At 48.9% G+C, this 71,070-nt stretch overlaps 3 protein-coding genes across 6 annotated transcripts in view; 1 reads left to right on the top strand and 2 right to left on the bottom strand.

Moving 5' to 3' along the window:
- Positions 1-14,046: 14,046 nt before the first annotated feature.
- On the bottom strand, positions 14,047-31,411 carry HADHB (hydroxyacyl-CoA dehydrogenase trifunctional multienzyme complex subunit beta). Of its 4 annotated transcripts, none has more exons than XM_040427069.1 (16): positions 31,286-31,400; positions 27,544-27,606; positions 26,995-27,036; positions 26,739-26,838; positions 26,581-26,625; positions 26,316-26,415; positions 26,148-26,235; positions 25,866-26,053; positions 25,087-25,267; positions 21,467-21,588; positions 21,294-21,373; positions 21,165-21,212; positions 20,281-20,368; positions 17,456-17,530; positions 17,078-17,242; positions 14,047-14,486 (listed from the first exon to the last, which is right to left on the bottom strand). In XM_040427069.1, exons 1-16 carry the CDS (start codon positions 31,383-31,385, stop codon positions 14,451-14,453), a joined length of 1,521 nt encoding a protein of 506 aa, XP_040283003.1. In that variant the 5' UTR covers positions 31,386-31,400; the 3' UTR covers positions 14,047-14,450. The 4 variants fall into 4 exon arrangements, with proteins under 4 accessions (XP_040283003.1, XP_040283004.1, XP_040283005.1 ...); XM_040427070.1 differs by having other exon boundaries at positions 14,451-14,486; positions 31,320-31,411; XM_040427071.1 differs by having other exon boundaries at positions 14,451-14,486; positions 31,314-31,353.
- A 187-nt stretch (positions 31,412-31,598) lies between these two features.
- HADHA (hydroxyacyl-CoA dehydrogenase trifunctional multienzyme complex subunit alpha) lies at positions 31,599-46,890 on the top strand. Its single transcript, XM_040427068.1, has 20 exons — positions 31,599-31,712; positions 36,764-36,805; positions 37,160-37,230; positions 37,350-37,483; positions 37,568-37,706; positions 38,306-38,425; positions 38,495-38,597; positions 38,674-38,796; positions 39,430-39,548; positions 39,631-39,687; positions 40,820-40,929; positions 41,585-41,716; positions 41,940-42,111; positions 42,204-42,290; positions 42,662-42,802; positions 43,758-43,826; positions 43,906-44,101; positions 44,201-44,315; positions 44,854-44,999; positions 46,451-46,890. The coding sequence occupies exons 1-20, from the start codon at positions 31,661-31,663 to the stop codon at positions 46,594-46,596; spliced, it is 2,274 nt and encodes a 757-aa protein (XP_040283002.1). The 5' UTR covers positions 31,599-31,660; the 3' UTR covers positions 46,597-46,890.
- A 15,935-nt stretch (positions 46,891-62,825) lies between these two features.
- GAREM2 (GRB2 associated regulator of MAPK1 subtype 2) overlaps positions 62,826-71,070 on the bottom strand; it is a 46,096-nt gene continuing 37,851 nt past the window's right edge. The window contains exons 4-6 of the mRNA XM_040427073.1: positions 71,007-71,070; positions 63,905-64,077; positions 62,826-63,816 (exon numbers count right to left, since the gene is read on the bottom strand). The exon at positions 71,007-71,070 is cut by the window's right edge and continues 1,100 nt beyond it. Coding sequence (XP_040283007.1) covers positions 62,826-63,816; positions 63,905-64,077; positions 71,007-71,070 — 1,228 coding nt within the window. The remainder of the gene's footprint in view (positions 63,817-63,904; positions 64,078-71,006) is intronic.

Here is a 71,070-nt window from a genome sequence, read left to right on the forward strand (position 1 = left end):
ACTATAATACTGCTCCTATGTACAAGAATATAACTACTATAATACTGCCTCCTATGTACAAGGATATAACTACTATAATACTGTTCCTGTGTACAAGAATATAACTACTATAATACTGCTCCTATGTACAAGAATATAACTACTATAATACTGCTCCTATGTACAAGAATATAACTACTATAATACTGCTCCTATGTACAAGAATATAACTACTATAATACTGCCTCCTATGTACAAGACTATAACTTCTATAATACTGCCTCCTATGTACAATAATATAACTACTATAATACTGCTCCTGTGTACAAGAATATAACTACTATAATACTGCTCCTATGTACAAGAATATAACTACTATAATACTGCTCCTATGTACAAGACTATAACTGCTATAATACCTCCCCTCATGTATAGATCTTGTGTACAGAGGTGTTTGGCTTTGTTATCCGTTGTCTATAAGTCAGATTCCGGAGAAGGACACAGATTACAGATGCGTGTTCCGGGATGATATGGGCACTGATGTAGAATCTCGAGTCCACGTTGCCATCATTAAGGGTAAGATCTTTTTTGATCATTAAGGGTAATTATGATCTTTGTTTCTCTTGGAGGTTCCGGGATTGTTGGGTGCACGTGCCGACGATCCGTAGCCATGTACTGTGCGTGCATTAGTCTTCAGGGCTGGGTGTGAGATCAGACTGCCTGGGCCTGTCAGTCAGAGAGATGCAACCAGCAGAGAGAACTAAGCGTGTCCTCTGGGTTCAAAGAAGTGCAACTGCAATACCTTTGTTGCACCAAAAGGCTAATTTACTACAGTCTGATGACTTGTTCTCTTTAAAGTCTGAAGCAGTCTCAAATATACCTTCTGGACCTTCTTTTTTAGATGTTTCGCAGGTTGCTGAATCCATGCTTTATACTTTTTTTTGTTGAATCACTGCTTTACACTAGTTTTGCTCCATTACGGCATGGACTTCATCTTATTTAATTGCAATGTCTATTTGATTCTGACGTAATAAGATCACACCTTCTTGCTTAACAGAGGCTTAGATTTCTGCTTGCTTTTTCCTCCATGCTTTATGCTGCAGCTCATCTCGTTTAGAGTGGCTGCAGCGTATAAGCACAAACAGGAAGTCAAGGAATAGAGTTGATTCTGTTCAGTTCCATCTTCTATATCTTCTGTGTTTTTTTTCTGTCCAGACACAGATAGGACTTGTTCTGATGACAGAGATAATAGATGGAAGGTGACCAAAGCAGGATACGATGCTGAAATCCTCTGTGCCAGCGGTAAGACAGGAAAAATTACCAGAAGCTGCTTGAGGAACGGTCAATGGGCAACTCCAAACTACTCTTGTGTGGACATCCGGCTGCAGAACCTTTTTCAGCAGGCTCAGGTGATTATATCACTCATGGAGAATAAAGTGGAGTGACACAGTTGTTCATATTCTTTACTTTTCTTGTACTGATCTTGACCTTTTTATACTCCAGTCACATCCACAGCTGCAGTTACAATTTCAGCTTGCTGGGCTGACAGATACAGTTTAGTAGAGAGCTGAGGAGAAACAATGGTATAAAAACTACTCTGAGCAGACACTGAACCAGCAGGAGGCATCTTAAGATGCAAGTTCCTGCAGCCTCAGACATAGCAGTAAACCAAAGAATTGAAAATACAGCTCTGGATGGATGTGACCAGAATATAAGTTATGATGGGACTCCGAGATGTCAGAAGTGGGACTTCACGTTACAATACAATTATTAAGTTTGGTAAATTCTCCCATCAGAGGTTCAGCGGTGGACTGGGAATACCAGAGTGGGATGTTCCACTGATGATGGGAAGATTAAGGAACTATACCATGTCAAGCCTAAACTACATCAGCCATCCCTCAGATATGATCACTGTGGTGGAAACCATAAAATTGCTCGCCATGACTGCTGTAGATAACAACATGAATTTCCGCACCGCTACCATGACGGTAAGTTAATTAATTAATTAAAAAAAGGTGTCTATATCAGGAGTACTTCGTGTGGTGCTCAAGTTAGATGATTTACCAGGCAGAAGTCCAGGTGGCACACACATAGGATAATGTCAGCAGGATATAGCCTTATAAATCACCAGGAGCACTAGCCTGTTGTGCTCCTCATGTGCCTAGTGGTGTCCTTAAGTACCTGAGTATGGAATACAGAGGTTTGGAATCAAGGAGGTGGAGATGTTGAGAACTTAAGTCAAACTTGCTGCACACTAATCCCACCTCTTGAGTTCTTACTGACTTCCCTGATGGCTAGAAGTATAATCACCATCAGCCCTCCCAGTATCTCAAGCATGAGCCATTGTGTACTATTCTCGAGTTTAGGACACAACAGCGCACATGCAAGATTGTGGGAGAGCTGCTGGTGAAATTCCTTATTAGGGAGGTCAATCAAGACTGGATTTGGGTGCAGAAAGCTTGACTAGTTCTCAAAGTCTCAACCTACTTGACTTTTACACCACTCATATGCACATGGTGCAAGCAGTGAGACAATTGAGGATATCAGCGGGTACATGAGCAGAACAGTAAGGCACTCCTATGGTTTTGGGGGAGAGGCAATATCCAGCTTACAGGTTCAGGAAGTTATGAGGAGGTAGTTTTCCCACTTCTGTGCAGATGCCAGCAGGTCAGCTTTGGTGGCACAATACGAACAGCTACAGGTCTCTATCTTAGGTCTTCTAAAGTCACAGGATGCAGCAGCAGCTTGTGAGACTGCATGCTGTGAGAGGGGAAAGGGAGCAGCAGAGTGTGATCGATGATGGCTTGAGTGGTGTGCACATGATACCGGGAATCTCCATCACATTAAGGGCAGCCATCATACCCTGTCCACTAGATCTAGATCCACCAGTTACTACCTTGTTATTAGCTCACTACCGATACGCTCATTTGGGCAAGGATCTCTCCTCTTATGTATCACATTTGTATGAATTTTGTAGCCGTTCTTGTCTGTCTTTGAGTTTTGTTCTCTTTCCTGCAGGATCTAGCTGCTGTGTGTAGTCAGCTGCTCAGTTTTGACTTTGAGACCTTCTGGACACCAGCACTTACAAAAGAACCTTCCCTTGGTTCCATGTTCCTGCAATCAGTCGAAAGCATATCTGGACTTTTTGAACCAAATTTAAACACCTTCACGCTGCTCCAACCTAATGTCCAAATCAGCACTGTGGTCTTGAACCCTTTGGCATGGACTGACTACAACATATCCTTCAACATGACTTCCAACATCTCACTAGTCATAAAAAATATTGCACTGAGGAACCGTAGTAACTTCACTGTGATAAATATTATGGTCCTTAGGAACCTTGGAAATATTCTCCCTTTTAATTTTGGAGATAGCGTTAAAGGATACAGCCACAGAGTGGGACGTGATGTTGTAGTCACAACTATTAAGACTGGGAACCAGACTATGACACAAGCCAGTTTAGATATGACCTTTATTCGTAGGTGGGAGCCCAACAGGACGGACATTGCCACTGCCCAATGCGTATTTTGGAACAACAATCTCTTTGAAGGAGTTGGTGGATGGTCAACAGAAGGATGTCTGACAATCATAGTAAACAACAGTGTTGTGTGTCGATATAGACAGTTGGCACCTGTCTCAGTCTTGATGTCACGTGGCATTTTCGAGGAGGACTTCGAGGATGATGCTTTGGAGACTCTCAGCCAGGTTGGAGCTAGTTTGTCTATGATAAGTCTACTCATCTGCTTCACAGTATACATTATAGAGTGGAAGCAGACGGTGAAGGACGATATTACCTACTATCGGCAGGTGACCTTAATCAACATTTCCGTGTCTATGTTCTTAGGTGATGTTTGGTTCTTAGTATCAACCTCCATAACCAGAAGCCACACCAACGAGTTATGTGTGTCAGGAGCCTTCTTCCAGCACTTCTTCTATCTCGCCACTTTATTCTGGATGTTGATTCAGGGGTTCATTCTCCTTTATGAACTTGTTTTCTCCGACCACCAGCTCAACAAAATTGCTGTCCATCTGGCCATGGCGGGCATTGGATACATCTGCCCCCTCATCATCTCCAGTGTTACCATAGGTATTGATTATCCCAAAGAAGAATACATTACAGATGGAGGCTGCTTTTTGAGCCAAGAAGATGGAACTGTATTTGCATTTTCAGTGCCTGTTCTTCTAACTGTTGCATTGAACTTCTTTCCGATCGGTGCAATGATTTGGAAACTATTACGACCTCCTGCCACCGAAGAGCCAGAGGAAGACACAAAATCATTAGTGGCCAAGGCACTTGCCATTTTAACATCTGTGTTTGGCACAACATGGTTCCTGGAGACATTGTTAGAGGAAGTCCACGAGTCCTTTGAGTACATCCTCACATTCCTTAATACTTTCCAGGTAAGGTCTATAAAATCTCTAAGGGTCTAACATAGTCAACTAAACTCTAGCTTCACAACCAACATCTATATGAGGAACTTGAACTGTCCTCATGTGGGGCATTATATATGATTATAACTGCCAGGTTACTTTGCTGTAATTTATTTGAGTAGAAGGTACTGTTCCTGGCTTGGAAACATTGAGTAAGACAATAGCTGAAGTTTTGTTAAATTTGCTCGAATATCCATTTATTAGCATTTTAGCATGATTATTGGAGCAGATCAAGTTATAAACAGCATAGTAAAGCTTTGGAAGGCATAACCAGAATAAGCTGACACACAAGTGACTGTATTAAGGGTCTGTTCAACCATAATATCACACCCATAAATGTCTATAGGGCGCTACTATACCTTTAATCTAACAGAATTTTTTTTGGACATGGATATCGTATTACAGAAGTATTCTTCACTCAAAGAGATCCAAAGATCTCCGGTAATATGGTGTGGGACCAAGGCACACATAGGTCGTACATGGCTGTAGTATAGAGCCTCAGGGATTCTGTGTGTGTGAGGTTCGAGACGTACTCACAAGGCCACGATTATTGGAACAGTGTAACTTATCTATACCACCTTTCTGACATGATAAGCTGATCGCCTCCGTGACCTGCCGACTGCAATCTAGACTCCACCTCATAAAATCTGGAAATTCTCTCACTTTTTATCTAATCCCTAACAAAGAGGTATCATCAGGGAAGAGAACCATCACCCTAGCGCCACCTCTTGGAAGTGACTCTCTTGTCAAAATATGACTTTCCAACAAGCCTTGTGATTTGACAAATTGGATTTTGACTCATAGGAAGCCACTTTCAAGAGGTGGAGCAGGTGAGATGGTTCTCTTCCTTGGGAGATATCTCCTTGTATATTCGCTTCTCATGGAGGACTTCCAGCAAGTCTCCATACAGGAAAGATCTCTTTAAGGAGATTTAGCACTTTGCCTAGATCGTAAACTCACTAACACTGGTTCTCTTGCTTGTACCATATTGTCCTAGTTGTTACACTATGTTAGCCCAACATTGTTCTAGGTTAAGGTTGACAGCTTTAAGTACGGTTCTGCTCAGTTTCCAACTTCTTTTGATATATTATATTGAGTTTTACTTAACTACCTCCCCGATAGGTATATCTTACCCTGGGCATATTACCCTGGTGTCAGGTATTGGTTGGCAGATCTACATCTAATATCACGTCAGTGGTCCAGTTTCTTGAACATATTCTCCATTTAACATCATGTCTTCCTCCTTCAGGGTGTGATCATCTTGATCTTTGGATGCCTTATGGACAAAAGAGTAAGTGACCAATTATTGTATAGACAAGCACTGGTTGATTGCGGTCCTGGATCTTCTCTGTGTCAGTAAATCTGTGCCTAGGCTACATCTCATTTTTCTTTTCAGATTCGGGAAGCTTTGTCCAAAAGATTCCAAAAACTCCAAGCTCTGTTCCCATCTCTGTCCTGCTGTGAACATGGCTCCTACGACGTGGTAAGGCGATTTCCATTCTCAATAACATTAGTGGGATTACAAGCTCTGTATCGGAGATATCCAGGGATGAAAAGACCAAAGGTAGATGCTATGGAGTTTACAACGCGAACACTTAGATTTGGGCATCACAGAGATTTGCTTCTCCCCCTTTAAGGGCTGTTTCCGTCCTGTGCGGAAATCTCGCTCCGTGTGCGAGTGATTCTCCATTATGGACACTGCTCTTTGCCCAGGAGCACACGACCGTATTTATTTTGCGGTCTGCAAAAAAACAAAACAAACAGAAAAAAAAACGGATGACATCCGTGAGATTGTTTTTTATGTGCGGATCCATTGTAACAATGCCTGTGCTTGCCTGCACAACAGACAATAATAGGACATGTTCTATTTTTCTTGCGGAACAGACGGAAACAGAATGCACACGGAGTCATTTTAGGTTTTTTTTCAAGCCCCATTGAAATGAATGGTTCCGTATATGAACACAACGGAAACGGAAGAAGAAAAAATTCATGTGTAAGAGTCCTTATACTGATTTATAATGCTGCGTGTCTCTGCATGACCTTACTTCTACAGAATCATACTGACATAATGCTATCAGTACAATTCAGTAGATACAGGTAATGCAGAGACACACAGCATTATAAATCAGTATAATGCAGTGTGCTCCTGCGCACCGAACAGTGTCCATAACGGAGAATCACGCTCACACACGGAGCCCGATTTCTCACATGGTATGCATTGATCTATTGTTTCTCAGTGTAATTACTAGTTTACACCACCATGGTCTACTAACTGTTCACGAGGCCATTTGTATATGTTTTGATCAAAATACATAAGCCCACTCACCACGTCGAGGTAACCTCCTTCGAGTGGGTACCTACTCTATTTTGGTGCAGCACCATGTGGCGAGCACTGCTCCAGCAGGTGGCGTGACCGAGCAGTCCAACAGCACCCCCACTGTCAGGCTAAACCCTCTTGGCACAGGGCCTCACCAGCCCACAGGCACAGCACCACACCATGTGAACAGGGGTTGGGGGGTAGAGAGTCATTTGAGGCCTTATAGCACCTCTTCAAAGAGGTGAAGAGTGTGGGAGTTGGTTCCAGGTGGTGAATTTGCATTTGATACTCACAATATATGGTCCAAAGAGGTGCCCATAGAAGTGAAGGCCAGCATTAGGCTTTTAAAATACCCTAGCAGAGAGCTGGCAGAAACTTGAGGAGGGGCCACAGATCAAGTGAACAATTTGGTCCACTCTTAAAAACATAAGGTGCTGGTTGTGTGTTCCGCAACACCAAAGGCCACGAAGATCCTTAGAAAGATGAAACTAAGATAAACTTGTGCCAGAACAATGGCAGGAGAGCAGCCTGGAGGAGGGAAGGATGGGCTCGTGATCAGATGTGTGGCACAGCTCTCGTCAAGCAGGGTGGAGGTAGTGTGATGGCATGGGCATGTATGGTGCCAATGGAACTGGAGAGTCCAATGGTGGTAATTGATGTGTCACTGCAGACAGATGTAGGAGGATGAATCCTGAATAGTGGTCCAGTGGCTGATCACAAATAGTGGTCCAAAATGCACGGGCACTAGCTGTGTGAAACCCATATTGCGGCATGGACCCACTGATTTAAATGTGTCCGTGATCTGCAATACATGTCCTATCTTTTGCGGTGCGAAGGCATGGACCAAAAAGCCCACGGAAGCGCTTCCGATCCATGCCTCTGCTCCATATCTTGCAGACCCATTCAAGTCAATGGCTCCGCATCTGTGAAACAGATTTTACACGGCAGGTGCCCATATATTAAGGGTCCGCAATACGGGCACGGCCGGCTTACAGTCAGGTGAATGACCCCCTAGAGTGAGCTTTCTGCTCGGATTCAGTCACCAGGAGTGTAACGACGATAGCGCAGTTGCTGCTTCCGAAGTTGAAATTCAGCTCCGGGGCCGGCACCGCTGCTCCGAGTAGGATAGATGACTAGCCCTATCAGTCACCAGGCAGGCGGGCGCTTCTTCACCGGTGTGGACTGCCCCTCAGAGGTGAAGACCTCCTGCTAAGGAGACAAACTGATTCAATAGAATAGATTCGCCCATCCCTAATTAACTCGCTTTAGTTTTACTTTTTATCTAATGACACAGAAATGGGTGGAAAAAGAACAATTGTGATGGTCGTACTCAGGAAGGATAGTGACCATAGCTTTAAATATCTAAAAACCACTCAGTCATTGGTTTGAAATCAGAAACCTGAGTCTCACGAAAAGAAGAAGTGGACTCCTTAACCCTTTCTACCTCGGGCCAGTTTTCACCTTCCTGCCCAGGACATTTTTTGCAAATCTGTAAATTTGTCAATTTATGTGGTAATAACCATGGAACGCTTTTACTTATGTAAGCCATTCAGAGATTGTTTTCTCGTGACACATTGTACTTCATGACAGTGGTAAATTTGAGTCAAAATATTTCATTTTTTTTTAAAAATACCAAATTTACCAAAAATTAGCAATTTTCAAAATTTCAATTTCTCTGCTTTTAAAAAAGATAGTGTTACCTCCTAAAATAGTTATTACTTTACATTCCCCATATGTCTACTTCATGTAGTGATCATTTTGGGAATGCCATTTTATTTTTTGGGGACGTTAGAAGGCTTAGAAGCAAATCTTGAAATTTTTCAGAAAATTTGCAAAACCTACTTTTTAAGGACCAGTTCAGGTCTGAAGTCACTTTGTGAGGCTTACATAATAGAAACCACCCATGAATGGCGCCATTTTAGAAACTACACCCCTCAAGGTATTCAAAACTGATTTTACAAACTTTCTTAACCCTTTAGGTGTTCTACAAGAATTAAAGGAAAACGTAAATTAAATTTCAGAATTTCACTTTTTTTGGCAGATTTTTCATTTTAATAAAAAAAAAAATCTGCTAACAAAGCAAGGGTTAACAGCCAAACAAAACTCAATATTTATTGCCCTGATTCTGTAGTTTACAGAAACACCCCATATGTGGTCGTAAACTGCTGTACGGGCACACGGCAGGGGACAAGGAAAGGAACGCCGTATGGTTTTTGGAAGGCAGATTTTGCTGGATTGGTTTTTAGATGCCATGTCCCATTTGAAGCCCCCTGATGCACTCCTACAGTAGAAACTCCACAAAAATGACCCCATTTTGGAAACTAGGGGATAAAGTGGCAGTTTTATTGCTATTTTAGGGTACATATGATTTTTGGTTGCTCTATAATACACTTTTTGTGAGGCAAGGTAACAAATAATAGCTGTTGTGGATCAGTTTTAATTTTTTGTTATTTACAATGTTCATCTGACAGTTTAGACCATGTGGTATTTTTTATAAAGCAGGTTGTTACGGACGAGACAATACCAAAAATGAATACATAATAAAGCATTTTTGGCAAAAAATTTTTTTTAGTGTCTCCATATTCTGAAAGCCATATATATATATTTTTTTTTTTGGGCGACTGTCTTATGTAGGGGCTAATTTTTTTTTGTATGGATGACGGTTAGATTGGTACTATTTTAGGGTGCATATGACTTTTTGATCGCTTGGCATTACACTTTTTGTGATGTGAGGTGACAAAAAATGGCTTTGATGTTTCTATTATAATTTTTTTTTTACGGTGTTTACCTGAGGGGTTAGGTCATGTGGTATTTTTATAGAGCAGGTCGTTACGGACGCGGCGGTACCCAATATGTATACTTTTTATTTATTTATGTTTTACACAATATCATTTTTGAAACAAAAAATAAATAAAATGTTTTAGTGTCTCCATATTTTGAGAGCCATAGTTTTTTTTATTTTTTGGGCGATTGTCTTAGGTAGGGTATCATTTTTGCAGGATGAGATGACCGTTTGAGTGGTACTATTTTAGGGTGCATATGACTTTTTGATCGCTTGCTATTACACTTTATGTGATGTAAGGTGACAAAAAAAAAATTTGCTTTTTTGACACCGTTTTTATTTTATCTTTTTTACAGTGTTCACCTGAGGGGTTAGGTCATGTGGTATATTTATACAGTAGGTTGTTATGGACGCGGCGATACCTAATATATATATATATACTTATTTTTTTACATTTAACACAATAAAAGCATTTTTGAAACAAAAAACAAATCATGTTTTAGTGTATCCATAGTCTGAGAGCCATAGCTTTTTTATTTTTTGGGCAATTGTCTTAGGTAGGGGGCTCATTTTTTGCGGGATGAGGTGACGAGCAGTGTTCCCTCTAAGCCTTGGCGGCTGCTGAGCGGGGTCGGCTCAGAGCTGGGCACAGCGCCATTAAAGGTGGGCGATAGGAAAACCTAGGATAATTGTCACATCAAAGAGCATACTGTGTAACCCCTGTGCCATCCCGTACAATACAGTGTAACCCCTGCACCATGCTGTGTAATATACAGTATAATTCCTGCACCATGCTATACAGAATACATTATAATCCCTGCACCATGCCGTACAATATATAGTATAGTTAATACACCATGCTGTACAATATACAGTATAACCCCTACACCATGCTGTGTAATATATATTATAATCCATACACCATGGTGTACAGTATACAGTATAATCCCTGCACCATGCAGTACAGAATGCATTATAAAATCCCTGCCCCATGCCGTACGATATACAGTATAGTTCATACACCAGTGGGCTTATGCCTTTTGATCAAAATGTACCCTAATGCCTTTTGTACAGCATGTAGTATGGGGGGCCGTACACTTTATTATTGCACTGAGAATCGAGTTTAATTAGCTCTAAGCATAGCATTGTGGATGTGCGATCCAGTTCTGTTTCTCCCCTTGGTATGCACCATGCTGTACAATATACAGTATAATCCATACACCATGCTGTACAATATGCATTATAATCCATACACCATGCTGTACAATATACAGTATAATCCATACACCATGCTGTACAATATGCATTATAATCCATACACCATTCTGTACAATATACATTATAAGCCCTGCACCATGCTGTACAATATACACAATAACCCCACAGTGTAGGTGTTATACTGTATATTATACAGAATGGTGTATGGATTATAATGTATATTGTACAGCATGGTACAGGGCTTATAATGTATATTGTACAGAATGGTACAGGGCTTATAATGTATATTGTACAGAATGGTACAGGGCTTATAATGTATATTGTACAGCATGGTGTATGGATTATAATGCATATTGTACAGCATGGTGTATGGATTATACTGTATATTGTACAGCATGGTGTATGGATTATACTGTATATTGTACAGCATGGTGCAGGGATTATAATGTATATTGTACAGCATGGTACAGGGCTTATAATGTATATTGTACAGAATGGTGTATGGATTATAATGCATATTGTACAGCATGGTGTATGGATTATACTGTATATTGTACAGCATGGTGCAGGGATTATAATGTATATTGTACAGCATGGTACAGGGCTTATAATGTATATTGTACAGCATGGTGCAGGGATTATAATGTATATTGTACAGAATGGTGTATGGATTATAATGTATATTGTACAGCATGGTGCAGGGATTATAATGTATATTGTACAGCATGGTGCAGGGATTATAATGTATATTGTACGGCATGGTGTATGGATTATACTGTAAATTGTACAGCATGGTACAGGGCATATAATGTATACTGTAGTCATCTATAGTGCTATTAGTTTTAGCACGGTAATCTATAGCGCCATCACGCTGTTGTTCTTGGCAAGATTAAATTACATGGTAGATGGTAATGCTATAGGTGATGGCCCTGTGGATTAAGGTGATGGCCCTGTGGATTAAGGTGATATAGGTGATGGCACTGTATATGAAGGTGCTATAGGTGATGGCACTGTGGATGAGGGTGCTATAGGTGATGGCACTGTATATAGGGTGCTATAGGTGATGGCACTGTAGATGATGGTGCTATAGGCGATGGCGCTGTAGATGAGGGTGCTATAGGTGATGGCGCTGTAGATGGGGGTGCTATAGGTGATGGCACTGTAGATGAGGGTCCTTTAGGTAAGGGCATCATAGCGGAGGGCAGCACCAGGAACCAAAAGGATGAAACAAGTGTAACCTGCTGTAAATGTAACGCAGCCACAGCTGTGGACATGTTCGAGTGTATCAGCTAAACTAAATAACAAGAGTCTGTGAGAAGAAAAGCTAAGAAGTGTGAGGGGTTAATGTCTGACAACCCTTTGTTATCTGGGGTATCCCAGGGTATTATATTGCTGCAGTATGTGGGGTCCCAGACTCCCAGGGGGCCCCTGGACCCCAAGCCTCAGATGGATACATTCCTGTGCAGTCTATTATGCCCTTTTGAAAACCCATGAGTTCAAATATCTTTGCTGAGCTTTTACCAATGGGTTACCCTGACAGTAAAACCACTCTAACCTCAGGCTCTAAGATGACGCCGCTGACGTTACCTCGCCTGGCTGCTGCATGCTCAGTCCAGTCAGTCCTCCTCTCCTCTTCCGGTCAGAAAAATGAGGAGCCGCAGCAGTAGAGCGGTAATATGTGTAGGCGGCGCCACGCTGAGCCACACAGGTCGCATCATCTTGAGTGTGGGCATTAGTGTAGGCATTTTGCCGGCGGCAGGGTGAGCGGGTGCTGAGCGGACATGAGCGGGGGCACAATAATTGCTGCGCGGTCACGCACCCGCGCAGCTTAGAGGGAACACTGGTGACGAGTACTATTTTGGGGGGCATACACCTTTTTGGTCGCCTGGTGTTGGACTTTTAGTGATGTAATGTAACAAAAAATGTTTTTTTTAGCACAGTTTTTATTTTTTGACGGTGTTCACCTGAGGGGTTGGTACAGATGCGGCGATACCTAAATAGGTCTACTTTTCCCTATTTTAAAAAAAAAATATTTTGTGAAAAGGATGCTTTTTCCCCCCCTTGAAACTTAAAATTATTATTTTTTACTTTTTTCACAATTTTTTTGACCCACTCTGGGACTTCAACTTTTGGGGGTCTGATCCCCTTTACAATGCATGACAATACTTCTGTATGGTCATGCATTGGCTGTAAGTGTATTACCAATGTAATACACTTACAGCCTGCTTCCTGTGAGATCCAGGTATTTTTGCACATACAGCAGGGGTCCGGCTATCAGTGACTGCCTGACGCAGCTCCTGCACCCGCCCGATCAGCGCACCGTAATAGTACGGCGCTGGGCAGCAAGTCACATCCCGCTGCGCCGTACTATTACAGAGCTGGGTGGGAAGGGGTTAACATTTCCAAAAAGTGGAGTGGTGAACTGCCAAACTGGTGGCCGATTCTTCTTAGGAGGACATGTTCATGATCACATAAAGCAGAGCACCTAGTATCCAGTATCAGCACCTTCCCTTGCAGACGAGCGTGTCCTAGTGAAAACTGCGCGATTTCGCAAGCAAGTTAATTCAGTTTTGTTTGCGATCGCATTCAGTTTTTACCGCACAGGTGAAATACGCATGGATGCAACCATCAGCGAAAAACGCATCGCATTCGCACTTGCTTGCGATTTTCACGCAGCCCCATTCACTTCTATGGGGCCAGCGTTGCATAAAAAACGCAGAATATAGAACATGCTGCGATTTTCACACAACGGACAAGTGATGCGTGAAAACGTTGCTCATGTGCACAGCCCCATTGAAATAAATGGGTCCGGATTCCGTGCAGGTACAACGCGTTGCACCAGAGCGGGAAAACTGGCTCGTGTGAAAGGGGCATAAGCCCAAAATGCTCCAATTCTTTATATTCATGTTTTCTAGGAGCAGATCAGTGCACCGGAGCCTACAGCGATCTACAGACACATCATCAGAAGCTGAGGCCACCACTTCTGCAACATGTGGCCTGTGTGTCCTGGAGAGGGGAAGCTGCATATTACCGCTAAAAATGTATTACAACCACTACTGTGAAATTAATAAAATCTGTAAGAACATTGTTGTACTAATCTTCAATTACATGATGCCTTCTACTCTGGTCACATCCGAAGCTGCCTTTACAATTCACCGTTCTCTACCTCCTGGCACTCTGCAGAGCATATAATGCATAGTGAGCGGTGTAGGGCATACATCAACCACTGCAATACCCTCCATTTCTAAATATACATGTGTCCAATACAGTGAAGTCGATGATCCGGGAACATTGATGCAAAAGTAATAAGGCGATTTTATTTTTACATTTTATTTTACTTTTTTTTTATTAATTCTTGTAAAATTTGGCTTCACTAAACTCTCTCAGACTTTACCTCTCAGTCACTGAAGTGTTTTTTTCAGATTTTCTTTTGACAACCCCTGAAAGCCTCAGCTAGTTCATGGTCTGCACACCCATAAGTGCCGTGTCCTCACTAAGAAAGCAGGGAACCGCCATGGGCCCCTGCGGAACCCCAAGTGCAGTAAGTAACAAAAGAGGCAGAGGGGGGAGCCGTGTGCACAGCACAAATCACTCGCTTGTTACCACATCTGCATACAAGGCAACTAAGAAATTATTTACAGTGCTGCAAAATGGGCAGGAGACATTCATTGTTAATAGTGCATAGCTCTGGCGTTTCCGATGAGACCGTTACCGAGGGTCGCGTTACTGGGGATAAGCCTCGACGATCATCCCATGGCCCTGAAATAGGAAAAACAGAATAAAAACTAAGGAATAGTGTGCAAACACAAAAACACAAGTCTCATGATAAGTCCCTACTTGGTGGAAGGATGGCTCAATAGTGCTGACAAAGCGTCCGCCCCGGTGTGAGGAAACTAGTACGCATTCTGCAGATCGATCGCATGGCGGCCTACAAAGCCTCAGCATATTTGACAGGTTGCGGCCGGATCTCCGCCGGCCCCTATTATAGTTTATGGAGCCGGACGGCAATCACGCAGTTTGCGGCAATGCCGGATCCTGCCGGAACGCTAGTGTGAAACTCCTAACGGACAGGACTCGGGAAGCTCTTTAATCGCCGCTCTCCAATCTGGCCAAGAAATAAAAGATCCTGAACACAGGTCACACTATAGGGTGTAAAAAAATAAATAAAATAGGTTTTCTAAACTAGACAACCCCTTTAAGGATGCCGACAACTGACTGTCCAAAATCGATAAGTGGGTTCCCCCTGATCAGCACGGGCGGTATATTGAGGAGGTCTGTATAAGCGATACCTAGAACACAGGGGTTGCATGAAGGCTTGAGGACAGATGATGTCACTATCTGGAGGAAATAAGTATATGGATAGTAGACAGGGTGGAGGGAGCGCCACTATATACTGGAGCAGACCACTGGAGGTCCAGTCATAACCACCACCACCCCCATAATTACAGCAGAGATGGAGGCGGCGCTCAGGGGACAGATCCGCGCCCAGGTCATATCAGGCTGTATACACAAGGCACATCCTCATCACAATGCAAATATGTGTGACACACGAGACTTACCTACCCCCAGGGTCTTCTTCCTTACATATTGTGCAAGACACAACTGAGAGAAAACGTCGACCCACCTTCAAGACGTTTCCCCAGGTTTGCAGCATTAACCCTTTCCCACCCGGCAACATACACTTTGGCTGCTGTCACAGATGCCGCAGGAGCTGAGCGGGTGACGGCTGTATTACGTAGCCCACACCCCACCCTAATGACGAGGTTCACAGATAAATCTGACCCCAGCCGTCTAAACCTGGGGGGGGCTGCAGACCCCGGATCCCAAGTGGTTATACAGAGGAAGGGGCGTCAGGAGCCCCACAACATGACTGCAGAAGGCTTATGGCGGCCAGGGGCCTAACAAGTCTACAGGACGGCAATTACGGACAAGAATAGGCATTGCTATCATGGGGAAGGATGTTCACAATCCGCAAAATGCGGGACGCACAGGGCTGGTATCTGTGCTTTGCGATCCACAATAAAAAATAAAAAAAGGATACAGTTGTGTGAATAAGCGCTTCAGCTGCAATATTGTGCACCAAGGCTGTTAAGTAGACAGCAGGAAAGACCCCACACTGCTTGTATAACCACCACAGCTGGTGATGGGCGGGGGGCAGATACTCCGACCCCTACTAATCGGACAGTGATGGCAGCGACATGCCGATCCTGGAAACCCCTTTAACGTTAATTCTTACGCTGACCTCTTCCCAGGCTAGGCGACGTCAGGTTCATCAGGAGTGGGCAACCTGCGGCGCTCTAGCTGTTGTGAAACTACAATTCCCAGCATGCACCATTTATTATTATGACAGTCCTGAGAAGAGTAGAGCAAGTATGCATGCTGGGAGTTATAGTTTCACAACAGATGGAGGGCCGCAGTGCTAGGCGCAGCTCAAGTAAACGGACCTGGGTTCCAATACCATTCACAGCGCTGAGAGGGGGGCCGCAGCAGGGGGGACACACCCACAGCTCCGATACTGATGACCTTATCCTACATTGTACTCCAGGAATATATATATACATATAAAGAAGAAAAAAAGGGGATGGCAGCACCGTCACAATGAAAATTAGAAAAAAGGGTGCACAGGCCCAGTGTGGATAAAAGCCAATCCAACGAAATATGGAAGATGAAAAAGGGCAGCACTCCACTGGATAAAAAAAAAAAAAAAAAACTTTATTTACCCATAAGGCTGTAGCGACGTTTCGGCTCTTACACGTCGCTACAGCCTTATGGCTCCTGTGTAAGAGCCGAAACGTCGCTACAGCCTTATGGGTAAATAAAGTTTGTTTTATTTTTATCCAGTGGAGTGCTGCCCTTTTTCATCTTCTATATATATATATAGCCAGGACAGGTTATAGTACATGTGTCGGCTTGGGGTATGCACGACTTACCATTTTATGGACATGGCGATGCCCATTAGATTTTTTTTTTAAGGTAATATAAAAAAGGTGTTTGAAAGCAAAAGCAAAAAATACAATTCAAATTTTATTCTTGCTAACAAGCCCCTTGAAGTGGCGCTCCGCTGATTGCCGGTATATGCCATGTATTATGTCAGCTGCAGTACAACTGCCAGAGCGCCTATTACACCCTGACAAAGGCATCCGTACCTGGCAGGCCTGGGGGCCACTGATGGGTCCCTGGCTATCATGGTCACCTTGAAGGGATAAAAACTCCCGGCAGGAAGTGTATGGCACCTTAGAACGTCCGCTCTCAGGAACTACCTTCCTACCACGGCATGATTCTACAGTGCAGGGCAGGAGGGGGTTAAAGTGACCCTCTGGGGTCTCCTGTATGTGCAGCCATGTCCTCACCTGTCCTCCCGCTGCACACGCCGCCACCAGTCCATACTGTCCTCCTTCCTTCTTCAGCCGGTGGGTGGCAGCCATAACCAGGCGGCAGCCTGTGGCTCCAAATGGGTGCCCCAATGACAGCGAGCCGCCCCAAGAGTTAAACTTGTCCAGGGCGGGAGCGCCAACCTGACGAGAGAAGGCATATCAGCATTAGTGCCACACCGGAGAAGTCCGATAATCAGGCGTTCTGCTCCCGGGGATCACATAGAAGGGGGCACCATGGATGTGTCTAGACGCCAGCGAATGCCCAACCTCCGCTCCAAAGGGCCCCGTTCTCGTGATCCCGGAGGTCAGACCCCCCCATAGGGAGCACCCCTTTAATACATTGGGCTCGGTCACCTTTGTCTTTCGTCCCATGTAGTTCTGCGCGAACCAGTCGGACTCCATTGCTTTCAGATTGGCGAGGATCTGGCCCTGTAGAGGAGAGGACACAGACTTATTAATCTGTCAGGGGGCTATAGACATCGCCCCCACAATAGAACACCTCATCACGTCCACATCAGCTCCTGTCACCAACGTCCCGTCCCTTTAAAACCTTCTCTACTGGAAGAGTTTTGCATCACGTTATCCTAAGCAAATGAAGAGCAGCCCCTGACCCGACCGCCCCCTCCCCCGATTTACCTACACAGAACGCTGCTTCCTATGGAAATCACTAGGTGGGGTCTACTCCATGTATTACGTATGGGTGTAGCCTGTGCTTCTCCTGCCAAACTACAACTCCCAGCATGCTCCAACAGAGAACACAGGTGAGGTAAACACACCGTCCGCACTAATCTCTCTACTGTCCGGATCGTTTGCTACAATGTATCAGTGCAGTAACCTGTAACGGTCGGGCTGCCCTCGCTGATGATGGACAGCCATCTCTCCATTGCTTCCTGTTAGCCCTTTAACCCCTTAAAGAGCGGGCCCATTTAAAATTTTTGCATTTTCGATTTTCCCTCCCCATGTTCCAATAACCAGAACTTTTTAATTTTTCCGTTCACATAGCCATAGGAGGGCTTATTTTTTGAGGGACAAGATGCATTTTTTATTGGTACCATGTATTCTATTGGTCAACAAAAAAAATAAAAAATTGTGGGGAAAAATTGGAAAAAAAAAAAAAACCTGCAATTCTGTTAAGGTTTTTGTGGGTTTGACATCACTGTGCGCTAAAAACGACAGAACGTCCTCAATACGATTCCAGCGATAACAAACTTATATAGTTTTTTTTTTGTTTTATTACTTTAAAAAAAAAAAAAACTATAAAAACCTTAGGGGAAAAAAATAAATATTTTCTTTGCATCAAGTTTTTCTGGAGTCATAACTTTTTTATATTTCTGCGCTTGTTTTTTGGAAAACGAACTGTAGTTTCTATTGTTACCATTTTAGTCATATGCACGACTTTCTGATAAAAAAAATTCGGGGGGGGAGGGGTTTGGACAAGGTGACAAAAAAAATTGTATGCTTTTCAAGTTTTTTCCATTATGGCACTCACTTCACCGCACTGGAACATTAATATTTTAATAGCTCAGACATTTTCGGACGTGGTGATACACAACATGTTTATTTTTGTTGTTTACATATTTTTATATGTAAAATAAGGGGGGGGGTGATTTAAACTTATATTATGTTTTTTTTTTTTTATTTAATAACTATTAGCCCTCTTAGGGCCTAGAACCTGGGATCTTATGATTCCTTGTGTTTTTTTTCACCCTAATAGATCTATTAGGGTGAATAGGATTTTGACGTGCTCCTTGCTGAGCTCTGCCTCATGCGCAGCTTAGCAGGAAGCTTACCATGGTAGGCCTGGGAACCTCCAGCAGCACCCAGGTTGTCATGGTAACCGATCAGAGCCCCTCTATTTCAATGTGGGGGCCTCCGATTGGAAGACCGCATCCCCCTGCCTTACCTCACAGATGTCGTGATGCGGCCTCTCGGGGGTTAAACCACAAGGTTCGCCGCGATCGCCATTCCATCCTTGCGGCCAGGTGCCTGCTGTATGATACAGCCGGCACACGCTGTGTATGGAGCAGGCTCACCGCAGCAGCCCACTCCAAACAATTGCAGCCACATAATGCTGCACATGGCGATTCTCCATTTTTTACTCCCTGCCTTCCCAGAGCCATACATCGACGTACGAGTTTTTTTTTTTTACAGAACAAGTTGTACTTTCTAATGGCACCCTCTAATTTTGCATAAGATGTAGTAGGAAGCTGGAAGAAAAAAAAATGGGACTGTGCCATAGTTTAATGGGTTTTGTTTTTACAGCGTTCCCTAAGTGTATATGACTTTTCTATCAATTTTTATAAACATTTTTGGGGAGGTGAAGCAATAAAAAAAAAAAGCTTAATTATTATTATTGCTATATTTTTTTTATTTTAAACTTTTATTTAAGGGGGCTTGAACATGCAATCATTAAATTACTTTCCCCACACACTAATGGAATTTAATACATAAAAGAATAGGAAATGCAGTATATTCCAATGCAGTACTGCCACCTGCAGGCCTACATTGGAATATACCTGTGATAGGTGTAATAGCCTCATAAAGGCTCTGGCCTATCACCACCAAGGACTGTGCAGGAAATCTGTCTGGGTCCCGGGAGCGCAGCGTTCCCAGGCAAAGCCACTTCAAATTCCGTGGTCAAACTGAATGGGAATACATGGCGTACACTAAGGGTACATGCACACGTTCAGGATTCGTGTGCGGAGAATCCGCAAGTGTTCGCAGGCAAATCTGTGCGGTCAATCCGCATCAATTAATGCGGATTTGCATGCGGCTTTTACTAAGTGAATGAAGAAAATCCGGTCAGGAAAAAATAAAATAAATGGACATGCTGCAGATTTTAAAATCCACATCGTGTGCATTGAGAATTTCAAATTCTGATAGAATACAATGTACATGACCTACGGTGTGGATTTTCCGCCCACAATCCTGATCGTGTGCATTCAGCCTGAGGGTAGGCGAATAGTTTGATATTAACCCACGAGTGGTCCAGTAATGAAGTCCCTTAGTGTGCATCAGCAATTATTCCCTCTGAATCTGTGCTGGATCGGTCCCGATCGCCGACTACGTTACACCGCAGCATGTGATTGGTCTGAGGTTACAACATATAGGTGACCACTTAGTCATGCTCCTTCACCTCGCAGCCACCAGTCTATATACACAGCTGAGTGGTATCTTACAGCAAAGGCTTCATGGAACTCAAAGACGTCAATGTCAGCCAGGGTGAGGCCAGCCTTCTCCAGCACCTTGGGTGTAGCGTAGGTCGGGCTGAAATATAAGAGGGGCAATCGTCATTAGACAGCAGGTTCCAGTGATACCCAACACTACATACTACAGCAGGTGCAATATCACAGCTCACCTGTAGAGGTCGCTATAACACAGGAAATACCATCATCTAGTCATGAAATAAAGGGGACGTCCAGGATGTTTATCCTTACAATACGTCATTATCAGCTACGTGGGAGGAAGACGCCTGCTGATCAGTTCTCAAACTGCTCTAGAAGCAGAACTCCACAGCGCCATCCACTGTGTAGTGGACAAAGATGGATACTGCAGCGCTGTTCCCGCTGGAGCTCCATCCACTACACAACTGACAGAGCTGTGTACTGCTGGTGCCCACTTCCACCTCCGGAGCTATAGCAGAACAGTTGGGGGTGCAGAGTGGCGGACCCCCGCTGATTTGATATTGATGGCCTAAGAATATGCTTTATCAATATAAAGATCCTGGAGTACCCCTTTAATAGCATGTTACTAGGAGGAGGGGGAAGGGATCTGTAGTATAATACGGGATGTAACTCAGGATCAGTAATGTAATGTATGTACACAGTGACTGCACCAGCAGAATAGTGAGTGCAGCTCTGGAGTATAATACAGGATGTAACTCAGGATCAGTACAGGATAAGTAATGTATGTACACAGTGACCTTAGCTCATTATGGTTCTATCATGAGGCTGGCAGTTACGTGGGTGTAATACCCCTTCTTCTTACAGTATGAGCAGTGTATAACAGTCTCTTGTACTAGATCTGCCATTAGCTCTGAGCCTGTAAATTCAGAGGTACTCACCCCAGCAGGAGCTGATCCTTTGGGTCCTGTGACACATACACAAAGTCCCTGTGAAGAGGACACATTGTATTAGTCGCTGGTTTTCGGTGGCTTCTCTTCTCCCCGACTGTGTATTCTAGGGGCACTTACCGCAGGTAGGCTTTAGGCTTGTAGCCCAGGGCCAGGGCCTTCTCCTCGGACATGATTAGCACTGCCGAGGCTCCGTCAGTCTGAGCAGAGAGGGTAAAGCACACATCACATCTGCACTGCTGCAGGGAATCCCTCTTCTCACACCTGGAGCGGTGACATTACACGGTGCTTACCAAAAACGAGGAGTTGGCGGCGGTGACTGTGCCAAAAGGTTTGACGAACGCCGGCTTCAGCTTCGCCATCTGATCCATGGAGGACGGGCGGATGCCATTGTCTTTATCTATGGTGTCTTTACCTGGAATGAGAGGAGCTGCTGAGTCGGCTTCTGTGGACTATCCAGATGAGGCAGATATAACAGGCCTGGCACAGGGGCGAATATTACACAGGAGGTTTTACTATATTGCAGGGAGTCTCCCAAAACGATAGAGGACACTAAATCCTCCCGTCACTGCCACAGATATCAGACCCTGCAGCCGTGGCGGGGAATGACATGCCGCCATCAGCAGTCATTAAAGGGGATGTGTGAGGAGGAAGAAACAGCAACAGGTTCAGGCATCACTCCTGTGGGACGCTTCCTCTTTAATTTCCCCATAAAGTTTCCTGGCACACGAGCTGCCGATGACGGGTACAGTGCCTACTGGATTCATGCCCAGTCTCCCCATGTGTGCGGCCTGGCCGGGGGGAGAGCAAGGTGACTTGGAAAAAATGCTGAGAATGTGCCGCATGTTGGGCATGTGGTCATGCAGAACCGCCAAAAAACACCCGGCGTCCTACCATTAATCAGGCTTCGATGCACGGTGCAGGCCTCATGCCATGCTCCGGGAGTCAGGAAAGGTCACGGGTGTGGGAGAAATCTGCGTAAGCCGCGCCACGATCTGAGGCCGGACTGGCCGTAGCGCTGAATCAGGCTGTTTAAGTGGTGCTGAAGAAGGGAGTTCCCCCGCCACCCATCGGCACCCCGCGAATGAGATGGTGGGGTGCCGAATGAAGGCCCCAGGCCTGGCTGCAGTGTATGCCTCTCTGGCGCACCCTGAAGGTGACTGTCAATATAGCACTGACCGTATAACACACTGTACTGCAGAAGCAGTGTTATAGAAGGGACCAGAAGGTCGACTGTTAAAGTCCCAATGTAGGACTAGTAAATGGTTAAAAAAAATATAATAAAGTTTTATCAAATAAAAAAATTGCAAAAATGGTAAAAATAACAGCAAAAATAAAATCCTCTCCTCATACATAGTATTGCTGCGTCCTTAACCACTCGCACTACACAATTATCACGCAATGAAATTAATCCCGCATGGATAATGACAGAACTGCTGTTTTTTGTGTAAAAAAAAATTAAGAAAAATTTTTGGGGGAAAACTTCATAAACTATGGGGGTCATTTATTATACTGAAATACATCTAAATTAGGCGTATTTCAGGCGCAGATAGTGGCGCAACGGTTAGTACAGGGCTTTATTAGGATCAGCGTCTAATGTGCCCCTGATTTATCACAGACCGGCGGCGTAAGCCTAGTCAGAAATTAGGGGCGACCTCCGTCGGTCTGTGTGCCTAGACTGAAATCTACAAAAGCCCCTTGCTGGAGTAGATTTCAGTCCCCTTCTATTCCAGAAAACTGGGGTAAAAGATGCCAAGTCAGTGCTCCAGACCAAAAAAAAAAAACCCCCCATCAAGGAGCCATTGGCTCCTAATCTTAAAAATTTTGTCACCAAATAAAAAAATTTGTCGCCAAATTTTTGTTGTAACATAAGGGTCAGAAATGGGGTTTTCTTTAGCCTCTTGGCTGTTAGTTTTTCCATTCATAAACCTCCCCATTGAGCTCCCAGCAGCAGATAGAAGCCTGCCGGGCACGCTGGCACTTCTGGTGTGACATCACCTGGAGGCTCCGTTCCCGCCATGCTGTCTCTGGCACTTCATGAGCCGTCGGCAGTGACGCGTGCTCCCCTGTTCCATGAATGGCAGTTAAATTATTGTGCGTATTCATACACATTAGACTTTTTTTTAGGGAGAAAAACTGTCTGTACAGGCGTCCACGACGCTTGTACAGTCGTTATTGCGACTAGGGATGAGCGAATCTACTTCGGATGAAACATCCGACGGCGATTCGCATAAAACTTTGTTCCCTAATTGCGACCATGTCTGCGATGCTGCATGCCCTAACCCTGCTGTTCTGTCGAGACTCCACCTGAAGCCTGGCCGGTGGACCTCTCCTGCACATCAGCCGTACTGTGCATACAGAAAGGATGGACCAAGTGCAGCAAAAAAAAGAAGAAGAAGAAGAAGAGGGTGTAAAGTGGTTGTTACATAACCACAGGTTAGATAAGCCTGGGGCTACATGGTGACTTGCAGACTAGCGTTACTCCCACAGCGAGTCCGCAACGCAGCACCCGGCCTGACCTCCCAGCCCTGCCAGGGGTCGCATAGCATTATATTGATTTATGGTGTTATGTAACCCTTAGGCTGGGTTCAGACCTGAGCGTATTTGATATGCGCGTTTAACGTTTTTGTCGCGCGTTTTTAGCAATAGTAAACGCGCGTTTGAGTGATTGACTGCAGTGTCCTATGGCCACAAACGCGCGTCAAAACGCCCCAAAGAAGCTCAAGTACTTGTTTGAGTGTAGGGCGTTTTTCAGCGCGTTCAAACGCGCTGTAAAACGCTCAAGTGAGAACCAGGGCCATAGGGAAGCATTGGTTTTCATGTGTTGAGCGTTTTACAGCGCGTTTGAACGCGCTGTAAAACGCTCAAGTGTGAACCCAGCCTTACAGTTCTGGAATGTATTGGATAACACGGACGGCATTATGTCAGTGTTATCCAATACATTCCAGAACTGTAAGGGTTACATAGCATCATAAATCAATATAATGCTATGTGACCCCCGGGAGCTACGTTGCGGGAGGAACGCTCGTCTGCAAGGGGCCTTTGGCTGTGACAAACATCACATGGCCAGAGATCACAGTGTAGCAATGCAGCATTGCCACTAGTGAGGGGGGTGATTTTGGGACCTGCACATTGTCATGACAGCCCCAATAATTCTCACAACTGTAGGGTTGCAATGCGACCCCATTCACTGTCACGACTTGAAACCCTGCACTACATCACGATGATTGGTCGTGCCGTCACACAGACAGAGTGCCCCGGGCCCTGGGACAGAATTACGTAAACCAGCTATGGAATCCGTTTCATCTGCTAGTGTGAGGAGACAAAGCCCAGCGTTACTGGCTGAGCGCACTGCAGCTGTCCACACCATTGCCCTCTCTTCTCCACCACTTACCCCTTACATGGGGGGGGGGGGGCACAGGGCACCCTCAGCACACGGCGCAGTGTACGCAGAACGCTCACCTCCGTGCGTCGCATGACTGAAAAACTCGTCTACTTTAGCTGCCCCTTGTCTATGGAGCAGTCGGCAGTGAGCGCACTCCCCGTTTTCAGCGCTCGAGAAGGGTGAGAGGAGCAGCCAATGGTACGGCAGCACGCCGATACTGACCAATCAGCAGCCTCCTCACTAATAACAGAGCCCTGTACTGTGCGGAGCTCTGTTATTGGATTGCTGTCTCTCTGTTGGATGCAAGAACTTTCTTCTTAAAGCGGCAGAGCAGTGGAGGGTCTAGGCGCAAATGGCGACAAGACTACAAAGTCTTGTCGCCATTTTGCAATTGGTTGCCATCTGGAGCCCTGTAAGTGGTGGGTAAGTGGTGAAGGTGGCGGAGAACCACCACTTGGGGTGGAAGCCTAGAGGTCCCCATGGTCGGCCGGTCTGACGTGCAGGGCCACAGCTTTACTGCACTGTTACCTGGCACTTTATACGAGAGGACATCTGACAGGTGCCCGGCATCTTGTGCCTTCTTGGCCAGGGTGTGAGAGCGCAGGGCGTATTCATCTTGTTCCACGCGAGACACGGCGAAGGTGGCTGCTAGTCTGTCTGCGGAGTGCCCCATCGTCTCGCTGGTAGAAAATTCAGCCACTGCCGGGAGCTGGGGAGAGAAAAGGTTCCATATCTCAGACATGTACCCGCTATACTTATACAGGTCATCTACTGGGTTTTCAATTGACATTTGAAACCTAAAGCTCTGTTCACCCGACCTCCCAGATGAATAGCATGCAAGGGTTACAGTACATACTGTCACTTAGTGCAAGATGGGCGAATTAATCATGCCTGCTGCTCTGGCACTTTAGATATTGCCTGCAATGAGTAGTGCCGAACATAGATACCCAGCAAGCACCCTTTACGCCAATCTCTGGTGAACAATGCCATGTGTGATCCTAGTCTACAGACTCATACTCACCTGCCCCCGCCACTCTAGCGCTGCATGGTGTGTCCATGGGCGTGGTCACAAGCTCCACTGCAGCCAAAGACTGGCTTCAGCAGTGACATGCTGCTTGAGGCCACAGAACTGCTGAAGCCAGTTATTGGCTGCAGCAGACCATGTGACCATGCACCGCCAGCTATAAACACTCTGGCGACCAGAAGATGGAGACTGTGGCAAACCTTCAGTGATGTAAAAGGAACCAAGAGAGTGAGAAGCAGAGAGCTTTACAAAATTGTCAATCCCTTCGGCTTCGGTCACTTACCTCTGGGGCAAAGTAGTCGGGCCGGATCCTGGATATGACGGACAGCCTCTGCCCGAGGCTCTTGGCCTTGTTGAGGCTCAGCATAGTCTTCCTCATCTTTCTGCTATGACGAATGGGGACATCGGACATGAACTCCACGCCGCCGGCCACCACCACGTCACACTGACCTGAGGCGATCAGACCGAAAGCTGCAGAGACACCAGGAACGTTAGAGAACAGTGCCAATACAGGAACCATCTGATCCTCAAAAAGAGGTTCTGCAGCAGCTGACATGTCCCATACCTGTAGTCATGGCCTGGTTGGAGGAGATGCAGGCCATGGTGACTGTGTGAGCCGGGGTTCTATCTGAGAATCCAGCGCCGAGTGCAGCCTGGAGGACACAAGGAGGGTCAGTGTGAGCACCGGGTGTCGGCACAGCAGGGCCTGCAGCGCCCCGTGCTTGTCACTCACCTCCCGAGCCACATTGCTGGTCTTCACCTCCTGGATGACGGTGCCGTACACGATGTAATCCACCAGCTCGCGGGGGATGTTCGTCCGGTTCAGCAGACCCCTGAGCAATGAGAAATGTGAACAGAACATGGAAGTCACTAGTCACATCCAGAGCTGCAGTCACACTAACACTCAGGCTGCAGAACCTCACACCTCTCTGCTCCGTACACAACGCGCTTCGCAGCTGTGAGAGACACAGCGAGCGCTACCTACTGGGCGCACTTACTGTAACGCTGTCCTGGCCAGGTCATGCGGCATCAAATCCGCGTATCTGCAGGCAGAAGAGGCAATGGTTAATAACACAGGAGCAATCTGAGTTACTCCACAATCTGCACAGCTCAGGAGGGTGACCCGGCGGGTGTCTGTCCCCCATTACTGACTTACGTGGTTCCTGAGAGCAGGAATGGGGTGCGGACGCCATCCACCACCACTACGTTCTTCACGCCTGGCTTGGCGAGGGTCTTCTTAGTCTTAGTCTGGACGGCTGGAACGTGAAAGAGGAAAGAAGGGCAGGTACAGCACTGGGCATACAGATGATATACAGTTCAGTAACCGCAGACACTGCAGGTGGGCCTGTGTAACAACCACCTGCAGAACTACAAGTCCCATACATCTCCGCAAACGGACACAGGTGGATTACCTGGAGACTGGAGCGCAGAGGAGCAGCTGATCGATCTGATGGCTGCAGGACAGAGAGAGTAAAGTCATGAATGTCTGTGTGGTACAGGACACCGAACACACGCCAACCCCAAATACCATCTCAACCTCCTTCCTGAGCCCCACAGCCATAAGCCAAGGCAAGACGGGTCACATGACTCATCCCTGTAGAACAGGCACAGTCCCGTGTACCCGGGGACGGTGGCTCAGGCAGCAGATTTTTGTATTTTTGCCTTTTGTAGAACTCGTTCTTCACGTTTCCTTTACTTCTGATGGCAATATGGGTTATACTCCAAACACAACCAAAGCTGCTGCCAGAGTTTTCTATAATACCATAAAACAGCTTAGCTCCCCTCCTACAACACACTGAACTCTGCTGTGCGGCACAGAGGAGGAGGCATCAACACTACACCTCCCCACGATGTCGCGCAGCAGGGCACACCCCGTACACAATCAGTACACCCGGCTCATCTGCCTGATGACAGGAGGAACAGCAATATGGCGGGCGGTGTAATGTGTGGCACCTCCTCACCTAGTCTGGACGTGGCGGGCATCCACCGGGCACTTTCTCTCAAGATGAAGGCCATTCTGAATCCTGCAAGAACAACAGGGAGAAATAAGTCAGACAAGAGGCTGACACACTGTAACGCAGCAACCTGTGACTACAAGTCCCAGCATGTCCTGTAAGGGCGTGCAGATACTGATGCAGGAGTCATGCTCTGCAGGGCAGTTAAGGGGTTAATAGAAGCAGGAAGAGATCCCTCCCCTCCCCCAGGGCATTAGGATGCGGTCATGCTCCTCCAGACATGACCTTTCCCCTACTTTCTCTCCACAGCATTTCCTCCAGATCTGCAGCACCACGTGGCGGCGTAATATCAATACAAGGTCGGCAGTAAGTGAAGGTCGATGCCGTGTACCCGCTCAGATACCGCCTGATGGTGAGAGGTCACCCCCTGTACCGGGCTCATAGATACCACCTGATGGTGAGACGTCACCCCCTGTACCCGCTCAGATACCGCCTGATGGTGAGACGTCACCCCTGTACCCGCTCAGATACCGCCTGATGGTGAGACGTCACCCCCTGTACCGGGCTCATAGATACCGCCTGATGGTGAGACGTCACCCCCTGTACCGGGCTCATATATACCGCCTGATGGTGAGACGTCACCCCCTGTACCCGGCTCATAGATACCGCCTGATGGTGAGACGTCACCCCCTGTACCCGGCTCATAGATACCGCCTGATGGTGAGACGTCACCCCCTGTACCGGGCTCATATATACCGCCTGATGGTGAGACGTCACCCCCTGTACCCGGCTCATAGATACCGCCTGATGGTGAGACGTCACCCCCTGTACCCGCTCAGATACCGCCTGATGGTGAGAGGTCACCCCCTGTACCGGGCTCATATATACCACCTGATGGTGAGACGTCACCCCCTGTACCCGCTCAGATACCGCCTGATGGTGAGACGTCACCCCCTGTACCCGCTCAGATACCGCCTGATGGTGAGACGTCACCCCCTGTACCGGGCTCATAGATACCACCTGATGGTGAAACGTCACCCCTGTACCCGCTCAGATACCGCCTGATGGTGAGACGTCACCCCCTGTACCCGGCTCATAGATACCGCCTGATGGAGAGACGTCACCCCCTGTACCCGGCTCATATATACCGCCTGATGGTGAGACGTCACCCCCTGTACCCGGCTCATATATACCGCCTGATGGTGAGACGTCACCCCTGTACCCGCTCAGATACCGCCTGATGGTGAGACGTCACCCCCTGTACCAGGCTCATAGATACCGCCTGATGGTGAGACGTCACCCCCTGTACCGGGCTCATAGATACCGCCTGATGGTGAGACGTCACCCCCTGTACCCGGCTCATATATACCGCCTGATGGTGAGACGTCACCCCCTGTACCCGGCTCATATATACCGCCTGATGGTGAGACCTCGCCCCCTGTACCCGGCTCATAGATACCGCCTGATGGTGAGACGTCACCCCCTGTACCCGGCTCATATATACCGCCTGATGGGGAGACGTCGCCCCTTGTACCCGGCTCATATATACCGCCTGATGGTGAGAAGTCGCCCCTTGTACCCGGCTCATATATACCGCCTGATGGTGAGACGTCACCCCCTGTACCGGGCTCATAGATACCGCCTGATGGTGAGACGTCACCCCCTGTACCCGGCTCATAGATACCGCCTGATGGTGAGAAGTCACCCCCTGTACCCGGCTCATATATACCGCCTGATGGTGAGACGTCACCCCCTGTACCCGGCTCATATATACCGCCTGATGGTGAGAAGTCACCCCCTGCCGTCTACTGTGAAGTGACATCTTAAAGGAATAGAGCGTCTCAGTCTATCCTCCTCTCAGGGATGATGGGCTGAACACGGCATCAGGAGTTTTACCAGTGTTCATCCTCAATCTCAATACCTCCGCTTGCAGCCAGTGAATAGGAACACTTCAGTTTACATTCAGTTCCTGAAAAGTTGTACATTTCCCAAAAAATCTCACAGCTGAGGGCTTGTTCCAGTGTATCAGTGTAGACATTACCTAGTGAGCCGAGCACAGCAGCAGTGCAAACCTCCCCCGTATCCTGACCAGATACTTCGCACAGCTGAGCATTTGTTACACTGTATTAGTGTAGCCCCATGATTGGCATAAACCTGTTTCCTGCCCTGAAACTTCTGACAGCTGAGGGGGTGTTACAGTGTACCAGTTTAAACGAGTGACATCTTACAGCTGAGGGCTTGCTACAGTATCACTGTAAACATGAGCGACGTGACCCTTTCCTATGTCCTGACACTTCTCACAGCTGAGGGTTTGTCACACGTGTAAGGACTGTAAACATGTGCGACACCACAAGAATGGCAGGACGCCGCGTCTCCGTTCCTCGGAACCTTTCCCCTACATACAGGGGACCGCCCAGCACTGCGCACACTCCACACTGCTGCACCTGCACAGCAGATATGTGGGAGACAGCCATGCAGAGGTCAGTGTGTCCTCGTCACAGCTGCGGGTCTGTTACAGTCTAGCAGGCCCTCTGTGACCAAGGATCGAGCAGATTAACATCCAACCTGTCCGCTCTCTCCTACCCCCGACGCCTATGGTTGGGCTGCCCCCTTTACAACTTAGACTCTCAAGCTCTTGCTAAGCTACAACTCCCAGCTTGTAGCTGTCAGGGCATGCTGGGAGTTGTAGTTTTCAGGTAGCCTGAGAGCCACAGATTAGGGGACCACCAAATATCACCATTTTACCCAGGGTGGGTGCAGCTCCAGACATAACAGAGGGGGGGACGGGTCGTGAGTACTGGGTCTTTGGGTGGCGTTCACCTTTAAATGGTGTGTGCAGGTAGCCAAGTAGGTGGTCAGTGCCTGGCACCAGGGCGGCCATATTGTCTCTAGGAGATTGATCATCTCCAGAGATGAGGGTAGTCACCGGCTGACTGCTGCACCTGTTGCTAGGCAACGACCCAAGAGCATCACGGAGCAAAGAAGGCGCAAAACCCAGCAGGACCCCCTTACGGTCAATGGGCGACGCCGCACCGAAAAGGCGATGTGAACGAAGCCTAAAGGGGTCCTCCCCGTCCACCTGTACGTGGCTGCGGGGTCCGAGGCCACGCCTGTAACGTTCTGCAGTCTTCTACTCTCAATCCTCGTGGTTTTCAAGATCTCCGCTAGCCGTCAGTGAACGGAAACATTCTCATTTACAACCCGAGGCTCCAAACCGCGGCCTAACACTTCCGCAGAGGGTTTGCTACAATCGCGTCCGGTGTAGACCACCCTCCGTGAGGTAATCACATCGGGGGCGACCGGTTCTGATGGTTTGTTACAATGTATCGGTCTGGAGCCCGACTGGACACAACTGTGACAAAGCTTCAGCTGTGAGAACCGTTAGGGCAGGACGGGGGAATAGACGCAAGAACGATTCCATTCACTGACAGCAAGCAGATGGCAGAAAACGTTAAGACACGCCCACGAGCTGATAGCGCAGGGGTTCACTTACTTCTGCATCGGCTCTCGGGCGTAACCGCGTCTAAACCGCCGGCGCTCGCTGTGAACGCGAAACCGATGAACGTCGACCCCCATTATTACCATGGCAACTGCAACTGGGGTCTGAAAGAGGGCGTGGCTTCCTAATTACTAAATAATGGGGGTAATACTTCAAAGGCAGGGACAACTGTTATTAAAAGTGGCTCTGAAGAGCGACAAGGGCCCCATACTATAGCTAAGGGCCCAGAATCACACAGCACCCACCTACCGCCCCCTAGAACACACGGTACACGTACAATTACCGGTCTCCTCACGTCTCCGCCGCTCTCCTTAGTCACCCGGCCTCTGGCAGCGGTCCGTGACGTCATTCAGTCTCAGGCCCCCGCGTCGCCTCCTCTTGGGGCTGCCCCCTGCGCGCCTGTCTCTTCTCCGCCGCCGCCACACGGCTGATAACCCCCTGTATGGAGCAGCAGTGGCCTGGAGCGGCTTCTACCTGTCCTCTTTACTGCATTAAACGCCTCGTCTCCCCGTGTGTCCGGACACTCCCGGTCATTTGGCGACAGGCGCTGCTCAGGACACCCCGGCCCCTGATAGGAGAACACCCGGCGGCGGCCCGCGGCCTGTCAGTGTCACCCAGGACAACATGGCGGCTGTGAGGAGCATCGGAGCGCTGGCCGGGCTGGGCGGGAAGACAGGTACCGGGGAGAGGAGCGTGCTGAGGGGAGCCCGCCGTCGTGGTGTCCCTCACACAGGGGCTGCCCGGGCACCGGCTCATGGCTGTTCTGTGTGGTTTTATCACTTTGCGAAAGTATTAGCACCCGTGTATGTATGCACCTGCGTGTCACGTGGCCCCTAGGACTATGGCTGGCCCTGTGGGGCCCCTCTGTGACCTCTCCTGCGCAGGGGGGCTGTGCCCCATGTATAGGCCCTTTGTTCGGACCCTGACATTGTAAACGTGGACCCCCTGTCTGTTACCAAAGCTGCAGTTCCCTATGACAACTCTGCCTGTCCGGCCTTGGGTGCAGCCCCATGGGGGGAGGTGACGGGGGATGATATCGGGGGGCACAGGCTGGAATGATGGGGCTTCAGCCACTGTCACCTTATTACATTTCGCGGTCTAAATCCTCCAAAACTACAACTCCCAGCATGCCCCGACAACCTGCTTGACAATTTCATCAATGCTGGTCTGTGGTGGGGGAGGGGTAGCCGGACACTTGTCTGAACCCCCCCTGTGACCTTGGGTGAGCAGTGAGGGGCGGCGCTGCCCCCTGCAGGCGGTGAGTGTGTGCTGTGTCCTCAGATGACCCTGATGCCGCCCCCCAGGGCTCATGTTTGGGGCTCCTTCTACCCTGCCCCATGACTCCCCACATCTTCTGCGTTTCTCCTCTGTGAATTAGGACGTTTTTTTTTTTTTGTTTGTTTTTTATTCTTCCTGCAGATCCGAGGCGAGGAGTCACAGAACGTGCATTGTATTCATGTAACTCTGCTCTTTCTGGGCCACAACTGAGATCAGGAAGAGCAGAGATGTCAACTGTTCATTATACGGGATCTTCTTCCATAGAACTAGAGATCGCTCAGCTGCCCGCAGAGTGCACTGCACTAGACTGAAGCCAGCATCCCCCCCCCCCTCACTGTACTGCCCCCCAGCGTTATCGGCCCCCCTGCACTGCCCCCCAGCGTTATCGGCCCCCCTGCACTGCCCCCCAGCGTTATCGGCCCCCCTGCACTGCCCCCCAGCGTTATCGGCCCCGCTGCACTGCCCCCCAGCGTTATCGGCCCCGCTGCCCTGCCCCCCAGCGTTATCGGCCCCGCTGCCCTGCCCCCCAGCGTTATCGGCCCCGCTGCCCTGCCCCCCAGCGTTATCGGCCCCGCTGCCCTGCCCCCCAGCGTTATCGGCCCCGCTGCCCTGCCCCCCAGCGTTATCGGCCCCGCTGCCCTGCCCCCCAGCGTTATCGGCCCCGCTGCCCTGCCCCCCAGCGTTATCGGCCCCGCTGCCCTGCCCCCCAGCGTTATCGGCCCCGCTGCCCTGCCCCCCAGCGTTATCGGCCCCGCTGCCCTGCCCCCCAGCGTTATCGGCCCCGCTGCCCTGCCCCCCAGCGTTATCGGCCCCGCTGCCCTGCCCCCCAGCGTTATCGGCCCCGCTGCCCTGCCCCCCAGCGTTATCGGCCCCGCTGCCCTGCCCCCCAGCGTTATCGGCCCCGCTGCCCTGCCCCCCAGCGTTATCGGCCCCGCTGCCCTGCCCCCCAGCGTTATCGGCCCCGCTGCCCTGCCCCCCAGCGTTATCGGCCCCGCTGCCCTGCCCCCCAGCGTTATCGGCCCCGCTGCCCTGCCCCCCAGCGTTATCGGCCCCGCTGCCCTGCCCCCCAGCGTTATCGGCCCCGCTGCCCTGCCCCCCAGCGTTATCGGCCCCGCTGCCCTGCCCCCCAGCGTTATCGGCCCCGCTGCCCTGCCCCCCAGCGTTATCGGCCCCGCTGCCCTGCCCCCCAGCGTTATCGGCCCCGCTGCCCTGCCCCCCAGCGTTATCGGCCCCGCTGCCCTGCCCCCCAGCGTTATCGGCCCCGCTGCCCTGCCCCCCAGCGTTATCGGCCCCGCTGCCCTGCCCCCCAGCGTTATCGGCCCCGCTGCCCTGCCCCCCAGCGTTATCGGCCCCGCTGCCCTGCCCCCCAGCGTTATCGGCCCCGCTGCCCTGCCCCCCAGCGTTATCGGCCCCGCTGCCCTGCCCCCCAGCGTTATCGGCCCCGCTGCCCTGCCCCCCAGCGTTATCGGCCCCGCTGCCCTGCCCCCCAGCGTTATCGGCCCCGCTGCCCTGCCCCCCAGCGTTATCGGCCCCGCTGCCCTGCCCCCCAGCGTTATCGGCCCCGCTGCCCTGCCCCCCAGCGTTATCGGCCCCGCTGCCCTGCCCCCCAGCGTTATCGGCCCCGCTGCCCTGCCCCCCAGCGTTATCGGCCCCGCTGCCCTGCCCCCCAGCGTTATCGGCCCCGCTGCCCTGCCCCCCAGCGTTATCGGCCCCGCTGCCCTGCCCCCCAGCGTTATCGGCCCCGCTGCCCTGCCCCCCAGCGTTATCGGCCCCGCTGCCCTGCCCCCCAGCGTTATCGGCCCCGCTGCCCTGCCCCCCAGCGTTATCGGCCCCGCTGCCCTGCCCCCCAGCGTTATCGGCCCCGCTGCCCTGCCCCCCAGCGTTATCGGCCCCGCTGCCCTGCCCCCCAGCGTTATCGGCCCCGCTGCCCTGCCCCCCAGCGTTATCGGCCCCGCTGCCCTGCCCCCCAGCGTTATCGGCCCCGCTGCCCTGCCCCCCAGCGTTATCGGCCCCGCTGCCCTGCCCCCCAGCGTTATCGGCCCCGCTGCCCTGCCCCCCAGCGTTATCGGCCCCGCTGCCCTGCCCCCCAGCGTTATCGGCCCCGCTGCCCTGCCCCCCAGCGTTATCGGCCCCGCTGCCCTGCCCCCCAGCGTTATCGGCCCCGCTGCCCTGCCCCCCAGCGTTATCGGCCCCGCTGCCCTGCCCCCCAGCGTTATCGGCCCCGCTGCCCTGCCCCCCAGCGTTATCGGCCCCGCTGCCCTGCCCCCCAGCGTTATCGGCCCCGCTGCCCTGCCCCCCAGCGTTATCGGCCCCGCTGCCCTGCCCCCCAGCGTTATCGGCCCCGCTGCCCTGCCCCCCAGCGTTATCGGCCCCGCTGCCCTGCCCCCCAGCGTTATCGGCCCCGCTGCCCTGCCCCCCAGCGTTATCGGCCCCGCTGCCCTGCCCCCCAGCGTTATCGGCCCCGCTGCCCTGCCCCCCAGCGTTATCGGCCCCGCTGCCCTGCCCCCCAGCGTTATCGGCCCCGCTGCCCTGCCCCCCAGCGTTATCGGCCCCGCTGCCCTGCCCCCCAGCGTTATCGGCCCCGCTGCCCTGCCCCCCAGCGTTATCGGCCCCGCTGCCCTGCCCCCCAGCGTTATCGGCCCCGCTGCCCTGCCCCCCAGCGTTATCGGCCCCGCTGCCCTGCCCCCCAGCGTTATCGGCCCCGCTGCCCTGCCCCCCAGCGTTATCGGCCCCGCTGCCCTGCCCCCCAGCGTTATCGGCCCCGCTGCCCTGCCCCCCAGCGTTATCGGCCCCGCTGCCCTGCCCCCCAGCGTTATCGGCCCCGCTGCCCTGCCCCCCAGCGTTATCGGCCCCGCTGCCCTGCCCCCCAGCGTTATCGGCCCCGCTGCCCTGCCCCCCAGCGTTATCGGCCCCGCTGCCCTGCCCCCCAGCGTTATCGGCCCCGCTGCCCTGCCCCCCAGCGTTATCGGCCCCGCTGCCCTGCCCCCCAGCGTTATCGGCCCCGCTGCCCTGCCCCCCAGCGTTATCGGCCCCGCTGCCCTGCCCCCCAGCGTTATCGGCCCCGCTGCCCTGCCCCCCAGCGTTATCGGCCCCGCTGCCCTGCCCCCCAGCGTTATCGGCCCCGCTGCCCTGCCCCCCAGCGTTATCGGCCCCGCTGCCCTGCCCCCCAGCGTTATCGGCCCCGCTGCCCTGCCCCCCAGCGTTATCGGCCCCGCTGCCCTGCCCCCCAGCGTTATCGGCCCCGCTGCCCTGCCCCCCAGCGTTATCGGCCCCGCTGCCCTGCCCCCCAGCGTTATCGGCCCCGCTGCCCTGCCCCCCAGCGTTATCGGCCCCGCTGCCCTGCCCCCCAGCGTTATCGGCCCCGCTGCCCTGCCCCCCAGCGTTATCGGCCCCGCTGCCCTGCCCCCCAGCGTTATCGGCCCCGCTGCCCTGCCCCCCAGCGTTATCGGCCCCGCTGCCCTGCCCCCCAGCGTTATCGGCCCCGCTGCCCTGCCCCCCAGCGTTATCGGCCCCGCTGCCCTGCCCCCCAGCGTTATCGGCCCCGCTGCCCTGCCCCCCCAGCGTTATCGGCCCCGCTGCCCTGCCCCCCCAGCGTTATCGGCCCCGCTGCCCTGCCCCCCAGCGTTATCGGCCCCGCTGCCCTGCCCCCCAGCGTTATCGGGCCCGCGGCCCTGCCCCCCAGCGTTATCGGGCCCGCGGCCCTGCCCCCCAGCGTTATCGGGCCCGCGGCCCTGCCCCCCAGCGCCTCACTGGCTCCTGGGCTGTATGGAGACACTGACCTCTGGATATTGTGTGATATTAATGTCCTGTATCTGCTGTGGCGATGTAGCAGTGTGGAGCACGTGCTGGTGTTACCCAGCGTGCCCGGCGTCTCCTGTATATAGGGGAAAGGTCCCTGCCGCTGTCACCTGTTTACATTCCAGTATGTGTGACTACTGTACATGCGCTCGTGGGAGTGTCACTGTCCTGCGCTCCTGACATGCGACGTGTAACCCAGACACCAGCCCTGGCTCACTTCGTCAGTAGGAACGCCCTTTACGTACGATCGCCGCCATGTGTGCCCCACTTGTGTAGACTAATGACCATGGGTGGAGCTGCAGGGCTATAGTCGTAGCACAGATGGGTCCATAGAAGACCTACTAACTACCTCCAGCCCCACACGTGTCCCCCCGTAACTGTAGGGTGTGGAATTACTATTTATGCCCTTTCCCTAATGCATTCTGCACAGTGGCCACTAGATGGTGCTGCCATGTGCCCGGCTCTGCTGCAGGGCAAAGTGCAGGTGTGTGCGTTGTGTCACAGGGGGCAGAGTACAGCAGGGAAGGGTGCACTCATCTGCACAGCTGGAGGATCATGGGAAATGAGGATCAGCCCTTCTGTTGGGGGCAGAGACCCCTGAGTTCTCCTGAAGGAGCTTCTCCCTAATCATCAGGTTTCTCTGTTTTGCAGGTTTCACTGTCAGATCTTTGTCCATGTCTTCCGCCCTGCTGTGTAAGTATCGTCCCGTTCCCTTCTTAAAGGGGTTTTGTAGAAGGCAGAGAAGACATTAAAGGGGTTGTCCCAACCCGGGGGGAGGGGCACCAGTCTTAATATGAGCCGGTCCAAACCTCCTATCCGTATACCATAAATATCGAGATGGGAAGACCCCTTTAAACCTCCGACCCTCCCGCCGAGCTTTGAGACTGCTGCGGTGACGTGCCTGTGTTTCAGGACCAGGAAGCAGCAGAGGGGGTGTGGTTTTATATATCATTTTTAGGGGCAGGGAAAATCCCTTTAAAGTCCTGGAGGACCCCTTTAAGCTGTTCTTGGATTCACTATTTCTGTATTTTTTTTTTATCCCCGCAGCACGGACGCACGTAAACTACGAAGTCAAAAAAGATGTCGCCGTTGTCCGCTTCAACACCCCAAATTCCAAGGTGGGTTCCTCTCAAGAGTTGGGGGGGGGGGGGGGGGTGTTAGAAGAAGCACGTCTGCCAGCCTTGTGGGGGTCCAGCAGTCACTTAGACCCCGCCCCCTCCCGTTTTCTTTACCGCAGGTGAACACGTTGTCCCGGCAGCTCCAGAGCGAGTTTAGCGACGTGATGAACGAGATCTGGGCCAACGATGCCGTGAGAAGCGCCGTCCTCATCTCCGCCAAACCCGGCACCTTCATTGCCGGGGCCGACATCAAGTGAGTGGTCGTGATCCGGGTAGGGTGGGGTTAACCCCTTCCTGCGCCGGCGTGTCCTCCTGACGTGTCGTCTGTCGTTTCCAGCATGATCGAGTCGTGTAAGACGTCGCAGGAAGTCTCTCAGCTGTCTCAGGCCGGGCAGAAGATGTTCGAGAAGCTTGAAAAGTCCCCAAAACCCATTGTGGCGGCCATCAATGGCTCCTGCCTGGGAGGAGGGCTGGAGGTAGGTGCACTAACTGCCCACCGGGGGGCGCTGCGCTTCTCGCCGTTTCCTCTTGTACGCAACAGGGTCCTTTCCATGCCGAGCTGCTTTTTATAGTGGCTCCTGCTCTGGCTGATAAAAGGGCCCCACCTCTTTTACCAGCAGTTTTAGGGGGGCCCAGCTGGGGTGCCAAAGCGGGGAGCGAGCGCTCTGACCCAAGTCACGCGTCCTCGTTTCATCAAAGTTTTGGTCCGTGTTATTTTTCTCACCGTTTTTAATCTCTCTGCTTGCTGTCGGTGAACGGAAAAAATAAATCTGGTTTTATATCTAAGGGCTAAATCCCACACAGACCTAAACGCTTCTCACAACTGAGGGTTCGTTACAACGGTATCCAGTCAGTCCTGATAGTTTGTTACAGTGTATCGGTGCAGATGGCACGTATCATTCTGGAGTCCACTGAGGACCGTCAGGACTAGATACAACTGTAACAAACCTTCAGCTGTGAGAAGTATAAAGTTCTGAATGGAAGTCGGAATGTTTTCTCTGACAGCAAGCAGAGGTTTTGACAGGTATAAGGAGACGGCCGGATTACATGTGAGGTCTCTGCTCGTCCCTTCCAGGTGGCCATCGCCTGCCAGTATCGTGTGGCTACAAAAGACAAGAAGACGGTCCTGGGGACCCCTGAGGTTCTGCTGGGCCTGCTGCCCGGGGCCGGGGGCACTCAGAGGCTCCCTAAGATGGTGAGTGTCGGCTGGTGAGACCCCCCCCAGTTCACAGCTCTGGTTCTGATCGCCTCCTTCCTCCTCCAGCTGGGGCTTCCCACTTCCTTCGACATGATGCTGACCGGCAGGAACATTCGTGCCGACAAAGCTAAGAAGATGGGGCTAGTGGACCAGCTCGTCGACCCCCTGGGTATGTGGCCTCTCCACTGGTGATGACGCGGTCCACAGAGGAACAGAAGACCCTAATGTTATTGTGTATGTGACAGGACCCGGCCTGAAGAGTCCCGAGGAGCGCACCATGGAGTACCTGGAGGAGGTGGCCGTGGACTACGCCAGAGGGATCGCCGACAAGAAAATCTCCCTGAAGAAGCAAAAGGGGCTGATGGCAAGTGAGTACCGCAGGGCCTGTGTGCTGCCCTCTAGTGGCCGCTCAATAGGGTAAGAAGTAAAGTACCCAGATCCACTAGTGGCCTGTACAAGAACTGCAGTGTCAATAGGTTATAGGGGCTAGATGTGTCTGATCGGCACGGGTCCAACTGCTGGGGCCCCTGCCAATCATGAGAGCAGGGTCCGGTGTTCCCCCATTCAGAGGGAGTGGCGGTCACTCGTGCACACTGTGACTAAGGGGCTGCGTGAGATAGCGGAGCACTCGCACATAGCCATCTCCGGCAATCCCATCAGTGTTTGCCGCTCCATTCAAACAGGATGCTGGACCACTGTGATCACTTATCCCCTATCCTGTCGTTAAAGGGTTAACTCCTTTTAAAGGGTGAAAATGGGAAAAACTTCCCAGCAGGAGCTGATGGCAAGTGAGTCCTGCAGATACTGACCTCTAGTGGCCAGGGTGAGAACTGCGGCTTCACTAAGGTTAAGGGTTAAACTCTGAAACTATTGGCATGTCATTAAAGGGGTATTCTAGGCAAATGTGGCACTGCCGATAGGTTATTGTTGAAGGTCTGGTCATTGAAATGATGGGAGTTGCAGTAACCCCTTGGATTGTTCCTCTTTTCCCTCGTTTGCAGAGGTCACAGACTACGTCATGTCCGTCCCATTCGTCAGGCAGCAAATCTACAATATGGTAGAGAAGAAAGTGAGGAAACAGACAAAGGGCTTGTATCCGGCCCCCCTGAAAATCATCGAGGTACGAGGCGGCAGGAGGCGGTCACGCCAGGGACGGAAAGGGTATTGCTTCCAATGAATGACGTGTTAATGTCTCATGACAGGTGGTGAAGACCGGGGTGGAGCAGGGCTCAGAGGCCGGGTACCTGGCAGAGTCTCAGGTATGGCAGTGATACCATGGCGCCACCTAGTGGTGCTTTATTTATAGCATTGGGGGCACAAATAAGGTAGGTAGATTAGGCATGACTCGTATCGCCTCGTAGATGGTGTACATGAAAAACCCTGCGCATTTCCAATAGGCTTTCAGTTCACTGGTTTCAAGACCTCTGCTTGCTGTTAGTGAATTGGAACAGTATTATTTGCAGCCTGATGATGAGGGTTTGTTACCGTGTAAAGTGTACGTACATCCATAACACAAATCTCCTGGGCGGTCAGGAGGTCTGTAAGCTTCTGCATGGAAATCGGAGTGTTTCCAGTCACTGACAGGAAGCAGACCTAAGTAGGGCTGCACCGGGTATCGAAGTCTCAATACTCTTTCGATACTTTGGTACCCGGCTTGATTACGATACCGAGATTGGAGTTTTTCCGATACTAAGCTGCGCTATTGCACCGCTTAGTATCAGAGAAGATGGCGCATGCACATCGCTGCGCACGCTGCGTTCTTATCAGCAGCCGCACAGTGGAGGAGGAGGGCGAGCGTCTCTCACTGCGACACGGCCGGCTACTGCCACCAGTAAAAAAGCCAAAGGGGGGGAGAGAAACCCGCCACGGCCTTGCGGTGCTGGAAGCTGATATGTCATCCCCATGTGACCAATCACATCCAATTGTTACTTATCACATGGCGATGACATCATCACAGGTCCTGTAACGTTTCAGCGTCCAGGAAGTTCCTGCTGCAGGTGGTTTGTGCCTCATGCTGTGTGCATGTATGAATGTGAGGTACTAAAGTAATACTAATAGCAAGTAACCCCATCATGTCCTCATATAATGGGTAACATGGGGTTAATGATGGTGTCACTTACTATTAATATCAGGCACATGGAGGTTTAAAACGAATAACGCCATGTGCCTCCCATTAAAGGTGGTGTCCGGTGGACAACCCCTTTTAATATGTGGGTATTATTCTTTTATTTTTTCTTGGTATCAAAACCGAATCAAAATGTTGGCATCGTGACCCCACTAGAGCCAAGTGTAGGGTGAGGAGCCATAACCCAGGGATTCTAATGCTGTGTGATAAACGGTCACTGTCGCTTCTAATAACGCCATTTGCTCCTCTCTTCTTCCTCCTGGCAGCGGTTTGGTGACCTGGCCATGACCAGCGAGTCCAGAGCGCTCATCGGCCTCTACCACGGCCAGGTCCAGTGCAAGAAGAACAAGTTTGGGACTCCGCAGAAAGAAGTCAAGTGAGTGGGCACCAAGTCTCCTAAATCCCCGGAGCTCAGCCACGTCCTCCTCCTCCTCACTGTCCTGGGTCAGGCTGCAGCAGGATCCCCCCCCCCCCCCCCCTCACTGTCCTGTGTCAGGCTGCAGCAGGATCCCCCCCCCCTCCTCCTCACTGTCCTGTGTCAGGCTGCAGCAGGATCCCCCCCCCCCTCACTGTCCTGTGTCAGGCTGCAGCAGGATCCCCCCCCCCCCCCCCCTCACTGTCCTGTGTCAGGCTGCAGCAGGATTCCCCCCCCCCCCCCCTCCTCACTGTCCTGTGTCAGGCTGCAGCAGGATCCCCCCCCCTCCTCCTCACTGTCCTGTGTCAGGCTGCAGCAGGATCCCCCCCCCTCCTCACTGTCCTGTGTCAGGCTGCAGCAGGATCCCCCCCCCCCCTCCTCACTGTCCTGTGTCAGGCTGCAGCAGGATCCCTCCCCCCTCCTCACTGTCCTGTGTCAGGCTGCAGCAGGATCCCCCCCCCCCCCCCCTCCTCACTGTCCTGTGTCAGGCTGCAGCAGGATCCCCCCCCCCCCCCCCCCCTCCTCACTGTCCTGTGTCAGGCTGCAGCAGGATCCCCCCCCCCCCCCCCCTTCCCTGTGTACGGTCTGTCCTAGCCTCCATGTTCTCTGTTTGCAGGACCCTGGCTATCCTCGGCGCGGGCCTGATGGGGGCCGGTATCGCACAGGTCTCCGTGGATAAAGTGAAGACTATTTTGAAGGACACGACGGTGGAAGGTCTGGGCCGGGGGCAGCAGCAGGTGTTCAAAGGGTGAGGACAGGAGCCCGACCTGCAAAATGTGACCCATCTGTAAAGCCAAAAAAGCTTCAGGGATTTTGGGTTCTGTCCCCGTCTGGATAGTAAGAGCCCCCATTATCCCGCAGCGCGAATAAGAACTCTGCTGCTTTCTAATATCCCACTGCATGCAATGGTAACAAAGCCTCAGCTGTGAGAAGCAGTAGATCTGTAATGTTTATTCTCCTTCCTCCCGCAGCCTCAATGACAAGGTGAAGAAGAGGAGCGTCACCTCGTTTGAGCGGGACAGCATCATGAGTAACCTGACGGGGCAGCTGGATTACCGGGGGTTTGAGAGCGCGGACATGGTGATAGAGGCCGTGTTCGAGGACATCAAGATCAAACACAAAGTCCTACAGGAGGTGGAAGCTGTGAGTGTCTCCGCCAGTACACTGCACCAAAAAGACAGCTCTGCTCCCGCACTGCGCCGGCTCTTTACACTAACTCGGCTCTGCTTTTCCAGGTCACGTCCCCGCACTGTATATTCGCCAGTAACACGTCTGCCCTCCCGATCTCTCAGATTGCTGCTGTCAGTAAGAGACCAGACAAGGTAAGTGCTGTGTACCGCGTCCCCCGGATGTAAGATCAGCAGCGCCCCCTGTGTTTGTACATGTGCACATAGTGGGACGGTGGTACTCCGGTCCTGGGGGGCTCTCCTGCTTGTCTCCTTGTATCAGGTAGAGCAGTGTGTGGTCAGACTCTACAGCAGAGCTACAACTCCCAGCATCACCTGAAGGATGGCGCAAAGGTGTCCATAGACTTTGTGTCTGATCCATGATGCTCTGCTGCAGGGTCTCACATGGGCGGGCGATTAATCCAAGTTAGGAGGGCGACATTCCTAATTCTATCTTCTCCTGCCCGCGTCAGGAATGCACTACTTCTCTCCTGTAAGATGTATAACACCTATCATCTCCTGCCCAGGTCATAGGAATGCACTACTTCTCTCCTGTGGATAAGATGCAGCTGTTGGAAATCATCACCACGGATAAGACGTCTCCGGACACGGCCGCCTCAGCAGTAGCTGTGGGGCTCAAGCAGGGAAAGGTCATCATTGTGGTCAAAGTAAGTAAGAAGCCCATCACTGCCACCTAGTGACCATTTCCAGGTACATGCACAGAGGCGCCTTTTGAGTCAGTGGTCCATTAACCCTTTTCAGGATCAGTACAGGATATGTAATGTATGTACAGTGACTGCACCAGCAGAATAGTGAGTGCAGCTCTGGAGTATAATACAGGATGTAACTCAGGATCAGTACAGGATAAGTAATGTATGTATGTACACAGTGACTGCACCAGCAGAATAGTGAGTGCAGCTCTGTAGTATAATACAGGATGTGACTCAGGATCAGTACAGGATAAGTAATGTAATGTATGTACACAGTGACTGCTCCAGCAGAATAGGGAGTGCAGCTCTGGAGTATAATGCAGGATGTAACTCAGGATCAGTACAGGATATGTAATGTATGTACACAGTGACTACACCAGCAGAATAGTGAGTGCAGCTCTGGAGTATAATACAGGATGTAACTCGGGATCAGTACAGGATAAGTAATGTATGTACACAGTGACTGCACCAGCAGAAACGTGAGTGCAGCTCTGGAGTATAATACAGGATGTAACTCAGGATCAGTACAGGATAAGTAATGTAATGTATGTACACAGTGACTGCACCAGCAGAATAGTGAGTGCAGCTCTGGAGCATAATACAGGATGTAACTCAGGATCAGTACAGGATATGTAATGTATGTACACAGTGACTGCACCAGCAGAATAGTGAGTGCAGCTCTGGAGTATAATACAGGATGTGACTCAGGATCAGTACAGGATAAGTAATGTAATGTATGTACACAGTGACTGCACCAGCGGAATAGTGAGTGCAGCTCTGGAGTATAAGTGAATGTATGTGTAATCCAGTCCTTCATTTTATACGCACCTTCGTATGGTCTCGTATGAATTGGAAATGAGGTTTTCTTCCTCTGCCCACCATTTTTACTGACTACATCCGCTTTTTCTTACAGGATGGGCCAGGATTTTACACCACCAGGTGCTTGGCTCCTATGATGGCAGAGGTTATGCGTGTCCTGCAGGTAAGTGACCTCACTTCACCGTCTAGAACGTGACATTATATTAGCGACGTATCAGTGGGGTCTCTCCTCTGTCTCCTAGGAAGGCGTAACCCCCAAGAAGCTGGATGCCCTCACCACTGGCTTTGGTTTCCCAGTGGGCGCCTCCACTCTGGCTGATGAGGTGGGCATTGATGTGGCTGCCCATGTGGCAGAAGACCTGGGCAAGGCTTTCGGAGAGAGGTTTGGAGGAGGCAACGTTGAGCTTCTGAAAGCCATGGTGCAGAAGGGGTTCCTGGGTAAGTGACTGGTCATGACGTATACCAGGTGCCCCTATGGGATGGCACATGGGCTGTGATGTGCCCTTCCAACCAGCGCGTTTATTTTTCACCTTTCAGGACGCAAATCTGGTAAAGGCTTCTACGTGTACCAGCAGGGGATGAAGGAAAGATCCGTGAACTCTGCAGCAGAGGAGATCCTGGAGAAATTCAGGCTGCAGGCCAGACCCGACGTGTAAGCGACTTCCATGTCTGACCTCGGTGCAGTGCCATCACCTGCGCTGATACATTGTAACAAACTGTAGGGACAGGAGAGAGTTCTACTTCTGATTTATAGTTATAACAAACCCTCAGCTAGGAGCCTCCGATTAGAAGCATGTTTGTTCCCATTTACTGATGGCAAGCAGAGATGCTAAAAAGGATAAAGCCTATTAGGTAGCCGTAGGATTTGGTTTATGTGCATAAATCTGGTTTGAAGGGACCTTCTATTATAAGCTACAAGGGATGATATAAAGGCTTCTGATTGGGTGAGATGTGTCATGTGGTTGTAGCCAGGAGTCGCCGGCACACATGCAATACTGCTCTCTGAAGTGACGCCCCCAAGTGGAAGATGAGGGCAGCGAGAACTGGAGCGTATAAAGGTGCCCAAAGTCTAATCCAGGCGGTTGGTGTCTGTGATGGATAAAATAGCCAAAATCCATCTGTAACCAAGCCCCCAAACCCCCCCCCCCAATATGATGCTATCATGTGACTTTATTTTTCCGTTCTCGCAGCTCCTCTGACGAGGACGTCCAGATGCGTCTGATCACGCGCTTTGTGAATGAAGCCGTCCTATGTCTGCAGGAAGGTATCCTCAGTAATCCGGTAGAGGGAGATATCGGGGCCGTCTTTGGACTTGGATTCCCGCCATGCCTTGGAGGTGAGTGGAACGTCGCTGGCGGCTCAGGACACAATGGAGAACGTAGATCTGGCCATAACAGAAGTAGCTGCAGATCGCGCCTGCGTTGTCCTTGGCTGAATGGAGGGTGGCCCCGCTTGTGAGAGGCCCCATTCTAGAGATAGGTAAAGGTCTCAGCTCTGGGACCTGCACCTATCGGATATTGATGACATATCCTAGCGAGATGGGCACACCCTGTTAAGTTTAGCGCATGATGTGTCCATTTCTGTTTGTAGTAGACTTCTACTAGGGGTGGGCGATATGGCCTAAAATCTATATTGCGATAAAATTTAAAGCATGTGCGATATATATTGCGATATATTGTTTTCTATATTTGGGGGGGCGTGTTTAAACTTTTTTTTACTTTCTTATTTAATAACTATTAGTCTCCTTAAGGGCTAGAACCCTTGTCATATTCACCCTAATAGATCTCTATTAGGGTGAATAGGACTTTACACTCTCCCTGCTGCCCTGTGCTTTGTGCACACAACAGCAGGGAGCTGCCCCCCCCCCCCCCCCCTCACCTAAACGGTGCCATCCCCAGATCCCCCCCCCCCTCCCCTAAACGGTGCCATCCCCAGATCCCCCCCCCCCTCCCCTAAACGGTGCCATCCCCAGATCCCCCCCCCCCCCCTTCCCCTAAACGGTGCCATCCACAGATCACCCCCCCCCCCCTTCCCCTAAACGGTGCCATCCACAGATCTCCCGCCGCCCCCCCCCCCGACGCTCACAGGAATACATTTAAAAACTAATCAGTAACTTTAACTTTATTAATTGGTGATCTCTTTACTGTATACCTTACTAGGTCTTAGCTCCGATAACAGCAGGCAGTGCGGGGGGCGGCGCTCATTCACTGACGTCACGCGCATGCGCCGCTAGTGGGAGGAGCAGGCGTGTGACGTCAGTGAGTGAGCGCCGCCCGCACTTCCTGCTATTACCGGAGCTATGACCTAGTAAGGTATACAGTAAAGAGATCACCAATGAATAAAGTTAAAGTTACTGATTAGTTTTTAAATGTTCTACTGTCAGCGGCGTGGCCCTGTATGTTCTAACCCCCAGGCAAGCGTCCCTGTCACCATGGGAACGCCTGGGGGTTAGAATATACCATCGGATTTGAGTTTTCACGCGCTCACTGAGATCGTGAAAACTCAATGATTTACGGTCAGTCCCTCCCCTCGTCCTCTTTTGTCATTGGTGGTCAGCGGCAGCCGCGCACAGTGGGGAGGGAGGGACTCTCTCCTTCTCCACTGTGCCCAGTGTGCCGGCTCAGGATCATATCGCGGTCCGGCGATATGCTCAAAATCCATATCGTGGCACAAATTTATATAGTCTATATCGCCCACCCCTAACTTCTACCATGGATATCCCCCCTCCCCTTTAGCTTTTTTTTAGAAGGATCAGCATTTCTAACGTGCTCCCCTTGTCCCCCATAGGTCCTTTCAGATACACAGACGCTTTTGGGGCAAATCGCATCGTGGAGAAGATGAGGAAGTACGAGAACGTGTACGGGAGCCACTTCACCCCCTGCCAGCTGCTGCTCGACCACGCCAAGGACCCCAGCAAGAAGTTCCACCACTGAACCTAGCCGCCCTTGCAGTGGCCCCAGCGTCTGAGCGCCTGGGAGACCGGTGAATGTATGGAGGATGCAGCGGAGGATTGTACCGTCTCATGCGCCATACGTGCCTTAGATCCAAGTTGTCCCTCGGGCACCGCGTTCCTGCCATGTCGACGCTTTTCTGATGAAAGTAATTGTTTTGCACTTAACGCTGAGAGACTTTCTAACTCTTAATGTCCCCTGAGGAGACGGCGCCGCAGCAGCGCGTTCATTCCATGTCACGTGGATGTCGTCAATAAACCGTTTTCAGAGATGGTGTGACTTGTGTGGTCCATATCAGTCCTCTATGGTTATATGGCTTTGTATGGGATGCGATTTTGTCGCTTTGCCTGTTTTGGGGATCATATTATCTTTACCACTTGTTAATGAGGACAGAGATCACTGCAGCCTCTGCAATTTCTGTTCTTCCTCCAAGGAGACCTCTTATATCCCTTATTGAAAAAGTTACCAACTTTCTAGCTGTCCATAGACTCTGAGGGTCATCTTGTTTGCATTTGGGCCGATGTGTTATTTCACCATGACGGTCGGATTCAGTTACTGGTATTTAGCGTTCCATAAAAGGGCGACCTTGCTGTATTGTACCCTCATAGCAATAACAAGTGACCTTGCAGGACGTCACACTGTCATCAGTTATTCCATTACTGCCACCTGTAGACTTAGCGTACGGAAGCTGCACATCTCCCACATCAAGTGAGGCCGTGCAGAGTACACACCAGGTTCATTTACTTATAAGGAAGTTTCCCATGTAACGTGGTCTATATGGCTGAAGAAAGCCTCTGACCTCTGTAGGGGCAGGAACAGAGGAGAGGTTAAATAGCCCCCTCCCACCACCATTCTCCAGTGTTTCCTGTCCCTGCTGGCTCCTCCTCTCCCCCTGTGGGATGAGCTGGTAGCGCGGCTGGCGTGCAGGCACGCTGAAGACGCATGACGTCACTTCCGGGGAGCGGTGGTCATGTGGTACGACCCCCAAGTTCACAGGAGCGGGATAAAAGAACAGCGGGGAGCCACGAACAAACGCTGGTCTGAGTGGGTAGAGTGATGCTTCCACTGTCTCAATATGTTGGGCCCTGAACTGCAAAGTCCTAGGGAGCTTGGTGCCCCAGCGCTGCCTCCTGTAAGTTCCCATTGTGGGATATCCGTTTTTATGTATCTATATCTGTGCTTTTTATGCACATAGAAATATGGGAGCACTTGGTCTTAGCGTTTCTTCCACCATACTCTATGTAAAATTCCTCCTGACCGGGTTGTTTTTTCATATCCTCAGGCAAAGGTGGCGCAGAAGAAAGCTAAAAAAGCCTCTAAAATGTATCTCTTGCTTCAAGATATTATCTGAGTCATATGTAAAAAAAAAAAAAAAACTCTGCAAGGACTGCATATCTAATGTTATTCGTGAGGAGCAACCATCACTTATGGACGGTATCAGAACCATGATTCAGGAAGAAATACGGTCCTCTATGTCGACTATGACAGAGAAGACCAGGAACCTCAACCCCCTAAGGACCAAAAATGAGGGTAGTGTCCTCCTCGGATTCTGGATGCATGGGAGATGACGCGTCTTCTTCCAAGCAATGGGCTGATGACGAACCCCTATCTGAGGGAGAGGTGTCAGAGGGGAAATAGGAAGTTCTACTTTTCATCTGATGAAATGAATGACCTCTTAAAGGCAGTTTGTGCTACCATGGGGGTTCAGGAAGTCCAGAAAGCACATTCCATACAGGAAGAAATGTTTGGTGGACATAGATTTAAACGTGCCAGAGTGTTCCCAATAAACGAGAACATTAAGGAAATGATTATGGAAGAGTGGTCTGATCCTGAGAAAAGGCTAGGCATCGATCCTTCTGAATCCAGATTATTTGACGATGTTCCGAAAATTGATGTTCAAGTGGCTAAAGTAAGCAAAAAGACCTCTTTGCCATTTGAAGATGCGTCTCAACTCAGAGACCCGATGGAACGAAAAGCAGATAGCCTTTTGCGGAAATCATGGGAGGCATCTATGTTCAGTCTTAAAGCAAATATGGCTGCCACGTCAGTAGCTAGATCTATGTATCTGTGGTTAAACAAGCTAGAAAATCACATTAGAAATAAAACTCCACGGGAGGAAATACTAGTTTCCCTTACGTCCTACCAGCAGCACAGATGGGGTTAACTGCCCCTGTGGACTGGTAGGACCGGCGGAATTTTAATGAGCCCAAGAACCAATAAACGATCTTCAGCTCCCTGAAAGGGAGGAGATCACCCCCCAGCCCACCGTGTTTTTTTCTGTCCTCTGGACAGGTGGACTGGCGTGTCGCTCCCCCTCAGGGAGCTGAAGAGTGCTGAGGGGCTCTTTTTTTCCTTAAGCTAAAGCATCGCCTTTTCTTGGTCCCAGTGCCTTTATTTTAGGCCTTATCGCGGCGATTTTTGTCTCCGGGGTACCGTCGGGGAGGGGGGTGTCCCCTCCCCTCTTCTTTCATCTCAGTATGCGGTGTCCGTCTCTCCACTACCGCATGGGCGCCGCCATCTTCCGGAAGTGACGCGCACTAGGTGCGCTACGTCACTTCCGGTTTTCCGGAGCGATGCGGTGAGGTTTAAAAACTCACCATTTCTATTAAACTGTCTCCCTATAAGGACATCCTGGGATCCAGGATTAATCTGGGGAGACATTTAGGACAAGCTGAGCCAGTATAGGCTCTGTTATCTCTCTGGGCTAATTACGATCAAGGACCCGCCCAGGGGGCGGGGCTTCTTCCTTTTAAGCGCCCAGAGCCAATCAGTTAGTGCTCTGGTTGCGTCGCTTTCACAAGTTAGCTCCAGAGTTCCCTGTGCCTTGAGATATTCTTGTAGTATTGCTTGGCTTGGGTTTTGTTGTTCCTCTTTTCACAGCTCTAATTTCTTCTAGTGCTGGTGGGCCCCCTTAAGGTCTTGTTTCTCCACCTCCAGGTATTGTAGGTGTTATGACCTGTTTTTTTCTTTCCAATTACAGACTATGGCTTCCCCTAAGGTTCCGGAAGGCTGGGGCCAAGAGGAAGCATTTGGCGTGTTACGAATGTAACACACCCTTAGACGACAGCTGTCCGTACTCTAGATGTGAGAGTTATCGCACGGCATCCACGGAACCCACGATGCAGGAAATGTTCCAGTGGACAAAGACATACGTGGATGATTCCATTAAGGGAGTGGTACGGCTGCTTAATGAGAGGCTACCAGGTCCCTCTCAGACTCCCATGGAGGTGGTCGCACCGGTCGAAAGACCTACCCCCTGTTCTGTGGGGTCTTCTTCTGAGGAAGAAGAATTTACTTCTTGCTTTTTCCCTCCAGAAAAGACGCAGAAGTTACTCAAGTCCATCAGGTCGGGGGACCAGGATGTTGACATGGGGGAGTCTTCCGATCCCGCCGGACGGACACAGCGTGTCTTTAGAGCGGATGAGACCCTCCTCTCTGTGATGCGCACAGAGTGGAGAAAGCCTGAGAAAGGTCCAGTGCTCACCAGAAAATTCAAACTGATGTACCCGATGGCTAAACCCTTGGTGGAATCGTGGGGTTCCGTTCCCAAGGTGGACATGGCTATAGCCAAGTTGTCCCGGCACACTCTAGTCCCTGCAGACGATGGGTCTAGTCTGCAGGACCCTCTAGACCGGAGGGCAGAGTGCATCCTTAGAAGGAGTTACGCGGCGGCTGCTGCCTCCGCATCAACTTCAATTGCGGCCACGGAGGTAGCCGCCTATTTACGCTCCAAGCTCAACCAAATCCAGACGGACGTGGATCAGAGCGTATCAACAGATGACATCCTGGCAGCCTTCAAGTCAGCTAATCTGGCTATGGACTTTCTGGTCGATTCCACCCAGATGCAGCTGAAGCTGGCAGCCAAAACTATGGCCCTAGTTTCAGCTGCCCGCAGACCACTTTGGCTGAAACCGTGGATCGCGGACAACGCGTCCAAGTTCAACCTTTGTGGGCTCCCCTTCGAACCTGATAGGCTATTCGGGTCCGAATTGGACAAGATAATGGAGGGGCTCTCCGATAAAAAGGGGAAGAGCCTCCCCCAGCAGCCCTTTCGGGGACGCCCCAGACAGGAGAAGAAAGGCGGAGGTCGTCCAGGGCAGCAGTCTAGGGGCAGAGATTGGGGGGGGGGCCGTCTCGTAAATATTCGAGACGCTCCCGCAAACCCACCAGGGAGGCAAAACCCTCCTGACTATGGGCCTCCTCGAGGCTCTTGGATAAGCCCTGCTGCCCCTGCAGTGTCTCCTCTAGATTTTCCCGTACCCCTCCCCCAGATTCCCGTGGGGGGCCGTCTTACCCATTTCAAAGACTCTTGGAGCCGGTTGATTGCAGACCCCTGGGTCCAGGACATAGTTTCCGTCGGGTACCGGGTAGATCTTATCTCTCTCCCCCCAGAGAGATTCATCGCCACACGAAACTTCGGGTCTGCCAAACAAGTGGTCCTAGAATGTTACATTAAGGACTATATCTCCAAGGGAGCCCTAGAGGAGGTGTCGGCAGGGGAGAGGGGCCTAGGGATTTATTCACCAGTGTTCCTGGTTCCCAAAAAGACGGGAGATCTCCGGATGATCATCGACTTGAGATTTCTCAATCGATTTATAAGAAAAACAAGGTTTCGCATGGAAACCATAAGGTCAGTCAGCCATATCCTCAACCTCGGGGATGTCATGGCTACTCTGGACCTCAAGGATGCGTATCTTCACATTCCGATCCATTCCGCGTCCCGGAAACTCCTCAGGATCGCGGTCCAGATTTCAGGGGTTCGCAGGCACTTTCAGTTCGCCGCGCTTCCCTTCGGAATCTCTTCTGCCCCCCTTATCTTCACCAAGGTGGTGGTGTCGGTGGTGGCAGCTTTGAGACTTCAAGGACTGACTATTATTCCTTATCTGGACGATTGGCTTTTCATAGCCTCTTCAGTTCCGATCCTTACCCACCATCTTCAGATCGCAATTTCCTTTCTCCTCCGCCTGGGCTGGATTATCAACTGGCAGAAGTCGAATGTGAGCCCATCGACTTCAATCCATTATTTAGGATTCGTGGTCGACTCTGTGGAGATGTCCCTCCGGTTGACTCTAGAAAGGAAAGCGCGGATTCAGGACCTGGCAAAGGTCCTTTATGTCCCTCGTCGAGTCTCTATCCGGACTCTCATGAAGATGCTGGGGCTCATGTCAGCGGCTGCGGACGCAGTCCCTTGGGCACTATGGCACCTCCGTCCTCTTCAGTCGGAGGTCTTACACTTATGGAACGGCAGCCCTGCGGGGCTAGATTCCCTATGCTCCCTGTCCGGTCAAACCCGGAATTCCCTCAGATGGTGGTTTCAGCTACCAGCAGGGAAGTCTATGACCCAACCAGCTTGGGTCATATTGACTACAGACGCGTCCCTTGTAGGCTGGGGCGCTCACCTGGACGGATCCCCAGTACAGGGATCTTGGTCTCCTCTGGAGCGGCGTCTTTCTTCCAATCTTCGCGAGATGCGAGCTATCCGACTAGCCCTCCTTCACTTCGCCCCTCAGATTCGGGGCAAAGCAGTGAAAGTCCAGTCAGACAATATGACTGCGGTTCTCTATATAAACAAGCAGGGAGGCACAAGATCATTGCCCCTTCTGTCAGAGATCGGGGTGATTCTTTGGTGGGCAGAGACTAACCTTTCCCATCTATCTGCCGTTCATATTCGAGGCTCCCTCAATATGATAGCGGACCGCTTAAGTCGAGGATTACCGACCATGGAGTGGTCTCTGCATCCGGAGATCTTCAGGCAGCTAGTTCACAGATGGGGTATGTCAGAGGTGGATCTCATGGCGACCAGGTTCAACGCCAAGGTGCTGAGGTTCTGTTCCCTGTACAGGGAAGACAACCCCCTGGCGATAGATGCTCTGTCGATACCGTGGAGGTTCAGGCTGGCTTACATCTTCCCTCCATTTTCCATGATAGCGAGGGTATTGATGAAAATCCGTCAGGATCAGGCCTCGGTAATAGCCATCATACCGTTTTGGCCCAGAAGATCCTGGTTTACCCAGCTCATTCAGATGAGTCGGGGACAATACTGGAGACTCCCCCCGGAGCAGACCCTGGTGTCGTGGGACACTCACCTCTGCCCAGATATGCACAGGTTCAACCTGACAGCCTGGAGGTTGATCAGTCCCTTCCCAACATAGAAGGGCTTTCCGAGTCGGTCCTGAGAACTTTGTCGAATTCCCGAGCAGAGTCTACAAAAAAGGCCTACTCCAGGATCATGAGAATCTTCGTGGCATGGTGTGATTCCATACAGGTGGCGTCCGCAGATCCGCCCCTTCCTGCGATACTTCAATTTCTTCAAGATGGATTAGATAGAGGCCTATCTCCAGCTACCTTGAAGGTACAGGTTTGTGCCATCTCGGCCTGTCTCAACAGACCACATTCTCGGGACCCACTCATTAAACGCTTCCTGAAGGGAGCTGAAAGACTAAAGCCTACTATACTGAAACCTATCCCCCAGTGGGATCTTTCAGTAGTGCTCAGGGGGCTAGCATCTCCCCGATTCGAGCCCTTGGAGGAGGTAAATTTCAAATTTTTGACTTTAAAGATGGTCTTTCTTCTGGCTATAGCTTCAGCCAAAAGAATTTCCGAATTGCAGACTTTCTCTGCAGTTCACCCGTACATTATTTTCTTACAGGATAGAGTACTCCTGAAGTTCTTACCATACTTCAGGCCTAAGGTGCCTACTTTCCAGAATATCAATCAGGTAATCTCTTTACCAGTTTTGTTTACAGCCTCCTCCTCTGATACTCCAGCTAGAGACCCACTGGATATTTCAAGATGCCTCCAGATCTATGTGGATAGATCTAGAGAGTTCAGGATAGATGAGAATCTCCTTATCCTGTTTGCCGGTAAGTCTAAAGGCCGTAAAGCGTCTAAAGCTACCATTAGTCGCTGGATCAAGGAGGCCATTAAGGAAGCTTTCGTCTCCCAATCCTTAGACCCTCCCGAGTTTGTGAGAGCCCATTTTACAAGGGCGGTCTCCACCTCTGTTGCGGAGAGAAGACTTCTCCCCTTAGAGTTGATCTGTAAGGCGGCCTCCTGGAGCTCTGAGTCAACCTTCATCTCCCATTATAGGATAGATGCTAGGATGGCAGAGTTTTCGGCCTTTGGGCAGACTGTTCTTAGTTCTGCCAGGCATGAGGACCCTCCCTAGGGGATTCTTCTTGCTATCTCCCCATCTGTGCTGCTGGTAGGACGTAAGGGAATCGTTAATTTCTAACGATAATTTGTTTTCCCTTAGTCCTAACAGCAGCACACAAATATCCCACCCTAGATACATTATGCTTGTTAAAAACACGGTGGGCTGGGGGGTGATCTCCTCCCTTTCAGGGAGCTGAAGATCGTTTATTGGTTCTTGGGCTCATTAAAATTCCGCCGGTCCTACCAGTCCACAGGGGCAGTTAACCCCATCTGTGCTGCTGTTAGGACTAAGGGAAAACTAATTATCGTTAGAAATTAACGATTCTATTCCTCTATAAAATCCGCAACAGCTTTTTTGGCAGACGCATCCGCAGAATCTGTTAGATTTTCTGCCAAAGATGCGATCTTATCAAATGCAGCCCGCAGAGCTCTTTGGATGAAATCCTGGTTGCGGGATAAGACTTCTAAAATGAAGCTTTGCTCTATCCCCTTCTTAGAATACGTTTACGGGCCAGTTCTTGATAAGATTCTGGAGAAAGTGACTGATTAAAAAAAAAAAAAATGTGTTTCCTGAAGATAGGCCATACTAAAGGAAATTTCCTTTTCGCCCCTATTTTAGGCAGGACAAGTCCTACAGGTCAAGGGAAAATTGGGCCGTAGAGGAAGGGGTTTCCTCCTTAATCCCTTCTACTCAACATTATTCCTAGTGAGGAAAAAATAGGGCTCCTTTCGTACTATAATAAATTTAAAAAGTCTAAACCGATTTATCGTATACAGAAAGTTCAGGATGGAATCTCTGAAATCCATCATTCCACTAATAAAGTTAGTCGATCTTAAAGACTCATATTACCATGTTCCTATTCATCACAGTTGCCAGAAGTTCCTAAGGTTTGCGATCAGGGATACAAAGGGTCAGATTCTTTATTACCAATTCACAGCACTGCCTTTTGGGATTTCCTCGACCCCAAGAGTATTCACCAAATTAGTGGTGGTTGCTCATCTGAGGCAGAAGGGCCTGATTCTAGTACCATACCTAGACTACTTTCTGGTCATCGGCGAATCAATGGACCATTTAACTACCGATTGAAAAATATTTTTATCCCGTCTGACAGACTTGGGTGATGAACCCAGGAAAATCCTGTCTACAAGCGTAAAATTTCTGGGAGTGGTCTTGGACAGACAACCTACCTTCCCCAGGACAAAATCTATGCCCTCAGACAGAAGATCAATCTGTTCCAAAAGAGAAGGAGTTGCTCTATAAGAGAAGCAATGAGCATATTGGGTTTTCTAACCTCCTGTATTCCTTTGGTAGCATGGTGTCAATCCCATTATTGCACCATGCAGGTCTGGATCTTACAACAATGGGACAAACCGCTAAGATCGCTAGACCGGAAGTTACTGATACCGGGTTTTGTAAAAACATCTCTCTCCTGGACGACAGTTGCACAAAATCTATCCAAAGGAGTAGTTTGGAACAAATCTCCCTCTATAATGATCCTGATAGATGCAAGCGGAACAGGTGAGGGAGCAAAAATCAGAGACTGCTATTACCAAGGTACTTGGGACAAAGTAGCAACCAACCAGTCTTCAAATTTGCACGAGTTGAGAGCCGTCTGGGAGACACTAAAATCCGCCTTGAGGTCTCTTCGAAATCTTGACGTGAAGATACTATCGGACAACATGACTACAGTTGCATACCTCCTACACCAGGGAGGAACGAGATCAAAGAAGCTTCTAGGTCTTTCAAAGAAGATATTTGCCTGGGCCGAGAGAGAGGTGAAGTCAATCACGGCGATTCATCTCAAGAGCTCCTTAAATCAAGAAGCAGATTATCTCAGCCGGCAGAGAATACAGGGTGGGCCATTTATATGGACACACCTTAATAAAATGGGAATGGTTGGTGATATTAACTTCCTGTTTGTGGCACATTAGTATATGTGAGGGGGGAAACTTTTCAAGATGGGTGGTGACCATGGTGGCCATTTTGAAGTCAGACATTTTGAATCCAACTTTTGTTTTTTCAATAGGAAGAGGGTCATGTGACACCTCAAACTTATTGGGAATTTCACAAGAAAAACAATGGTGTGTTTGGTTTTAACGTAACTTTATTCTTTCATGAGTTATTTACAAGTTTCTGACCACTTATAAAATGTGTTCAATGTGCTGCCCATTGTGTTGGATTGTCAATGCAACCCTTTTCTCCCACTCTTCACACACTGATAGCAACACCGCAGGAGAAATGCTAGCACAGGCTTCCAGTATCCGTAGTTTCAGGTGCTGCACATCTTCACAGCATAGACAATTGCCTTCAGATGACCCCAAAGATAAGTCTATGGGGGTCAGATTGGGAGACCTTGGGGGCCATTCAACTGGCCCACGAAGACCAATCCACTTTCCAGGAAACTGTTCCTCTAGGAATGCTCGGACCTGACACCCATAATGTGGTGGTGCACCATCTTGCTGGAAAAACTCGGAACGTGCCAGCTTCAGTGCATAAAGAGGGAAACACATCATCATGTAGCAATTTCGCATATCAAGTGGCCTTGAGGTTTCCATTGATGAAGAATAGCCCCACTATCTTTGTAGTCCATATACCACACCATACCATCAATGGTGCAGCACCTGAAACTACGGATACTGGAAGCCTGTGCTAGCATTTCTCCTGCGGTGTTGCTATCAGTGTGAGAAGAGGGTTGCATTGACAATCCAACACAATGGGCAGCACATTGAACACATTTTATAAGTGGTCAGAAACTTGTAAATAACTCATGAAAGAATAAAGTTACGTTAAAACCAAGCACACCATTGTTTTTCGTGTGAAATTCCCAATAAGTTTGATGTGTCACATGACCCTCTTCCTATTGAAAAAACAAAAGTTGTATTCAAAATGGCCGCCATGGTCACCACCCATCTTGAAAAGTTTCCCCCCTCACATATACTAATGTGCCACAAACAGGAAGTTAATATCACCAACCATTCCCATTTTATTAAGGTGTATCCATATAAATGGCCCACCCTGTAGATCAGACGGAGTGGCCATTGAATCGAGAAGTATTCAACATAACAGACAGGTGGGGCTCCAACAATAGACCTGTTTGCCTCAAGAAGACATACAAAAACTAAAAATATTTTGTTCTCTGAACCCGAGGGACAATCCTTGGAAAATAGACGCTCTTTCCCTAACTTGGGACTGGGAGTTAGCTTATGCATTCCCTCCTCTTCCCCCGATTCCGAAGGTAATTCAGAAGATCCTCCAGGGAAGAGTGACTGTCATTCTAATCCCCTCCTACTGGCCGAAAAGGAGTTGGTTCTCCCTCCTCCAGAAGCTAACTATTGCGGATCCTTGGGTGCTGCCCCACACGAACGACATATTACATCAGGGTCTAATTCTGCATCCATATCCAGAGATACTCAAGCTCACAGCTTGGATCCTGAGATCTCCGTATTAAAACACCAGGGACTTTCAAACAGTGTTATATCTACACTGAGATGTTGCAGGAAAAAAGTGACCTCCACAATATATTTGAAGATATGGAAAAAAAGTTGTTCCTGGACAAACCCAAATTTTAGAAATCCTAGTATATAGAAAATTTTTGATTTCCTGCAAAAAGGTCTGGAATTGGGCCTTACACCTTCCACCTTAAAGATCCAGGTTTCCGCTCTAAGTACTTTCTTCAATACTAATTTAGCAAGCCATAGGTGGATTAAACGGTTTATCAGGGAAACTTCCAGATTAAGACCTTCCTTAAAATCTCGCACCCCTACCTGGGACTTAAACACAGTCCTTAATGGACTTTGAACCATTAGAAGATTGTCCTCTTAAGCTACTATCTTTCAAGACCGCTTTCCTAATTGCAATTGCTTCAGCCAGGAGGTTAGGTGAGATCCAAGCTTTCTCTACATTAGAACCCTACATTAGAATTTACGATGATAGGATTGTTCTAAGACTGGACCCGGGGTTCCTGCCCAATGTTGTTTCAGACTTTCACAGAAGTCAGGAGATCATTCTACCCTCATTTTGTAACCAAGAAATCAGAAAGAAAGGGATTGCCATACCCTAGATGTCCGACGCATTAAGAGTTCAGGAAAACCAATAACCTCCTTGTCCAGTTCACAGGGTCTAGATCCTCCTGAAAACCTCAGAGCTCACTCCACCAGGGCTGTATCATCTTCCTTTGCCGAGAAAGCTGGTGCTTCATTGGACAAGATATGTAGGGCTGCGCCCTGGTACAATCTGCACACGTTTATTAAACATTATAGACTAGATTTGTCTAGGTCTTCCGACCTGTCTTATGGACTCAAAGTCCTTCAGGTGGTAGCCCCCCTAAGTTGTGTAATTTTTTTAGTTCTCCTTGTGATGCAGTCATGGTGATATGGAAATTCGGAATTAGTCTTACCGGTAATTCTGTTTCCATGAAATTGCCATGACGGCACATGATTCCCTCCCCTTAGGTTACATTTAACTTAATTTTTGGTATGAAGTAATACCATATATTTGCCTTATATTTGTCTTTATTTTAAGGCTCTCTAGTAATTTTGAAACACTGGGGAATTGTGGTGGGAGGGGGCTATTTAACCGCTTCTCTGTTCCTGCCCCTACAGAGGTCAGAGGTCAATCTCCTTGTGATACTGTCATGGTGATTTCATGGAAACTGGTAAGACTAATTCCTAATTTTACCATTTAGTATGTACGGGTGACTTGCATTATTCCTTCCCATGTGCATAACCTTACATTTGTCAGTGTTAAACCTTATCTGCCCAAGCCTCCAATCTATCCAGATCCATCTGCAGCAGTATACTGTCCTCTGTAGTGTGTATATATCTGTATACTGTCTTCTGTAGTGTGTGTATGTATGTATATATATATATATATATATATAATACTGCCCTCTGTAGTGTGTATATATATATATATATATATATATATATACACACAGTATACTGTTTTCTACCGTGCTAATAGATCATTAATAAATATTGAAGAGAATAGGGCCCAATACTGACCTCTGTGGTACCCCACTAGTGACAGTGACACAATCTGAGTGTGTACCACTAATAACCACCCTCTGTTTTCTGTCACTGAGCCAGGTCCTTGCCCACATACAGACATTTTCTCCCAGTCCAAGCATTCTCATTTTACACTGCTCAAAAAAATAAAGGGAACACAAAAATAGCACATCCTAGATCTGAATTAATTAAATATTCTTCTGAAATACTTTGTTCTTTACATAGTTGAATGTACTGACAACAAAATCACACAAAAATAAAAATATGGAAATCAAATTTTTCAACCCATGGAGGTCTGGATTTGGAGTCACACTCAAAATTAAAGTGGAAAAACACACTACAGGCTGATCCAACTTTGATGTAATGTCCTTAAAACAAGTCAAAATGAGGCTCAGTAGTGTGTGTGGCCTCCACATGCCTGTATGACCTCCCTACAACGCCTGTGCATGCTCCTGATGAGGTGGCGGACGGTCTCCTGAGGGATCTCCTCCCAGACCTGGACTAAAGCATCTGCCAACTCCTGGACAGTCTGTGGTGCAACGTGATGTTGGTGGATAGAGCGAGACATGATGTCCCAGATGTGCTCAATTGGATTTAGGTCTGGGGAACGGGCGGGCCAGTCCATAGCATCAATGCCTTCGTCTTGCAGGAACTGCTGACACACTCCAGCCACATGAGGTCTAGCATTGTCTTGCATTAGGAGGAACCCAGGGCCAACCGCACCAGCATATGGTCTCACAAGGGGTCTGAGGATCTCATCTCGGTACCTAATGGCAGTCAGGCTACCTCTGGCGAGCACATGGAGGGCTGTGCGGCCCTCCAAAGAAATGCCACCTGACACCATTACTGACCCAATGCCAAACCGGTCATGCTGGAGGATGTTGCAGGCAGCAGAACGTTCTCCACGGCATCTCCAGACTCTGTCACGTCTGTCACATTTGCTCAGTGTGAACCTGCTTTCATCTGTGAAGAGCACAGGGCGCCAGTGGAGAATTTGCCAATCTTGGTGTTCTCTGGCAAATGCCAAACGTCCTGCACGGTGTTGGGCTGTAAGCACAACCCCCACCTGTGGACGTCGGGCCCTCATGGAGTCTGTTTCTGACCGTTTGAGCAGACACAAGCACATTTGTGGCCTGCTGGAGGTCATTTTGCAGGGCTCTGGCAGTGCTCCTCCTGTTCCTCCTTGCACAAAGGAGGAGGTAGCGGTCGGGCTGCTGGGTTGTTGCCATCCTACGGCCTCCTCCACGTCTCCTGATGTACTGGCTTGTCTGCTGGTAGCGACTCCATGCTCTGGACACTACGCTGACAGACACAGCAAACCTTCTTGCCACAGCTCGCATTGATGTGCCATCCTGGATAAGCTGCACTACCTGAGCCACTTGTGTGGGTTGTAGACTCCGTCTCATGCTACCACTAGAGTGAAAGCACCGCCAGCATTCAAAAGTGACCAAAACATCAGCCAGGAAGTATAGGAACTGAGAAGTGGTCTGTGGTCACCACCTGCAGAACCATTCCTTTATTGGGGGTGTCTTGCTAATTGCCTATAATTTCCACCTGTTGTCTATCCCATTTGCACAACAGCATGTGAAATTGATTGTCACTCAGTGTTGCTTCCTAAGTGGACAGTTTGATTTCACAGAAGTGTGATTGACTTGGAGTTACATTGTGTTGTTTAAGTGTTCCCTTTATTTTTTTGAGCAGTGTGTGTATATATATATATATATATATATATATATATATATTATACTGCCCTCTGTAGTGTATATATACAGTATACTGTTTTCTATTGTGCTCATAGATCCTTAATAAATATTGGAGAGAATAGGGCCCAATACTGACCCCTGAGGTACTCCACTAGTGACAGTGGCCCAATCTGAGTGTGTACCGTTAATAACCACCCTCTGTTTTCTATCATTGAGCCAGTTACTTACCCACATACAGACGTTTTCTCCCAGTCCGAGCATTCTCATTTTATATACTAACCTTTTCATGCGGTACAGTGTCAAATGCTTTGGAGAAGTCCAGATATACGACATCCATCGATTCACCGCTGTCAAGTCTAGAACTTACCTCCTCATAGAAACTGATTAAATTAGTTTGACATGACCGATCCCTCATGAAGCCATGCTGATATGATGTTATTTGCTTATTTTCATTGAGGTACTCCAAGATAGAATTGCTTAGAAAACCTTCAAATAGTTTACTCACAACAGATTTTAAAACTTACCGGCCTATAGTATCTGCGCTCTGTTTTTGGACCCTTTTTGAATATTGGCACCACATTTGCTATGCACCAATCCTGTGGAACACTCCCTGTCAGTATATATCAGAAATAAGGGTCTGGCTATGACTTTACTTAATTCTCTTAGGATATGGGGGTGTATGCCATCTGGTCCTGGCGATTTGTCTATTTTAATCTTTTTAAGACTCTTTGGCAATTATTCTCTCTGTCTCTAGTTTGGCTAGTTTATTTGTCTTTTACATATTCTAGATTTTTCCTTATTTTCCAATTCTTCCTCGCAGATTTTATGACAGAAAATTCTGTGACTGAAAATCATTTGAATGGGGCAGCGAGCACGTGGATTTCTGCAAGCCCCATTAAGGTGAATGAAACTGATTTTTCAGTCTCGTAATTTTCTGCCACAAAATCTGGGAAATTTTCTGCCAACAATTGGGAAATGTATTAGGCAACAACCACAAATCTGCCTAGGCCCTATGTGTAGTGCTGTTGTCACTGCCAGGATGCTTCCTGCAGTGAACTGGAGTTTACTTACTGCCTGCGACATGCTGTTGCTGCTGCATACGGCACAGTCTGCTGCCTCTCCTGGGCCTTTTCCTGCATTTTTCTTTCCAGCAGCCTTCTTAAAATATTTAAGGATCTCTGTTTAACTATAATTTTGATGATCCTTATTTTAATGTGATCTGGCTGCATACCCTTATGTAAGACACAAAACATTATGGGACATTAAAGCTACTGGCATCAACAGTACTTTTACAGTATGGTCTTAGGTCCGGCAGAGACTTGGAGCAATGTTACTAACGACCCTGGCTAAAAGTATCATAGACCTCAATTAGGCTATATTCCCATGTGGAAAAATTATTGCAAAAGGGTGTCCATAATCTAAGGGTGCCCATAAACGCTATGGTCTGGAGGGATCCACATTTGGATTGCAACTATTTGCTAGGCCTTTGAAACAACTGCAAGTACAGGTGTGGACCGGCCATCAGTGGTCATCTGCATGCAGATCTTGCTGAGCCGCACCAGGTACTATCCCCCTCAGAATCCGTTCCATTCCTCAAAATGGGGTTGTTTTAGTGGCAAGCACATGGTTTTCTGCAAGCCCCGTCCAGATGAATGGAACCGTTGTTAAAATTACTGCAAAAGGTCTGCATGTGATTTCACCCGTCTGTATGTGGCCCAAGTAAAGAAACTAAAAACTATATCCATCTAATAAAGCATTATGAGGGCCCAGCTCAAGAATGAGGATGGTGGATCAGTGAAATCAACCTGAAAATGGTGACACATTGATCCATAATATGCAAAGTGGAGAAAACCAGGAGCATGGTCTCAGAAACATGTCTACAAATAGTTTGGCTGCTATCTCTAGCCACATTCCATGACTAATTGGTTGACCTACCACCTATAGGTGGCACTAGAGACAGTGTTATGTGCATAATTTACCCAGAAAGCATTGCCTGCAAGATACCCAACACCAACTGGATCTCCACAAGAAGAACCAGCACCTTCAAAAGAAATGTAACCAAGTCATCTCAAAACTCTGTGGCAATTTTAATATTTAATACACAGCTTCCATATTAAACTTTCCAGTGGCTCTGGTGACCTTTGTGTTATATTTTTGTGCAAATTGTGCTATGTGACCTGCCGAAAGGATCTATTCAGACTTGAAAACAAAAATATTCAGACTTGAAAACAAAAGGAGTCTTCAAAAATAAGGAGGACTGATAAAAATAACCTGAAGTCTATGGTCCAGACTCATCTTACTTGACCTTTAGAGTCTAAAGACAATGAGGTTTGGTGGCTTTGATCATTAGATCTTTGGCCTCCAACCTTTTATGAATTGCATAATCTTCTTCACTTGTAGCTTGGTCAGCTTGAAGTCATCGGAAAGGATCTCCTCAGTCAGTTGTACGAAGATGCTCCCGTCTATACGCTCCCTTACAAAGAAGGTCACAACGTCTTCCGAAAGGCCGATGAACCTGAGGCACCTGGAGACCTCCTCTACGGACAGAGCTGATAGATCGGGAGGCGGGTGCCATGTAGTAGGATCTCCCGCTAGTCCCCTGAGCACCCCTGGTGTGTGAGGAGAAGATGTGTCCATGGTACTTCTGGATGACATTGGTGGCACCTCAATGACTCCTTGAGTGAGGTAAACCCTAGTGATGCCACCTTCTGCCCCCCTCACGATGGTGGGTGATAATGGGGTTGTGCTCCTGATTACAATATTCTCAGTCTCAAACCCTTTGGCCGGCCTGGGTGGAGGGGCCGGACATGTTCCTCCACTGCTTTTGAAGACTGATTCTGGCATCAAATGTAGCTCAGATCCAATGGAGGAGGAATCTGGAGAGGTGCTCTGACTATTACTAACATCAAAGGGATCAAGGACATCAGAGACGGAAGAAGATGAAAATTTTGGACGCTCGAGAGGGTCTAACCATTCCCCGGAAGATGAGGGGCTGGAAGCAAAGGCCGGGTTGGCAAATGGATTCAAGGCTCCAAAGGGGGCAAAGCGCTTTGGGGTATGAGGAGGCTTCAGCCGGGGACAGCTATAATAAGTCTTAATAGTGGTGTCTGTGCTTAGAAGAGGAGTCGAGCGACCGCTGGCCACACTTGGCCCTGTGTCCGCATAGGCCCAAGAATCCGACCAAGACGTCTGGGTGGGCTGAGCCGTGGAGGCCATGCTGCTGGACATCTGACGATTTGAGGCATCTCCAGATTTGCAGTCGCCCCACGTACAAGGATAGCAATATAATGAATAGGAGTCTGGGGAGGGAGAGGCGTTCGCACTGCGATTCCCTGATCTGTAAGACAAGAAGACGTCAGAGATTTCAATTCCAGCTCTGCTTTTTGTTAGTGAATGGAAACATTTTTATTACAACCATTACTTACATGTCATGGAGCCCCGAAGAGTAGTAGGACAGGCCTGGGCTCGGGGAGTGCGTTTGCGGGAGCTGGGATTTCTGCAGACGAGGTGGGACTGGTGGGCTGGAAGATGCAGTGAAGAACCTGCCACCCCGGGGGGGAACAGGAGGAGCATTGAGGAGACGACATTCCTCCCTCACCTGCAGAAAATAAGGAAATCTTACAACCATCATCCTCTGGACGGTCATCACACCTCGTAAGCCATGTATCTGAAACTCCCCATAAATCTTGCTCGGGGACAGGGGGTCATTACAATCTGCTCCATTGGCATCTTCCATAGTTTTCCCTCATCCTTGATACCTTAAGGAAAAAGTTGAACTGGAATACCCAGGGTCCTACTTATAAGAAAGGTCCCTGATCAAAAAATTGTCTCTGTGCTGGAACTCCTGGTGATCACCTGTAATCTGTGGGGAAATCTGTCAGTAAGTGTTAAGTTTCCCTACAGCACTTTCAGAGGAGAAATGAAGTATTACACATTGTGCATTCACATCAATGGTGGTCTGAGTAACATAGGATAGGTCCTCCAGAGCAAGAGATACTCTTTGTAAATGCTCTCCACCAAGAGATGAGGATCCTGAACAGAAAACCGCTGAGTTTTAAAAAATTGGACAACCCCTTTAACCCCTTAGGGACCCATGACATCAGTACGGCATGGTTCCCAAGTCCTTAAGGACCAATGACGTACCGGTAGGTCATGTGTTGTTTCGATCACCGCCGCCCGGCGGACTGTGATCAGAACCCGGTGCCTGCTCAAATAATTGAGCAGGCACCTCGGCTAAATGCGCGGGGGGGTCCCCGTGAGAACCCCCCACCCTGTCGGCGATCGCAGCAAACCGCAGGTCAATTCAGACCTGCGGTTTGCGGCTTTTACCTGGTGCGGCGGCTGTGGTGCCATTGGGTCCCCATGGGGACCCAATGGGGGGGACCCGATGGCATGGAAGGCAGCGCGATGTCTAAGTAAGGCATCGCGCTGCCTTCCGGTGACGAGCCTGTGAGATCCAGCCCCATGGATCTCACAGGCCAGAAGCTGTATGAGTAATACACACAGTATTACTCATACAGCCAATTCATTCCTATACAGAAGTATTGGAATGCATTGTAAAGGATTAGACCCCCAAAAGTTCAAGTCCCAAAGTGGGACAAAAAATAAAGTGAAAAAAAAGTTGAAAAAATAAAAAGGTTTTCCCCCCAAAAAATTAAGTTTCAAGTAAAAATAAACAAAAACGTAATTTTCCCCAAATAAAGTTAAAAAAAACCCATACATTTTAGGTATCGCCGCGTCCGTATCGACCGGCTCTATAAACATATCACATGACCTAACCCCTCAGATGAACACCGTAAAAAATAAAAAAATAAAAAAACTGTGCTAAATAAACCATTTTCTTGTCACCTTACATCACATAAAGTACAACAGCAAGCGATCAAAAAGGCGTTTGCCCACCAAAATAGTACCAATCTAACCGTCACCTCATCCCGGAAAGAATGAGCCCCTACCTGAGACAATTGCCCAAAAAATTAAAAAACTATGGCTCAGAATATGGAGACACTAAAACATTTTTTTTGTTTTAAAAAAGCTGTTATTGTGTAAAACTTACATAAAAAAAAAAAAGTATACATATTTGGTATCGCCGCATTTGTATCGACCGGCTCTATAAAAATATCACATGACCTAACCCCTCAGATGAACACCGTAAAAAATTTAAAATAAAAACTGTGCTAAATAAACCATTTTTTGTCACCTTACATCACAAAAAGTGTAATAGCAAGCGATCAAAAAGTCACATGCACCCCAAAATAGTGCCAATAAAACAGTCATCTCATCCCGCAAAAATCATACCCTACCCAAGGTAATCGCCCAAAAACTGAAAAAATTATGGCTCTCAGACTATGGAAACACTAAAACATGATTTTTTTTGCTTCAAAAATGAAATCATTGTGTAAAACTTACATAAATAAAAAAAAAAGTATACATATTAGGTATCGCCGCGTCCGTGACAACCTGGTCTACAAAAATATCACATGATCTAAACTGTCAGATGAATTTTGTAAATAACAAAAAATAAAAACGGTGCCAAAACAGCTATTTCTTGTTATCTTGCCTCACAAAAAGTGTACCCTAAACTAGTACCAACAATACTGCCACCCTATCCCGTAGTTTCTAAAATGGGGCCACTTTTTTGGAGTTTCTACTCTAGGGGTGCATCAGGGGGGCTTCAAATGGGACATGGTGTCAAAAAAAACAATCCAGCAAAATCTGCCTTCCAAAAACCGTATGGCATTCCTTTCCTTCTGCGCCCTGCTGTGTGCCCGTACAGTAGTTTACGACCACATATGGGGTGTTTCTGTAAACTACAGAATCAGGGCCATAAATATTGAGTTTGGTTTGGCTGTTAACCCTTGCTTTGTAACTGGAAAAAATTATTAAAATGGAAAATCTGCCAAAAAAGTGAAATTTTGAAATTGTATCTCTATTTTCCATTAATTCTTGTGGAACACCTAAAGGGTTAAAAAAGTTTGTAAAATAAGTTTTGAATACCTTGAGGGGTGTAGTTTATAGAATGGGGTCATTTTTGGGTGGTTTCTATTATGTAAGCCTCGCAAAGTGACTTCAGACCTGAACTGGTCCCTAAAAATTGGGTTTTTGAGAATTTCTGAAAAATTTCAAGATTTGCTTCTAAACTTCTAAGCCTTGTAACGTCCCCAAAAAATAAAATATCATTCCCAAAATGATCCAAACACGAAGTAGACCTATGGGGAATGTAAAGTCATCACAATTTTTGGAGGTATTACTATGTATTATAGAAGTAGAAAAATTGAAACTTGGAAATTTGCAATTTTTTACAAATTTTTGGTAAATTTGGTATTTTTTTTATAAATAAAAATTATTATTTTTTACTTCATTTTACCAGTGTCATTAAGTACAATATGTGACGAAAAAACAATCTCAGAATGGCCTGGATAAGTCAAAGCGTTTTAAAGATATCAGCACTTAAAGTGACACTGGTCAGATTTGCAAAAAATGGCCAAGTCCAGAAGGTGAAATAGGGCCGAGTCCTTAAGGGGTTAATTATTTGCTACATTAGGAAAAATATAATAGTAACCATCTAAAGGTCATAGATAGGGTTGAGCGAACCCGGACTGTATAGTTCGGGTTCGTACCGAACTTTAGGATTTTTGGACCCCGGACCCGAACCTGAACTTTTCAGTAAAAGTTTGGGTTCAAGTTCGTTGTTCGGCGAGTTAATGGCGCTTTTTGAAAGGCTGCACAGCAGCCAATCAACAAGTGTCATACTACTTGCCCCAAGAGGCCATCACAGCCATGCCTACTATTGGCATGGCTGTGATTGGCCAGAGCAGCATGTGACCCAGCCTCTATATAAGCTGCAGTCACGTAGCGCTGCACGTCACTCTGCTGATACAAGTGTAGGGAGAGGATGCTGCTGCTGGACTTGTGATTTCAGGGAGAGAATAGGAGAGAATCTTTAATCAGAAGTGCTTGTTAACTCAGCGATCTACATAGATTTAGTTTTGTGGGTGCAGTGCATAATTTTTTAACCCTGCCTTGAGCCCAGTGACCGAGAAAAAGAACTGTCTGTTAGTTAGGTGGGCGGCGGCGGCCATTGTATGCAAGTTCAGTGCTTTTGTGACAGTCGAATACAAACGTTAGATACCGCTGTTACATTCTGGTATTAAAAAAACACGCATTTTGTGCAAGACCCTACGTTTGGGGCCTTTGCTGCATTTGTCACAGTCCAATACAACGAGTCACTACTGCAGTTACATTGTTGGTTGACAAATTAAAAAATTTTGTGACCGTGAAGGAATTGTATAAAATTCGCCTGTCACACTGTTGTGTGACCTCAAGAAATGTTTCCTCTTTATGACACCGGCACCGCCTCAAGCCGAATGCACACGGCAGTGTTTCACGGCTGTGAGCGGTCCGTGGTAACACGGCCTGGATTCCTGCTGAGAGCAGGAGCGCAATGCGTCATTGGTTGCCATGACGCCGTGCGCTTCATGCCGCCGCTGCACTACAGTGATACACTCGTATGATCTAGACAAGTGTATCACTGTAGTGCAGCGGCGGCATGAAGCGCACGGAGTCATAGCAACCAATGACGCCGTGCGTTCCTGCTCTCAGCAGGAATCCAGGCAGTGTTACCATGGACCGCTCACTGCCGTGAAACACTGCCGTGTGCATTCGGCTTTACTCTCAGTGAACTCAATTGTTGACTATTGGCGGTTACATTGTTGCCTGACATAAACCATTTGTTAGTTTGGTGGGTGAACGCAAAGAATGAGGAGAGCGTCAAATAAGGGATGTGGCCCCGGTCGTAGTACTGCTGGTGGAGCTCCTGTTGCAGGGAGAGGACATGGTCGATCTGTGCCAGCTACACACACAAGTGAAACCCCTTCCTCAGGTGCGAGTAGGCGACAGAACCTGCAGCGGTATTTGGTCGGGCCTAATGCGGCTCTACAAATGGTGAGGCCAGAGCATGTACAGCCGATAGTAGATTGGGTTGCTGACAGTGGATCCAGTTCCTTCACATTGTCTCCCACCCAGTCTCCTGCTGAAAGATCAGAGTTGGCACCTGCAGTCCATGTCCATCAGTCTTTCACCTCACCCCCTTGCAAATCAGCCAAGCAGTCTGAGCCCCAAGTCAGGCAGCAGTCTCTTCTGCTTTTTGATGACTCTGCTAGCAGGGTTTCCCAGGGCCATCCACATAGCCCTGCCCCAGAAGTGGAAGAGATTGAGTGCACCGATGCCCAACCACTTATGTTTCAAGATGAGTACATGGGAGGACCATCGCAGCACGTCTCGGATGAAGACGAAACATAGGTGCCAACTGCTGGGGCTTTCCAAAGTGTGCAGACTGACAAGGAGGGCAGGGGTGAAGACTGTGTGGAAGATGATGTGGAGGACGATGAGGTCCTCGACCCCACATGGAATAAAGGTCATGCGAGTGACCTATGTACAGTACAGACCAAAAGTTTGGACACACCTTCTCATTCAAAGAGTTTTCTTTATTTTCATGACTATGAAGGCATCAAAACTATGAATTAACACATGTGGAATTATATACATAACAAACAAGTGTGAAACAACTGAAAATATGTCCTATTCTAGGTTCTTCAAAGTAGCCACCTTTTGCTTTGATTACTGCTTTGCACACTCTTGGCATTCTCTTGATGAACTTCAAGAGGTAGTCCCCTGAAATGGTTTTTACCTCACAGGTGTGCCCTGTCAAGTTTAATAAGTGGGATTTCTTGCCTTATAAATGGGGTTGGGACCATCAGTTGCGTTGAGGAGAAGTCAGGTGGATACACAGCTGATAGTCCTACTGAATAGACTGTTAGAATTTGTATTATGGCAAGAAAAAAGCAGCTAAGTAAAGAAAAACGAGTGGCCATCATTACTTTAAGAAATGAAGGTCAGTCAGTCAGCCGAAAAATTGGGAAAACTTTGAAAGTAAGGGCTATTTGACCATGAAGGAGAGTGATGGGGTGCTGCGCCAGATGACCTGGCCTCCACAGTCACCGGACCTGAACCCAATCGAGATGGTTTGGGGTGAGCTGGACCGCAGAGTGAAGGCAAAAGGGCCAACAAGTGCTAAGCATCTCTGGGAACTCCTTTAAGACTGTTGGAAGACCATTTCAGGTGACTACCTCTTGAAGCTCATCAAGAGAATGCCAAGAGTGTGCAAAGCAGTAATCAAAGCAAAAGGTGGCTACTTTGAAGAACCTAGAATGTGACATATTTTCAGTTGTTTCACACTTGTTTGTTATGTATATAATTCCACATGTGTTAATTCATAGTTTTGATGCCTTCATAGTCATGAAAATAAAGAAAACTCTTTGAATGAGAAGGTGTGTCCAAACTTTTGGTCTGTACTGTAGTTTGGAGGAAGAGGCGGTGGTCGCACAGAGCCACCAGAACAGCAGAAGAGGGAGCAGGGTGCAAAAGCATCTGTTACATTCTTGGGTGACATTTTACCATTTTTGCTGTGAATAAACCCCTGCTCTGCATAGGTGACAGGGACCTAAAATTTTTTAAATAGTCTGTTCTATTGGTGTGTGACATTAACCCATTTTTGCCGATGAAAAACCCCTGCTCTGCATAGGTGACAGAGACTTAAATTTCTAAAATCCGTTTTTAATTGACGCGCCCCACCTCCTTTCATTCGATCCTTCCGCTTTAATCATTTGTCCCACATTTCCGCTCGATCACATTACAGCCATTGATCTCCCTTGGTTATGGTCTCTCTTTCTCATGCTCCCTCTCCGGCCCGGAACCCTGATTCGCCGCTAACCGTGATCAACATGGTAGGGGCAGAAAAGAACATCGAAAGTTGATAAGGAAGATATCCAATTGGATCGTTAACATCACGGGGACGTGCGACATGGTGGGACAGTAAGTTTGCACACGCCTACATGAACTGACTGACAGGGGTCAGCCCCTGCAACTTCTGGGTCTCCAAATTGGGCACATGGGCTGAGCTTGCCCTTTACGCCTTGGAGGTGCTGGCCTGCCCTGCAGCCAGTGTATTGTCTGAACGTGTGTTTAGCACGGCTGGAGGGGGTTATCACAGGTTATATTTCCCAATGTTTTGGGGTCTACCCAAATTTAAACAAAAAAAATAATAAAAATAAAAAACAAACAGTGTAGGCTACCTCCTCCTCCTCCACCGCCGCAGCTTCCACCCACACAGCCACATCCACCGCCTCCTCAACCTCCTACTCCATATGGACCTCGTCCTCCTAGATCAAGATTATAATTTTTTATTTTTACGTATTTTATGTTATTTGAAGTAATTTCCTTATCCACATTTGTTTGCAGAGCACTTGCCATGCTCTTAGCCACATTTTGATGCCCTCTAGCCCTCTCCATGACATTTTTAGAGCCATTTTAGTGCTCAAAAGTTCGGGTCCCCATTGACTTCAATAGGGTTCGTGGTCAAGTTCGGGTCCCGAACTCAAACTTTTTTGTGAAGTTCGGCTGAACCCATCGAACCTGAACATCCAGGTGTCCGCTCAACTCTAGTCATAGATCAAGGAGAATTGAACTTACCGCCTCCGATTTGGGTGGCACTGGTGGCGGTATGTCCATTTTTGCTTCTTGAACAGTTAAGGCT

The sequence above is a fragment of the Bufo bufo genome, chromosome 4 (assembly GCF_905171765.1).
Source record: "Bufo bufo chromosome 4, aBufBuf1.1, whole genome shotgun sequence".
Taxonomy (NCBI): domain Eukaryota; kingdom Metazoa; phylum Chordata; class Amphibia; order Anura; family Bufonidae; genus Bufo; species Bufo bufo.

Coding starts and splice junctions, on each gene's coding strand:
- HADHB (XM_040427069.1), bottom strand. CDS start 31,385: ATGACGTCACGGACCGCTGCCAGAGGCCGGGTGACTAAGGAGAGCGGC. Junction 27,037..27,543: donor GCCCGCCACGTCCAGACTAG/GTGAGGAGGTGC, acceptor TCTGTCCTGCAG/CCATCAGATCGATCAGCTGC. Junction 17,531..20,280: donor AGTTCCATGAAGCCTTTGCT/GTAAGATACCAC, acceptor TCTCCTCTACAG/GGCCAGATCCTCGCCAATCT.
- HADHA (XM_040427068.1), top strand. CDS start 31,661: ATGGCGGCTGTGAGGAGCATCGGAGCGCTGGCCGGGCTGGGCGGGAAG. Junction 38,426..38,494: donor CTCAGAGGCTCCCTAAGATG/GTGAGTGTCGGC, acceptor TTCCTCCTCCAG/CTGGGGCTTCCCACTTCCTT. Junction 39,688..40,819: donor GGTACCTGGCAGAGTCTCAG/GTATGGCAGTGA, acceptor TCCTCCTGGCAG/CGGTTTGGTGACCTGGCCAT.